Consider the following 72,089-nt stretch of genomic DNA (forward strand, 5'->3'; position numbering starts at 1 on the left):
CCTTCAATCCCTCAAGTGGTACTGCATCAAAAAGCGACATCAAAGTATAAAGGATATCACCACAAGGGCTCAGGAACACTTCAGAAAACCACTGTCAGTAACTACAGTTTGTCTCTACATCTGTCAGTGCAAGTAAAAACTCTACTATGCAAAGCGAAAGCCATTTATCAACAACACCCAGAAACAACACCCCCCTAAAAAAATGAAACATCCAGAAAACGGTAAAAGTTGGTGTGCATTGAACACACTCGTAGCAAGAGTCTAACATTTTGTTTAATGTTATTATTCTGTATGTTATTTTGGTATACTATATTGTAACTTACATATTATTTTGAATGTTGATTTTAGGCTGTGAAACACCTTGTAAATTATGTCTGCTACAGTGCTATAGAAATCAAATTGTACTTTTTTTTTTCTTTTTGCAAAATTAATCAATCCAACGAATTAATACACAATAATACCATATTAACACAATTCCAATTCCAAAACCAAACCCAGCAACATTCAGAATAGCAATCAACAGAGCAATTGAGAGGACACATGACACAAAACAATCCAAAGGTAGTCTAACAAAAATGAATTATATCAATAACAGTGTCAATATTAATAAGAATTCAAACATAACAGTGAAATCCCTCATTGATATTATCATCACCGCCATTTATAAAAAAATAAAATAAAAACATTTAAGAAAAGTACAATAGCGTCATAGTGGCTTACACTTGCATTGCATCTCATAAGCTTGACAACACACTGTGTCCAATATTTTCCACAAAGATAAAATAAGTCATATTTTAGGTTCCTTTAATAGTCAAAACTCATTTAAATAATGGATCCCATATTCCAAAATTGGACTCATTATTATATCAACTAAATGCAGTTTTTACTACTGATATTTGATTTTGATTTTGATTTATTGGTCCCCTTTGGGGAAATTCATTTTCACTGCCGTACATTTAAACAATAGACATTACACATCACGAACAAAAATAACAAAAAGACATCATACATGACCAACACATTTACAGGCTCCATAGCTTGTGTATAGAGACAACCGATAATATCGGCCAATAAATGCTTTAAAGTGTAATATCGGAAATTATCGGTATCGGTTTCAAAATTATCGGTATCGGTTTCAAAAATTAAAATGTATGACTTTAAAACGTCGCTGTGTATACGGACGTAGGGAGAAGTACAGAGCGCCAATAAACCTTAAAGACACTGCCTTCGCGTGCCGGCCCAGTCACATAATATCTACGGCTTTTCACACACACAAGTGAATGCAAATCATACTTGGTCAACAGCCATACAGGTCACACTGAGGGTGGCCGTATAAACAACTTTATCACTGTTACAAATATGCGCCACACTGTGAACCCACACCAAACAAGAGAACATCCGCACCGTAACACAACATAAACACAACAGAACAAATACCCAGAACCCCTTGCAGCACTAACTCTTCCGGGACGCTAAAATATACACCCCCCCGCCCCCCGCTACCCCCTGCCCTTTAACACTGTTACAAATATGCGCCACACTGTGAACCCACACCAAACAAGAATGACAAACACATTTCGGGAGAACATCCGCACCGTAACACAACATAAACACAACAGAACAAATACCCAGAACCCCTTGCAGCACTAACTCTTCCGGGGCGCTACAATATACACCCCCCTCTAACACCGCCCACCTCAACCTCCTCATGCTCTCTCAGTGTCACAATGTGTAGGTGGTGACGGACCCCAAGATGCAGAGAAGGTAGGCTTGGTAAAAGAAAACATGGTTTAATGTCCAAAAGTAAAAATAAAGAAAAGACACAAACCAGGAACTATGAATAGCCAAAACTGAAAACAGGAACCAGCAAACAGAAAAAACTGGAAACAGCTAATGGCTAACAAGAAAAACACGAAACAAAAGAGCTAGGAGAAAGCAAACTACAAATAGCTAACAGAAACAGCTTACCGCTACGACGACAGGTACAAGGACAAGTAGTAGCACGACAGGCAGTAACTGCAATGATATCGACAGGTAGAAATGACAATAATCCAGCACTGACTGGAGGGGAAGGCAGGTTTAAATAGCAGCTGGCTGATTGACACCAAGTGTGGCCAGGTGCCAATCAGCCGCAGCTTAGGGGAAGCAGCACTCAGGGAGACAATCAGGAAATAACCAAAATAAGAGCGCTGACAGGAAATGACAGAGGAAAAACCAAAACATAACTAAACTGTCAGGGACAAGCCTGACACTCAGGGAGAGCATGTCCCAAATTCCAAGCTGCTGTTTTGAGGCATGTTAAAAAAAAATAATGCACTTTGTGACTTCAATAATAAATATGGCAGTGCCATGTTGGCATTTTTTTCCATAACTTGAGTTGATTTATTTTGGAAAACCTTGTTACATTGTTTAATGCATCCAGCGGGGCATCACAACAAAATTAGGCATAATAATGTGTTAATTCCACGACTGTATATATCGGTATCGGTTGATATCGGAATCGGTAATTAAGAGTTGGACAATATCGGAATATCGGATATCGGCAAAAAAGCCATTATCGGACATCTCTACTTGTGTATACCAGTCAGTATGAGTTGGACTATCAACATCTATCCATCCATCCATTTTCTACCACATTTTTTTATATTACCATTTTTGTTATGATGCATATTGAAAGAAATGCATTTTTACTCTATGATGGCACGTTACTAAATTGATGCAGAGCACCAAGAATACAAATTTGCAGTGCCTCTGGGATGTTTATTTTTGGGATTGTGATTGCTTCTTTTGTTATTTTCAACCATAACTCTTTTATTCTCTGACATTCCCACAATAAATGAACAAGAGTTCCCTCAGCTGCCCGACACTTCATAAATTGTACTTTTGATGTATATCTACTGACTCCAACCTGAACAGGATAAGTGGTCGGGGGGAAAAAAATAAATAATTGTGTTTATTAAGGAGGGCTACAGCGATGTTCAAGATCAAAATGTTGCAGTGACGTGCAGTCACTAGAGGCAGGTGAGGTGGGGCCTCACCTGCCATCAAGGAAAGAAAAAAAATGTAAAAAGAAAAAACATTTATTAAATTGTTATATGTATTCAGTGATTATACTATAAAGTTATTTTCCATTTAACTTCACCAGTTTTAGATTATTTTTATTCAAAATCGCTGAATTTTCACATTTGCCGTTCAAATACTGAGAAGAGACGCTGGGGTGAACAGCAGCCAGTTGAGGCACGTCACTCAGTTGTGCCTCAACATGGATTGCGGACTCGGCTAACTGCTGGCCTGCTGTGCAGTGAGACTGTATTGCTATATGAACTATATTATACATTTTCATAGTTTAGTTAGCTGAGGTACAGGTAAAAGCCAGTAAATTAGAATATTTTTAAAAACTTGATTTATATCAGTAATTGCATTCAAAAGGTGTAACTTGTACATTATATTTATTCATTGCACACAGAATGATGCATTAAAATGTTTATTTCATTTAATTTTGATGATTTGAAGTGGCAACAAATGAAAATCCAAAATTACGTGTGTCACAAAATTAGAATATTACTTAAGGCTAATACAAAAAAGGGATTTTTAGAAATGTTGGCCAACTGAAAAGTATGAAAATGAAAAATATGAGCATGTACAATACTCAATACTTGGTTGGAGCTCCTTTTGCCTCAATTACTGCGTTAATGCGGCGTGGCATGGAGTCGATGAGTTTCTGGCACTGCTCAGGTGTTATGAGAGCCCAGGTTGCTCTGATAGTGGCCTTCAACTCTTCTGCGTTTTTGGGTCTGGCATTCTGCATCTTCCTTTTCACAATACCCCACAGATTTTCTATGGGGCTAAGGTCAGGGGAGTTGGCGGGCCAATTTAGAACAGAAATACCATGGTCCGTAAACCAGGCACGGGTAGATTTTGCGCTGTGTGCAGGCGCCAAGTCCTGTTGGAACTTGAAATCTCCATCTCCATAGAGCAGGTCAGCAGCAGGAAGCATGAAGTGCTCTAAAACTTGCTGGTAGACGGCTGCGTTGACCCTGGATCTCAGGAAACAGAGTGGACCGACACCAGCAGATGACATGGCACCCCAAACCATCACCCACCCATGCAAATTTTGCATTTCCTTTGGAAATCGAGGTCCCAGAATCTGGAGGAAGACAGGAGAGGCACAGGATCCACGTTGCCTGAAGTCTAGTGTAAAGTTTCCACCATCAGTGATGGTTTGGGGTGCCATGTCATCTGCTGGTGTCGGTCCACTCTGTTTCCTGAGATCCAGGGTCAACGCAGCCGTCTACCAGCAAGTTTTAGAGCACTTCATGCTTCCTGCTGCTGACCTGCTCTATGGAGATGGATATTTCAAGTTCCAACAGGACTTGGCGCCTGCACACAGCGCAAAATCTACCCGTGCCTGGTTTACGGACCATGGTATTTCTGTTCTAAATTGGCCCGCCAACTCCCCTGACCTTAGCCCCATAAAAAATCTGTGGGGTATTGTGAAAAGGAAGATGCAGAATGCCAGACCCAAAAACGCAGAAGAGTTGAAGGCCACTATCAGAGCAACCTGGGCTCTCATAACACCTGAGCAGTGCCAGAAACTCATCGACTCCATGCCACGCCGCATTAACGCAGTAATTGAGGCAAAAGGAGCTCCAACCAAGTATTGAGTATTGTACATGCTCATATTTTTCATTTTCATACTTTTCAGTTGGCCAACATTTCTAAAAATCCCTTTTTTGTATTAGCCTTAAGTAATATTCTAATTTTGTGACACACGGAATTTTGGATTTTCATTTGTTGCCACTTCAAATCATCAAAATTAAATGAAATAAACATTTGAATGCATCAGTCTGTGTGCAATGAATAAATATAATGTACAAGTTACACCTTTTGAATGCAATTACTGAAATAAATCAAGTTTTTCAAAATATTCTAATTTACTGGCTTTTACCTGTATATAATGTACAGTGTATTTTGTCAACAACTGTATGTGTGTAACGTATTTCTTGTGCTGAGCAATCATAAAACGGCTGCAAAAGACGCACTGGCTGAGGCTCGCAGTAATCCCGCCTCCTGCACCCCCGCCGTAGAATGCACCCCCTGACGGGAGTGTTATATCAACTAAAGCCCACACTTAAACTTTCCACGTGCAAGATTGAATCTATTTTAAAAAGTTATTTCATAAGAAGCCAAAAAGTGCAAAAACAATAATGTTCATGTTGGAGTGTTGTGAATGATTGCAGGGCCACAACATTAGGTACACCTGCAGACTGCAGGTGTATCTAATTCACAACTCCTCCAACACGAACATTGTTGTTTTTGCACTTTTTGGCTTCTTATTAAATAACTTTTGTAACCTATTTTTATGGGCTTTCCTCTTTGTGATGTTAAGTTCCTGTTATGCGCAACAGCGCATAACAATACAGTATATGCCTTGAGCTCTTATTTTGAAGGCGCTAAGAGCGGAAGTGATGACACGGAGTGGAGCGGAGGTTTTTGAAAGAAGGTAAATAAAGTGGTCCTCGTGTAAACTGGAGCTTCCGTGTTTGTTATTTTGTAGTTTCATACAGTATAGGCGACATTTATAAACCCTCGGTTACACTTATTTAAATAGATTCAATCTTGCACGTGGAAAGTTTAAGTGAGGGCTTTAGTTGCGGCGCATGGACTTCATTTATAAGTAAAGGTAAGACCAAAATAACGTTTTTTTTGTATTAAATGTGCTTTTTTGTGTGCTACAGTTTGTATGTGTAAAGTTAAAGTTAAGTTAAAGTACCAATGATTGTCACACACACACTAGGTGTAATGAAATTTGTCGTCTGCATTCGACCCATCCCCTTGTTCACCCCCTGGGAGGTGAGGGGAGCAGTGGGCAGCAGCGGCGCCGCGCCCGGGAATCATTTTTGGTGATTTAACCCCCAATTCCAACCCTTGATGCTGAGTCCCAAGCAGGGAAGAATGCTGGTATGAGTTTTTAAACATAACCCGATCAAATGGTGAATAAGATACTCTTTAGGGTTCATATGTTTGTAAATCTGACTGTGATGAAGTCAGTGCCTCACCAGCCATCAACCTCACCGCACGTCACTGAAATGTTGACTTTGTTGTTAATTCCTTTTGGTTAAAAATGCAATCGTTATTATTACAATACATAAAAGTATACTCCTAAAACAATTTAAACAGGAATGAATATTATTTGATGTTTTTTTAAGCTTCATTGCATAGGAAATAATCTACTGATGCAAAAACTATGTTGCTGCATTTTAAAGTAAAAAGACCACCACACTGCCAACAATGCCTTTGTTGATTGATCCGTGACTCCTTTAATAACTCCTCCCTTTAATGATTCACACTGAAGTAACAGGAAGAGCAAAGGTACAGCTGTGGAGTAACACGGTTGTGTCACACAGACACAGACGTACACACTTATCAGACTCTTACTCTCCTGTAAAATTCCACAGACCCGCACTCGGTCTGTCTAAATGATGAATAAATTCTCCGTTTCATCAAGCGCCACTTTTCATACAGTACCTCAGTCACATGGTCGCCATGACAAACCTCACAGTTATCGGATCAGTCGAGCCAAAAACAGTTAAACTGACACTAACGCTAAAAAATCAAGTCTGCCAAAAAAAAAATCCACTGCCAAATTTTTTGATGTATTTTCCTCTCCTGGAATATCTGCACGGCAGCAAACAGAGAAGGCAAATATTAGATAGACTGTATGCATCAGTGGGACTTGAAAGGGAACTACACGTTTTAGGAATTTGGTCTGTCATTCTCAATCCTTGTGTGAGACCAGCACACATAGGTAAAGTCATATATAGCAAATGCGAAGAAGCTTACATTGGAGGTTACGTTTATATACCTGCTGTAAGTACAGTATATAAGTCATGTAGTAAAAGGCACAATCATAATAATATGTAATATTTACGTATTTTCACAGACACATCTTGTCATGTCTGTGTAATCATGTTTTGTTTTAGTCATGTTTTGTTTAGTTATTGGACTCTTTAGTTTCTGGCTTTTCACTCCCTTGTCTTGTTTCCATGATTACCCATTAGTTTCACCTGTTCCACGTTTGGACTCATTGTGCACTCTTGTTTGTCACCATAGCAACCCACTCGTTTTCACCTGTAACGTCACGCACCTGTTTCACGTTTTGAGTCACGCACCTGTTTTCGTTAATCATGTCTGTAGTATTTAAGTTCATTGTTTTTCAGTTTGTCTTCCTGGTGACATCCCCACATTTATGCTCTGCACATTTCTGACTCTTTTTTCATGTCCATCGTTCATGCTGCTCCTTTTTGTCCATGCCAAGTAAGTTTTGTTTATTATTGCCACAGTTAGTGTTTTTTGTTGTTCATAGTTTTTGCCTTTGTGCAAGTATTTGGTTTCATAGTTTGTTCTCCGCCATTGTGCGCGCCTTTTGTTTACTTCCTTGTTTTGTATTTATAGTGTTTAAATAAAAATGTACTTACATTCCCGTCTTGCCCGAGCCAACTTTCCGTTGCATCCCGGAAAAGCAAACACCCAGGACCAAGTCATGACAGTAAAAGGCGTGCACAATGGCGGAGAACAAACTATGAAACCAAATACTTGCACAAAGGCAAAAACTATGAACAACAAAAAACACTAACCGTGGCAATAATAAACAAAACTTACTTGGCATGGACAAAAAGGAGCAGCGTGAACGATGGACATGAAAAAAAGAGTCAGAAATGTGCAGAGCATAAATGTGGGGATGTCACCAGAAAGACAAACTGAAAAACAATGAACTTAAATACTGCAGACATGATTAACGAAAACAGGTGCGTGACTCAAAACGTGAAACAGGTGCGTGACGTGACAGATGAAAACTAATGGGTTGCTATGGTGACAAACAAGAGTGCACATTGAGTCCAAACGTGGAACAGGTGAAACTAATGGGTAATCATGGAAACAAGACAAGGGAGTGAAAAGCCAGAAACTAAAGAGTCCAATAACTAAACAAAACATGACTAAAACAAAACATGATTACACAGACATGACACATCTCAACGTTTGCTATTTCCTTGAACAACAACCACTACTAACCATGGCAGACTTCAGATTGCCGTGTGCAATGTTCTATATTCTCAATGGAACATTTAAAGTTTTGGTGTGGTTTTGTCAGGCTTGGACGAAGGAAGGGACTCAGATGCAGATAAGGGAATCTAAATAAAGCTTTTATTTTGAAAACTCTTTAACCTCCAGAGCAGAGTAAATTCAAATACTATGAATCACAAAAACAGACAGCGAAAAAAGATTCCAAGAAGAGAAAAAAACGAAAATCACTCCAAAGGGAGACATTCCAAAAATAAAGACGAATTATAATTAGCACCGTATCTGCTATCAAAAACTTTAACTAAAAACGCTCCAACAGGAGGAAGAAAATAATGACTATAAAAATTACTACTCTAATCTTATTCTAATAAATGTAAACAGAAAATCACTCAAAAACTTTGAGGAAAGATCATTAGGAAAAAATCATAACTCACCACTGCGGTTGAAAAAAGGCTATATAACAAAAGTCGCTCTGAGGGAGGAGAAAAAGTTAACTCAAAATTACAGCGTGGGAATTTCTGGATACAAGGACATAGACATAGACGAGGCAAGGCATGGACATGAACATGAACATGGATGCTAGACAGGCACGAAAGCTCGAGACAATCTGGCACAGAACTAGGGGAGGCATGGGCTTATATGGAACATGAGGGTAATGGGAAACAGGTGGAAACAATCAAGGGTCAGGAATGACGTCAGACTGGTGACACAAGAGGAAGGACCCGTGATCTGAAACAAGAGGAGTTGCTTTTCAAAATAAAAACATGCAAATCACAACACAGAAAAAACCAAGACAGGACTTCCCTCACCACGGTGTGACAGGTTTGCTGCCATCATATTGCAGTCTACACATATCTTGTATGTATGACTGCCATCTACTGGTCACACTTATCATTATACCATGTACCAAATAAAATTGCTTCGAGGTCGGTAAGCACAACCAGAATTATTCCGTACGTTAGGCGCACCGGGTTAAAAGGCGCACTGTCCATTTTTTAGAAAATTAAGGGATTATAAGTGCGCCTTATAGTCCGAAAAATACGGTATGTTGCACACTCTTGTATAGTAAGTGGCGGATTGCTGTTAAAACGAGAGAGTAATTAGTAATTAAGTTAGAGCGTATAGTTATAATGTATTTTTTTCGTAGTGAGCAAAAAAATTACAACTTGTTACAACTTTAATGTAATTAAACACAGTTACAGTCAATTGCTGCAAAAATATTTCACAGTAAATCTTACTGCAATTTTAACCAGTAATTTGCTGTGGATTTGCAATAATTTTTTTATTATTTTTTACAGTATATAAATGCTTTTAGGGCACGTTCATACTAGGAAAAAACTGAAAAGTATATTTCCTAAACTGTTCACATTAAGTTGGAAGCACATGATTTTCAAAATAAGTCATATTGTTTTAAAAGAAGAGCTGTACAAGTGCAGTCCCTTAATGGTTGGGTCTTAATACTTGTAACCATAAAGTTTTAGTAATAAAAACAAAACCGTACAACATAACATTTGATGTGCCGACAATCCATCAAGCGGTGTGGCTTCATAGCTTACCAAAGTCGTACAAAAACCATTTTGACGGATTTTTGAGTGCCGTGTGCAATGTTCTATATTCTCAATGGAACATTTAAAGTTTTGGTGTGGTTTACTGCCCTCATATTGCAGTCTACACATATCTCTTATGTATGACTGCCATCTACTGGTCACACTTATCATTACACCATGCACCAAATAATATTGCTTCGAGGTCTGTAAGCACAACCAGAATTATGCCGTACGTTAGACGCACTGTCGATTTTTGAGAAAATGAAGGAATTTTAAGTGCGCCTTATAGTCCGAAAAATACATACATAATAGTAAGTGGCGGTTTGCTGTTAAACCGAGAGAGTAATTAGTAATTAAGTTAGAGCGTATAGTCATAATGTATTTTTTTTGCAATGAGCTATAAAATTACAACTCGTTACAACTTTAATGTAATTAAACACAGTTACAGTAAATTGCTGCAAAAATATTTCACAGTAAATCTTACTGCAAGTTTAGCAAGTAACGTTGCTATGAATTTGCAATTATTTCTTAATTATTTTTTTTTTACAGTATATAAATGCTTTTAGGCGACAGTCATACTAGGAAAAAACTGAAAAGTGTATTTCCTAAACTGTTCACATTAAGTTGGAAGCAAATGCTTTTCAAAATAAGTCATATTATTTAAAAATAAGAGCTGTACAAGTGCAGTCCCTTAATGGTTGTGTCTTAATACTTGTAACCATAAAGTTTTAGTAATAAAAACATACAACATAACGTTTAATGCGCCGACAATCCATCAAGCGGTGCGGCTTTATAGCTTACCAAAGTCGTACAAAAACCATTTTGACGGATTTTTGAGTGCCGTGTGCAATGTTCTATATTCTCAATGGAACATTTAAAGTTTTGGTGTGGTTTACTGCCCTCATATTGCAGTCTACACATATCTCTTATGTATGACTGCCATCTACTGGTCACACTTATCATTACACCATGTACCAAATAAAATTGCGTCGAGGTCTGTAAGCACAACCAGAATTATGCCGTACGTTAGACGCACTGTCGATTTTTGAGAAAATGAAGGAATTTTAAGTGCGCCTTATAGTCCGAAAAATACATACATAATAGTAAGTGGCGGTTTGCTGTTAAACCGAGAGAGTAATTAGTAATTAAGTTAGAGCGTATAGTCATAATGTATTTTTTTTGCAATGAGCTATAAAATTACAACTCGTTACAACTTTAATGTAATTAAACACAGTTACAGTAAATTGCTGCAAAAATATTTCACAGTAAATCTTACTGCAATTTTAGCAAGTAACGTTGCTATGAATTTGCAATTATTTCTTAATTATTTTTTTTTACAGTATATAAATGCTTTTAGGCGACAGTCATACTAGGAAAAAACTGAAAAGTGTATTTCCTAAACTGTTCACATTAAGTTGGAAGCAAATGCTTTTCAAAATAAGTCATATTATTTAAAAATAAGAGCTGTACAAGTGCAGTCCCTTAATGGTTGTGTCTTAATACTTGTAACCATAAAGTTTTAGTAATAAAAACATACAACATAACGTTTAATGCGCCGACAATCCATCAAGCGGTGCGGCTTTATAGCTTACCAAAGTCGTACAAAAACCATTTTGACGGATTTTTGAGTGCCGTGTGCAATGTTCTATATTCTCAATGGAACATTTAAAGTTTTGGTGTGGTTTACTGCCCTCATATTGCAGTCTACACATATCTCTTATGTATGACTGCCATCTACTGGTCACACTTATCATTACACCATGTACCAAATAAAATTGCTTCGAGGTCGGTAAGCACAACCAGAATTATGCCGTACGTTAGGCGCACTGTCGATTTTTGAGAAAATGAAGGAATTTTAAGTGCGCCTTATAGTCCGAAAAATACGTACATAATAGTAAGTGGCGGTTTGCTGTTAAACCAAGAGAGTAATTAGTAATTAAGTTAGAGCGTATAGTTATAATGTTTTTTTTTTGTAATGAGCAATAAAATTACAACTTGTTATAACTTTCTTGTAATTAAACACAGTTACAGTAAATTGCTGCAAAAATATTTCACAGTAAATCTTACTGCAATTTTAGCCAGTAATTTGCTGTGAATTTGCAATTATTTTTTTGTATATTTTTTACAGTATATCATTTTTTTTAGGGCACAGTCATACTAGGAAAAAACTGAAAAGTGTATTTCCTAAACTGTTCACATTAAGTTGGAAGCACATGATTTTCAAAATAAGTCATATTGTTTTAAAAGAAGAGCTGTACAAGTGCAGTCCCTTAATGGTTGTGTCTTAATACTTGTAACCATAAAGTTTTAGTAATAAAAACGTACAACATAACGTTTAATGCGCCGACAATCCATCAAGCGGTGCGGCTTCTTAGCTTACCAAAGTCGTACAAAAACCATTTTGACGGATTTTTGAGTGCATTTAAAGTTTTGGTGTTGTTTACTGCCATCATATTGCAGTCTACACATATCTCTTATGTATGACTGCCATCTACTGGTCACACTTATCATTACACCATGTCCCAAATAAAATTGCTTCGAGGTCGGTAAGCACAACCAGAGTTATTCCGTAAATTAGGCGCACCGGGTTATAAGGCGCACTGTCGATTTTTATCCGAAAAATGCGGTATGTTGCGCACTCTTGTATAGTAAGTGGCGGTTTGCTGTTAAACCGAGAGAGTAATTAGTAATTAAGTTAGAGCGTATAGTTATAATATATTTTTTTTTGTAATGAGCCGTAAGATTACAACTGGTAAGTTAAAGTATTGTTATAACTTTAATGTAATTAAACACAGTTACAGTAAATTGCTGCAAAGATACTCTTACTACCATTTTAGCCAATAATTTGCTGTTTTTTCACAGTGTATAAATGCTTTTAGGGCACAGTCATACTAGGGAAAAAACTGAAAAGTGTATTTCCTAAACGGTTCACATTAGGTTGGAAGCACATGCTTTTCAAAATAAGTCATATTGTTTAAATGAAGAGCTGTACAAGTGCAGTCCCTTAATGATTGTTTCATAAGTATCATGTCTTAATAGTTGTAACCATAAAGTTTTGGTAATAAAAGTATACAACATCCTTATTCATTGACTCAAGTGAACTGAGTTTCCCAGCCAATCATGTGTTGCACACCCAGATGTTTGCTGAAGAAACAGATATATTTGCGACATGTCATCTCATGTGAAGTACAGGCTGTCTTCATGACACATGCGGGGAATCTTCTTACTCAACCCTCCCCTCAGTCCTATGACAGCCCTGCCCAGCCTCCCTGCACACCATACTTAAGCATCACATAATACCAAATGTCTCACACATCTTTCTGGAGTTGACATACACTCACTTACAATACAATACACCATACATGCATACATACATACATACCTTTTAATACAAGGACTTCACAGCTATTCCTGTCCCAAAGGGGAAGGTAAATGAATAATATGTATTTTATTTGACTCACTTTTACCCTTTTTGGCATTTGCAATCTTTGGTTATATGTATCCTGTTGTATTCATTTATTTATTTATTTTAATTTGTTTTGCTTTTGCAGACTAGGACCAGCCAGAGATGACACTTCTATCATCTCCACTCATCTTTTTCCTTCTTGCCACAGCCTGTAGCAAACCAGTAAGAATTAATTTGAATGAATAAGTATTCCATGTCTACTTAACTGTAAAGTTAAGTGAAGTAATTCTATTGTAAATGGAAACTATGACAAAGGGCGACATCGTTTTTTTTCTGGAATGTGTGTAGTTTATTTGTTGTGCTATATCAGGGGTCGCCAAACTTTTTGACTCGGGGGACCGCATTGGGTGAAAAAAATCCTGGCCAGTGCCTGTGTATAAATATATATAAATATATGTATATATATACACGTTAGGTAAGTGAAAAACTATTTGATCCCTACAAGCCTGTTTTGCAGGTTTCCCTGCTCTTCAGGGGATTTTATAATATATATAGTATAAAATATATATATAATATAACATATAACAATATATATAATACAACAAAGCTCTATCCCGGTATTGAGTACTGCATAACGGATAAACCACAGGGACCTTGACTATATATATATATATATATATATATATATATATATATATATATATATATATATATATATATATATATATATATATATATATATATAATTACATATATATATTATTATATGTTATTTTATATATATTTCATATTATATATTTTATAAAATCTCCTGAAGAGCAGGCTTGTAGGGATCAAATAGCCTCTGTGTTTTTTCCTGATCTAACATGTATATGTATGTATATATATGTATATATATATATATATATATATATATATATATATATATATATATATATATATATATATATATATATATATATATATATATATATATATATATATATATATATATATATATATATACATATATATATATATGTATATTTCGAGCTCGATGAATTCACGTTATCGATGGGAAAATGCATTTTTAGACAATATAATTTGCCTGAGCGGCTAAGAGACACAGAGAGTAAGAAGCGGTAGAAAATGGATTAGAAAGGACTGATTTAAAAAAATAATAATTACAAAAATATATATATATATATGTATATATATATATACATATATATATATATATATATATATATATATATATATATATATATATATATGTATATATAAAAATATATATGTATATATAAAAAAAATATATATATGTATATATATATATATACATGTATATATATATATATACATATTTATTTATTTTTTAACTTGGGGCTTCCCGCGGGCCGGATGTTGGACGTTGGCGGGCCGGCTTCAGCCCGCGGGCCGTAGTTTGGGGACTAAATGTTTTTTTGTTTTTTTATCTTCCCTTTAAAGATTGCTGAGAACCGGCACCAAGATGCTGATCAGCAAAAACCGGGATCACTGGATGAGTACGACGGAATCTCTGAGTGGCTTTCTTCTGGCTCCAAAGTAGCTAAAGCACATGACTTATCTGCGTCCAGAGATTTTTCCGAGAGTCAATCCACCGAGGGCACGTCGCAAGAGTCAACTGAGGAATTAATGGCAGAATCCCTAAGGGAATCATCGAAAAAACCTTCGGAGGAATCATCTGAAGAATCCTCAAAGGAATCATCCGAGGAATCCTCAGAAGAATCTTCGAGCAAATCATCTGAGGAATCATTTGAGGAAACCCCAGTGAAATCTTTTAAGGCACTCACAAAGGAATCGTCTCAGGAATCATCAGACGAATCCTCAAAGGAATCTTCTGAGGAATCATCTGAAGAATTTTCATCTGAGGAATCATCTGAAGAATTTTCAAAGGAATCATCTGAAGAATCCTCAAAGGAATCATCTGAAGAATCCTCAAAGGAATCTTCTAGTGAATCATCCGAGGAGTCATCCGAGGAAGTTTCTGCCACAGGTGATCCCACCATGTCGCCCACTGCCACAGCACCAGACACGACATATGACGGAAGAACCCCCACACCCAGTCCTGCACCCACAACACAGAACATGGATGAGACAACTACACCTGAAAAAAGAGGAGACAATTAAGACGGTGAATAACTAAAAAAATATGATGTCGTTCCTTTTCTTGTTCCTTTCAACTTTGAATAATATTGTGACTTAATATTGTATTTATTGAATTACTATGCAATTATTACAAATTAACATGATTATTCCTGCATAGAATGTATTTAAATAGTTTATGATGCTCATGTATTTATGAATACATATAGTCTCACATTAAAAGAGACTCCAAAAATGTTGAAAAAAAACCTAAACAATAAAAAATTTTGAAATGTTCATTTTGTCACACAAGACATTTACACTGTGCATGCAATGTGCAGCATGAGTCAGAAGGCGTGGAGCCCTTCGTTCTCATATCGTTATTTAACTGCTGGCTAAATAAAAGTGTGAAAAATACTTGAATGGCTCTATGTAATGTTTAGAACCTTTTATTGAGTTTAAGCCAGTGACGTGCGGTGAGGTTGATGGCTGGTGAGGCACTGACTTCATCACAGTCAGATTTACAAACATATGAACCCTAAATACTTTCTTATTCACCATTTGATTGGCAGCAGTTAACGGGTTATGTTTAAAAGCTCATACCAGCATTCTTCCCTGCTTGGCACTCAGCATCAAGGGTTGGAATTGGGGGTTAAATCACCAAAAATTATTCCCGGGCGCAGCGCCGCTGCTGCCCACTGCTCCCCTCACATCCCAGGGGGTGATCAAGGGATGGGTCAAATGCAGAGGACAAATTTCACCACACCTCGTGTGTGTGACAATCATTGGTACTTTAACTTAACTTTAACTTTACACATACAAACTGTAGCACACAAAAAAGCACATTTAATTAAAAAAAAAACGTTATTATGGTCTTACCTTTATGTAATATATTGGGTTGGAGGCAATAACCAGGCAAGGTGATGAAGTACGTCTCTTTACTGTAGACTTCAGAACAGACTCAACACACTTGACGTCAGGTGCGCAACACCAGGTAAATCGTTGGCCAACCAAAAAGTAACCACAGTACGCTATAGCCAACATTAACCAGGAGATGGCAACAGTCAAACATAGATCACTCTATTACATTCCTCCCCTTTTAGAAATGTAGAAGTTACTCAATAGAAATAAACAACCCAACCAAAAAATGCAGCAGCTCAATAAGAAGCCAAAAAGTGCAAAAACAATAATGTTCGTGTTGGAGGAGTTGTGAATGAATGAAATATGAAATCCGTGCTGCAGTCTGCAGGTGTGCCTAATGTTGTGGCCCTGCAGTCATTCACAACTCCTCCAACACGAACATTATTGTTTTTGCACTTTTTGGCTTCTTATTAAAAAACTTTTTTAAATAGATTCAATCTTGCACGTGGAAAGTTTAAGTGTGGGCTTTAGTTGATATAACACTCCCGTCAGGGGGTGCATTCTACGGCGGGAGTGCATTCTCTACCACCAGGAGGCGGGATTACTGCGAGCCTCACACAGTGCGTCTTCGCAGCAGTTTTATGATTGCGCAGCACAAGAAATACGTTACACACATACAGTTGTTGACAAAATACACTGTACATTATATACCTCAGCTAACTAAACTATGGAAATGTATAATATAGTTCATATAGCAATACGGTCTCACTGCACAGCAGACCAGCAGTTAGCCGAGTCCACAATCCATGGTGAGGCACTACTGAGTGACGTGCCTCAACTGGCTGCTGATCACCGTACCGTCTCTTCTCAGTATTTGAACGGCAAATGTGAAAATTCAGCGATTTGGAATAAAAATAATCTAAAACTGGTGAAGTTAAATGGAAAATAACTGTATAGTATAATCACTGGATACATTTAACAATTTAATTAATTTTTTTTCTTTTTACATTTTTTTTCTTTCCATGATGGAAGGTGAGGCCCCGCCTCTAGTGACTGCACGTCACTGGTTTAAGCACATATTTTATCATATACCCAGGGGTCGGCAACCAAAAATGTTGAAAGAGTCATATTGGACCAAAAATACAAAAAACGAATCTGTCTGGAGCCGCAAAAAATGACAAGCCTTAAAGTCTTATAATGAAGGCAACACATGACGTCCATCCATCCATCCATCCATCTTCTTCCGCTTATCCGAGGTCGGGTCGCGGGGGCAGCAGCTTAAGCAGGGAAGCCCAGACTTCCCTCTCCCCAGCCACTACGTCCAGCTCCTCCCGGGGGATCCCGAGGCGTTCCCAGGCCAGCCGGGAGAGATAGTCTTCCCAGCGTGTCCTGGGTCTTCCCCGTGGCCTCCTACCGGTCGGACGTGCCCGAAACACCTTCCTAGGGAGGCGTTCGGGTGGCATCCTGACCAGATGCCCGAACCACCTCATCTGGCTCCTCTCGATGTGGAGGAGCAGCGGCTTTACTTTGAGCTCCCCCCGAATGACAGAGCTTCTCACTCTATCTCTAAGGGAGAGCCCCGCCACTCGGCGGAGGAAACTCATTTCGGCCGCTTGTACCCGTGATCTTGTCCTTTCGGTCATGACCCAAAGCTCATGACCATAGGTGAGGATGGGAACGTAGATCGACCGGTAAATCGAGAGCTTTGCCTTCCGGCTCAGCTCCTTCTTCACCACAACGGATCGATACAGCGTCCGCATTACTGAAGACGCCGCACCGATCCGCCTGTCGATCTCACGATCCACTCTTCCCCCACTCGTGAACAAGACTCCGAGGTACTTGAACTTCTCCACTTGGGGCAAGATCTCCTCCCCAACCCGGAGATGGCACTCCACCCTTTTCCGGGAGAGAACCATGGACTCGGACTTGGAGGTGCTGATTCCCATCCCAGTCGCTTCACACTCGGCTGCGAACCGATCCAGTGAGAGCTGAAGATCTTGGCCGGAGGAAGCCATCAGGACCACATCATCTGCAAATAGCAGTGACCTAATCCTGCAGCCACCAAACCAGATCCCCTCAACGCCCTGACTGCGCCTAGAATTCTGTCCATAAAGGTTATGAACAGAATCGGTGACAAAGGGCAGCCTTGGCGGAGTCCAACCCTCACTGGAAACGTGTCCGACTTACTGCCGGCAATGCGGACCAAGCTCTGACACTGATTATACAGGGAGCGGACTGCCACAATAAGACAGTCCGTTACCCCATACTCTCTGAGCACTCCCCACAGGACTTCCCGGGGTACACGGTCGAATGCCTTCTCCAAGTCCACAAAGCACATGTAGACTGGTTGGGCAAACTCCCATGCACCCTCAAGGACCCTGCCGAGAGTATAGAGCTGGTCCACAGTTCCACGACCAGGACGAAAACCACACTGTTCCTCCTGAATCCGAGGTTCGACTATCCGGCGTAGCCTCCTCTCCAGTACACCTGAATAGACCTTACCGGGAAGGCTGAGGAGTGTGATCCCACGATAGTTAGAGCACACCCTCCGGTTCCCCTTCTTAAAGAGAGGAACCACCACCCCGGTCTGCCAATCCAGAGGTACCGCCCCTGATGTCCAAGCGATGTTGCAGGGTCTTGTCAACCAAGACAGCCCCACAACATCCAGAGCCTTAAGGAACTCCGGGCGGATCTCATCCACCCCCGGGGCCTTGCCACCGAGGAGCTTTTTAACTACCTCGGCAACCTCAGCCCCAGAAATAGGAGAGCCCACCACAGATTCCCCAGGCCCTGCTTCCTTATAGGAAGACGTGCTGGTAGGATTGAGGAGGTCTTCGAAGTATTCCCTCCACCGATCCACAACATCCGCAGTCGAGGTCAGCAGAGCACCATCCCCACCATACACGGTGTTGACACTGCACTGCTTCCCCTTCCTGAGGCGGCGGATGGTGGTCCAGAATTGCTTCGAAGCCGTCCGGAAGTCTTTTTCCATGGCCTCCCCGAACTCCTCCCATGTCCGAGTTTTTGCCTCCGCGACCGCTGAAGCCGCACACCGCTTGGCCTGTCGGTACCTGTCTGCTGCCTCAGGAGTCCCATGAGCCAAAAGAACCCGATAGGACTCCTTCTTCAGCCTGACGGCATCCCTCACCGCCGGCGTCATCCCTCACCGCCGGCGTCCACCAACGGGTTCTAGGATTACCGCCACGACAGGCACCAACTACCTTGCGGCCACAGCTCCAATCGGCCGCCTCGACAATAGAGGTACGGAACATTGTCCACTCGGACTCAATGTCCAGCACCTCCCTCGTGACATGTTCAAAGTTCTTCCGGAGGTGGGAATTGAAACTCTCTCTGACAGGAGACTCTGCCAGGCGTTCCCAGCAAACCCTCACAATGCGTTTGGGCCTGCCAGGTCTGTCCGGCATCCTCCCCCACCATCGCAGCCAACTCACCACCAGGTGGTGATCGGTAGAAAGCTCCGCCCCTCTCTTCACCCGAGTGTCCAAAACATGAGGCCGCAAATCCGATGACACAACTACAAAGTCGATCATGGAACTGCGGCCTAGGGTGTCCTGGTGCCAAGTGCACATATGGACACCCTTATGTTTGAACATGGTGTTTGTTATCGACAATCTGTGACGAGCACAAAAGTCCAATAACAGAACACCACTCGGGTTCAGATCCGGGCGGCCATTCTTCCCAATCACACCTCTCCAGGTTTCACTGTCGCTGCCAACATGAGCGTTGAAGTCCCCCAGTAGAACAAGGGACTCACCCGGGGGAGAACTCTCCAGTACTCCCTTGAGTGAATCCAAAAAGGGTGGGTACTCTGAGCTGCTGTTTGGCGCGTAAACGCAAACAACAGTCAGGACCCGTCCCCCCACCCGAAGGCGGAGGGAAGCTACCCTCTCGTCCACCGGATTGAACTCCAAAGTGCAGGCTTTGAGCCGAGGGGCAACAAGAATTGCCACCCCAGCTCGTCGCCTCTCACTGCCGGCAACGCCAGAGTGGAAGAGAGTCCAGCCCCTCTCAAGAGAAGTGGTTCCAGAGCCCTTGCTGTGTGTCGAAGTGAGTCCGACTATATCTAGCCGGAACTTCTCCACCTCACGCACTAGCTCAGGCTCCTTCCCCCCCAGCGAAGTGACGTTCCACGTCCCAAGAGCCAGCTTATGTAGCCGAGGATCGGACCGCCAAGTGCCCTGCCCTCGGCTGCCGCCCAGCTCACACTGCACCCGACCTCTATGGCCCCTGCTATGGGTGGTGAGCCCACTGGAGGGGGGGACCCACGTTGCCTCTTCGGGCTGTGCCCGGCCGGGCCCCATGGCGACAGGCCCGGCCACCAGGCGCTCGCCATCGTGCCCCACCTCCGGGCCTGGCTCCAGAGGGGGGCCCCGGTGACCCGCGTCCGGGCGAGGGAAATCTGGGTCCTTGGTTTGTGTTCTTCATCGAGGTCTTCGAGCTGCTCTTTGTCTGATCCCTCACCTAGGACCAGTTTGCCTTGGGAGACCCTACCAGGGGGCATAGAAACCCCCGGACAACATAGCTCCTAGGATCATTGGGACACGCAAACTCCTCTACCACGGTAAGGTGGCAGCTCAGAGAGGAGAACACATGACGTAAGTGTCTATATTAGCTATAATAGCCTACTATCAAAATGACTATGTGTCGCAGGCTGAAGCAAATCTTCGTTGACAGAAATGTTGACATTTTATATTTATTCTACACATTTTTACAACATCTCCGCGACCCCGAACAAGACAAGCGGTAGAAAATGGATGGATGGATTTTTACAACATTAGAAACCATTAGTAAATCAGAGGCTACTCAGAAGGTGAGATAACTCCTGGAAATGACTGGCTTTTAATGGCCAAAGGTATAGATGTGTGTGTCCAAGTTAAAGGAAACGACAGGCTGTCTTCTTTTAAAAGATTTATTACAATCCTTGGCAAGCTAGGTAATGTTTGCTGTGGTCTGGAACAACATGGCACAAAAACAACTATCAGAAATGCAGCCAATATTACGTTTGTACATACAGATAATGTGTCATGAGACATGCAAAACTAAATTAAATACAAAAAAGATCAAAGTAAAAGATATTAAATGAGCTCAAATATACCTACAAATGAGGCATAATGATGCAATATGTACATACAGCTAGCCTAAATAGCATGTTAGCATCGATTGGCTTGCAGTCATGCACTGACAAAATATGCCGGATTAGCACTCCAACAAGTCAATAACATCCACAAAGTGCACCTTTTGTGTATTCACGCACAGCATAAAACTTTTGGTGGACAAAATGAGACAAAGAAGGAGTGGAAGATTGTACATGTAAACAAACTGTTGCGTCACAGTCCACACTATGGTGAGTTCAAGAACCGCCGAAATTAGTAGGACAAAACAATACTGTCATCAGTGAAGCATACACACAAACATATTAAACAGTGGGCTTTCTAACAATTGGGAATGTTTGTGTCATGTTTGTCCTCAAACAAAAAACATACTAAAACAAAAAAAAGTATTTTTCCCCCATCTTTTTCCATATTCAATCCTTTTTTAAAAATGCTCCAGGAAGCCACTAGGGCGCCACTAAAGCCGCGGGTTGCTGACCCCATGTCATATACCAATGGTAAATTACCTACCTTATGCCATCTAGTGGAAGAGCATTGCATTGTTCCGGCACTAAAGTATTATGTCTTGGCATATACAGATGCACAAAAGTACATTATTTGGTACAGTACGGTGTGGTTTATTACAAGTTATATGAAACAACATCACATGCACAATGAAACATGTCTGGAAAGGATTAGGACAACGCAGATATTATTTAATCCAGCTAGCGCCGGTACGGACAAGTTTCACAGTGTCTTGGCTGAATGAGCAGGTATCGGACACCTCGGTCTCCTTGGACGCATCCTCGCTCATCCATGCAGACTGGACACTGGCCGAGAGTTAGTAGGCGGCCAAAAATGGAGTCGGCTCTCTTGGTTGCTTTGTTGGGTCTGCTCCAACAGAGCCTTTTCCGTTGCCGCCCCTAAGCTCTGGAACAGCCTTCCCCTCCACATTAGGTCAGCCCAGAGCCTGGGGGTCTTCAAAACCCTTCTTAAGACCTACCTCTTCTCGCTGGCCTTTGACCTGAGCTGAGTCCGCCCACTAGGCCACCATTTCTAGTCCCCCCCCACCCCCACCCTTCGCTTTAGTTTGTATTTATTTTATTTATTTATTTTTTCAATTTTTCGCACTTGTATTATTATTTTTATTTTGCAATTTTTACTTTTTATTCGAACCCTTTTACCGTATTGCTTTTGCACTATCTTGTTTAGCTCATTCATTGTTTATGTTCTTTGTTTGTTTTTGTTTTGTTTTTTTGCTCTATGCTTTTTTAACATGTAAAGCACTTTGGTCCAATTTAAGAAGTTGTTGTAAGCGTGCTATATAAATAAAGTTGCCTTGCCTTGCCTCCTGTCTCTGGCCATGCTCCCCCCGCCCCCGCAGACGATGGCGTTGAACACAGCAGAGGCCACCACAGTGTATATGTTCTTTTTTTTGTTTGTTTGTTTTTTTGTAGTTTTAATTTTGTAGCTGTATGTAGAAATGACTGGTTGCATCAGTTCTGCTCCTTTATTGTCTTTAATGTCCTTTGTGTTCTTTAATGTTTGATGTTTCCCTCTTACTCACATGCTTATGTGTGCTATGGCTTTGAGGTTTTTTTCTTAGCCTCAGCCTGGGTCCCTTAGCATTTACCTGTTTCTCATCTTTTTTTATAAGGGGTGCCGGAAGTAAGCAGACCCGTAAGCGATCCTGTTCTGTCTCCATGTAATGTTTGTCTGCTCTTGAATGGGATTGTGCTGAAAATCTTAATTTCCCCTCGGGGATTACTAAAGTATTTCTGATGTCTGTTTCCTTTGATTATATTTTTTTAATTGAATTGTGTTCACTTCCTGTGTAAAAAAAAAGAACAAAAAAAAAAAAGGAAAATGACAGATTATCGCATGTGCAGAGTTGGGAAAAGGGAAGGAATACAAATTTGAAAACAAAATTAAACATTTATTAAAAGCAGTGGCGAGCCGTGCATTTCCCACCTAGTAAGATGTCTTACTAAGTCCGACTTAGACTTAGACTTAGACTTCCTTTTTATTGTCATTCAAATTTTAACTTTACAGTACAGATAAGAAAGAAATTTCGTTACATTAGCTCATGGTAGTGCAGGATAGAAAAGCAATAAGGTGCATATATAAATAAATAAATAGGTTACTGTACAGATAAATATATTGCACTTTTTCACATGCATCCACGTTTATGGATGTATGTTATATTGCATACTTGCCAACCCTCCCGGATTTTCCGGGAGACTCCCGAAATTCAGCGCCTCTCCCGAAAACCTCCCGGGACAAATTTTCTCCTGAAAATCTCCCTAAATTCAGGCGGAGCTGGAGGCCACGCCCTCTCCAGCTCCATGCGGACCTGAGTCCGCTTTCCCACAATATAAAGAACGTCTAGAGTAAATCAGTCCGTCTGCCGTAAACAGCAATGTTGTGACACTCTTAAACAGGACAATACTGCCATCTAGTGCATTTGATGAAAGCACTTTTGTGTGTGCCACATATCAATGCATCATCAGAGAGGGTGTTCAGCATGGTTAGAAAAATAGTGACAGAGAATAGAACAAGGATGGACAATTCAACCCTTAACTCAACAATGAGTAGATGAGTGTTATGTGTGTGTATATGTGTAAATAAATGAACACTGAAATTCAAGTATTTCTTTTATTTATATATATATATATATATATATATATATATATATATATATATATATATATATATATATATCCATCCATCCATCCATTTTCTACCGCTTATTCCCTTCGGGGTCGCGGGGATATATATATATATATATATATATATATATATATATATATGAAATACTTGACTTGGTGAATTCTAGCTGTAAATATACTCCTCCCCTCTTAACCACGCCCCCCCGCACCCACCCCTCACCCCCTACCTCCCGAAATTGGAGGTCTCAAGGTTGGCAAGTATGGAACTTATATTGTCTTTTTTATTCCAGCGAGTTAATCCATTTTGGGGGGAGTTGTCTCTCTGTCTTATCCCTCTCCTGTCCCCGCAAATTCCCCCTCTGTCTTCCTTTTTTTTCTCTTCCTATTCCCTCCTGCTCCGGCCCGGCTGCACCAAATAATAATATAAATCCATTTAATAAAGTCAAATACAAATAAGGCAACAAGAGAAGTATGCCACACTTCTCTTTTGTAAAGTAAATTTGTACAGCCGATACGGGCATCTACGTCAACAATATGATTTGCCTAAGTAGCTGGACAGGACAAAAAATAAAAAAAGTAATAAAATTGGAGTTATTTGAAATATTATTTGAAAAAAACATAATATATTCATAATTATGTTGGCACACATTCGGTGATATTGAAACTGCTGCTCCGGCGTATTAATTTGAATAATTCATACAGGAGAGTGTTGACAACAAAAAAAAAACAGAAGATCTGGTTGTATGTAAAATAATTTTATTCATATTTTAGACAAGGTACAAAATAACACATTACAGTAAACCATGCCATCCACATGTGTAAGTAAGAACTGATGACACAAGCAGATTTGATACTAGCAACATATACATACTATTTAAAAGTTTCAATATTTGACGCTTTATTATTCAAATATGGCTTTAATTGCCTGTAATGTAACCCTGCTGACATTTCATGATTTGATTCTGCATTGTGCTGAAATGTTTTTTTTTATTATCGTTAATTCTGACAAAAAAACACGAATTGGCTTTTGCAAAAACCTATAATAAACGGACTGATTTTCTTCATATAAATGACCCCTTAAAATACAAGTCTCAAAGTCACCATATCATTTTTGTGGCCTGTGATAGCCTGGAAATAATGTGCGTCAATAAGGCATTTCATCTTTAATTTAGTCCTTAACTTGATATTATGTAATGCAATAAGCATTTATTTTTACCATTGCTTGAAACTCTTTTTAAATAAACTGCTAATTGAACTTGAATATCTGCCCATCACTTTAACTTCGGATTCAAGTTTTTGGCCAAATAATGATAATTGTGTCATAATATCATGATGCGACCCTCCGAGGACTTACGTAAAGATGATGTGACCCAAGATGAAAATGAAAAATAGGACTTGGTTGACCTTAACGGGTCCTAGACTGGATCTTAGGAGGATACATGCACTTGGTTGTTGAGGATTGTACAAAGCAAAACTTTAAAAAAGTGCCTCAGAAAGGGGAAAGATCACGCTTGAATGTGGCATGGAGTCTTTATTACACCACCCCCCACTTCCTGCATGACTTATTTGGCAGTAATGACCACGGTATCGGCGGTGGGTCCGGGGCCCTTCCCGCGTTCATCCGAATCACTCTCCGAGCTCTCGCTCTCGTCGGAATCGCTGTCGGCGGCTCCGGGCGTGGCCGCCGCCTCCTGGCTGGCGCTCTCCTCTTCTTCTTCTTCCGGGTTGCTGGAGCTTCCGCTATCGTTGGTGCCGGCGTTCTCCTCTTCCTCCTCCTCCTCCTCTTCCGCAGGGAGGACATCCTGGTTCTCGGAAGGTCCAGAGGTGTCTAGGTTCTCGCTCTCCTCCTCAGGGGTGCTGCTATCCCCCTCGAGTAGGTCAGAATGGACCTGAGGGTAGCTCTGGAAATGAGTAAAATAAACATCATATGTGTGGAAACCATTTCCGTGATGTTAAGTAAGCTGGTGTAGGCTCCAGCTCAACCTTCATAAGAAGCCATGGTGCAAAAGTGTCAAACTCAAGTCCCGGGGGCCAGATCTGGCCCGCGACATCATTTTATCTGGCCCAATAAAGTACTTCATATTTTCTCACTAAATTTAATAGATTTTTTTCATGTTGACAGAAAAAATATATGTACCGCTTGAAATTGCATACCTTTTAAACTTTAATAGTATCCATTATTGCAACAAACATTACAGTTCAATTCAGTACAATTCTTTCCAAACATTTTGTCTAAATAAAAATACTTAACATTACAGCAAACTACCCATCAAATTAATAAAAATGACAATACATTTTACGTTGTTCTTTCCAGCATATTATTGTAAATTTAAAAAAAAATTATACTGGTTTTTTTGCGTTAAAATTCTGTTGACTGAACTGCCAGTTTTTGACTGTAAAATTTACGGGTGTTTTTAACGGTGTATTACTGTAAATGGAAAGATGGTACATTTGTTTTTTTACGGTAGAAAAACCTGGCAGCGAAGTTGCTAGAATAAAAAAATTAATTTGTACTGTTTTTCCATTAACAATATAATGTTGTAAAAAAAAAAACAATGTAAATTTAACACAAAAATTCTTGCAACTAAGCTGCCAGCTTTTTCCGTAAAACCCCCCAAAAATACAGGGTACTGTTTTTCGACTTAACGGAAAATTTTGTAAAAAATAAAAATAAAAATAAAAATGTCACTATATTTTACTGTAAAATTTTGTAAATGTAAAGTTTTTACTGTAAAATCAACAGTCTTCTTAAAAAATATATATATATACATAATTAATAATGAAATCCAGAGGCAAATTCAAACATTATTCGCTGTTACAAGCGGCCCTCTGATGGCATCCATAACTCCCATGTGGCCCTCAATGAAAACCAGTCTGACATCCCTGCCCTAGTGGCTCTCTGGACCTCTTTCAAAATGGAAAAAGATGAAGAACATATTTTTTTGTTGTTTTAATATATTTTCTGTAGGAGGACAAACATGACACAAACCTTCCTAATTGTTAGAAATCCCACTGTTTATGTTACACATGCTTCACCGATGAGAGCATTTGGCGAGCACCGTTTTGTCCTCATAATTTCGGCGATCCTTGAACTCATCGTAGTTTGTTTACATGCACAACTTGCTCCGACGTCGCCACGGAAAGACGTGTTTTATGCCACTCCTTCTTTGTCTCATTTTGTCCACCAAACATTTTATGCTGTGCGTGAATGCACAAAGGAGAGCTTTGTTGATGTTATTGATTTGCTGGAGTGCTTATCAGGCATATTTGGTTAATCCGTGACTGCAAGTTAATCGATGCTAACATGCTATTTATGCTAACTGTATGTACACATTGCATCATTGATACATTATTTGTATGTAATATTGGCTGCATGTCTCATAGTTGTTTGTGTGCCATGTTGTTCCAGACCACAGTAAACGTTACCCAGCTTGCAAAAATTTTAATGTATCCATTAGAAGAAAACAGAATGCCGTTTTCTTAAACTTGGACACAAACATCTATACCTTTGGCTATTCTGAGCCAGTAATTTCCAGAAGTTATCTCATCTTCTGAGAAGTTTTCATTTTACTAATGATTTCCTATGTTGCAAAAATGTGTAGAATAAAAATTAAAATACAACATTTCTGTCAACGAAGATTTGCATCAGCCTTTGATAGTAGGCTAATATAGCTAATATAGACACTTAGATCACATAAGGCTTCAAATTTTTTGCAGCTCCAGACAGATTTTTTTTTTTTATGTATTTTTGGTCCAATATGGCTCTTTCGAACATTTTAGGTTGACGACCCCTGGAATAGGCGGTATAGAAAATGGATGGATGCACTACACCTGCCATCTCTGCATCATGGGGTGCGTTATATGTTTACCTCTTTGTCACAATGAGTTGGAAACTGAAAGCGATACATGTTTTACGCCAGTGGTCCCCAACCACCGGGCCGCGGCCCGGTACCTGTCCGTGGATCGATTGGTACCGGGTCGCACAAGGAAAAAAAAGTAAAATAATTTATTTTTATTTTTATTTTTTTATTTTTTTTATTGAATCAACATAAGAAACACAAGACACACTTACAATTAGTGCACCTCCATTATATATTAATATAGATCAATACAGTCTGCAGGGATACAGTCCGTAAGCACACATGATTGTATTTTTTTATTTTTTTTATGCCAAAAATTTTTGTCTCTGTTTAATTCTTTGCCTCTTGTCTTGTTTAATAGATGTCATCAGTGTTTGAACCTGACAACTGGCGTCATATTGCAGTCTACACGTATCTCTCATGTGTGACTGCCATCTACTGGTCACACTTATCATTACACCATGTACCAAATGAAATTGCTTCGAGGTCGGTAAGAACAACCAGAATTATTCCGTACATTAGGCGCACCGGGTTATAAGGCGCACTGTCGATTTTTGAGAAAATGAAAGGATTTTAAGTGCGCCTTATAGTCTTCAAGAAACTTCCATTTTTGCACAGGGCATGTTACAAAGGCTGACTTTGCAGAGCACAAGTATGGCAAATGGTAAGGATTGACCCTGGAAAAATTAGGGCCCTAAGCAGAATTTTTTTTGGAAGCCAGCCCCGCCCCATCAGCGGGGGACACAAATGCGTCCCTGGTTTGAACCCATAACACCAATTCTTACTAATGTAACGCATTACCGCTTTTTACCACCAGGGACTATGACATCTGCAGTAGAATTGTGCTGTTTTTCATCATTGACGGAGCAGGAAGGGGCTGGGGAATAAGTTTCATACGAAGCACCCTGTCGTACTTTAATTGAAATATTACATGCGCCTCTTCATGCAAAATGGGCCCCCCGCCCCCTCATATCGTGGGGCCCCATGCAATAGGATCCAGGTTGCACTAAGGTTTCACACCAATATGTTTAGCTTCGCTGAGTAGGAAGATGTTTAAAATGTAAACATAGAGTACATTTTTTAGATCAGATTACGGCCTTTGTGATGTTTGCTAAGTATAAAAATAAGCTGCTTTTTTTTTTTAACGAAAGAAACTGCTGTTCTAAATGTAACCACTGGATCTCACAGTAGCAATTCTGTTAGGCAAGCAAACAGTACACAGTAAAGGGTGACTGTGGCTCCTCCTCGACCCACATGAAATTTAAAACATGCCGTTTTATGTCTTCTGCTTCGAACACATCGTCATTTGGCGCCCTTGTTGCCCCAAAATGTCTCTGTCAAACACGAGAAAATTGAACTTAACCCTTTTAAATAGTTTTTACCTCTGTTTCTTACGGTTTGTTGAGTTAGCGCCGGATCCAATCCCAGAAAGTGCAATAATGTTATATGTGTATATGAATATATATGCATATGTATGGATATATGTATGTGTGTGGATATATACATATATATAGATACATATCTTCTTTTTTATCTTTTTTTTACTATTTATATTACTAAATTATTGTGTATGCACCTTAGGGGATCTGCTCCAATTTTGTTGTTCTTTGAACCTGTTCACTGTAATAACATACTTGCCAACCTTGAGACCTCCAATTTCGGGAGGTGGGGGGTGGGTGCGGGGGGCGTGGTTGGAGGCGTGGTCAAGAGGGGAGGAGTATATTTACAGCTAGAATTCACCAAGTCAAGTATTTCATATATATATATATATATATATATGTATATATATATATATATATATATATATCCGCGACCCCGAAGGGAATAAGCGGTAGAAAATGGATGGATGGATGGATGGATGGATATATATATATATATATATATATATATATATATATATATATATATATATATATAAATAAATAAAATAAATACTTGAATTTCAGTGTTCATTTATTTACACATATACACACACATAACACTCATCTACTCATTGTTGAGTTAAGGGTTGAATTGTCCATCCTTGTTCTATTCTCTGTCACTATCTTTCTAATCATGCTGAACACCCTCTCTGATTATGCATTGCTGTGTGGCACGCACAAAAGTGCTTTCATCAAATGCACTAGATGGCAGTATTGTCCTGTTTAAGAGTGTCACAACATTGCTGTTTAGGGCAGACGGACTGCTTTACTGTAGACGTTCTTTATATTGTGGGAAAGTGGACTCAGGTCCGCCTGAATTTCGGGAGATTTTCGGGAGAAAATTTGTCCCGGGAGGTTTTCGGTAGAGGCGCTGAATTTCGGGAGTCTCCCGGAAAATCCGGGAGGGTTGGCAAGTATGGTAATAATGACAAATAAAACTCTTAATTCTAGAAAGACTGTGACGTTTTTGATCCTGGCTTTGTAGATACACTGAGACAAAGTCCAAGGTCATTGTGTTTTTGAAGCTGTGCCAATTTCCTCTGAATTTTCCACAGACATGAAGTGTTTTGTCCAAAGTATTATTTGTGATTTGTACATTTTCATCATGTGCTCGTTCTATTTTTGGCCAAAGTAAAACAAAGAAAACAACCTGGAGTTGTCTTTATTTTTAAGTTATCATGCAATGATTTTACCATTACAGTTATTTGACACCCCGGTTTTAGATGTTAGTGCTCATTTGAAACAGTTATGCTTTGTACAACACTAATTATGTACGCTACCAGGCAGGCCCAACTGAACACAATAAATGCTTGAAAAAGCAAATTTGACACAAACCTCATGCTGAAAGGAATTTTTTTAACTAATGCCCAAATCTTACCTCCATCTTGTACCCCTTCTCCACCTCATTGCCAGTGGGCATGTCATAGCCCGATTTCTTCCCGCTGTCATATCCGTAGGACTTGTAAGGCGAAGGAGCCTTGTGATAGTTCTTCTCCTGCATGTAGACGTAGGTCTTGTAATCGCCGGGATATCCCCCCATGCTGTCACCGCGGCCCGAGTCTGTGTCTGTGACGATGGTGGGCACCAGGGGCTCCTCTGTGGTTTCATACAGGGGCTCGTCTGTCACAATTACGGGGGTCACGGTGTCTGGAGCGAGAGTTGTAGACTCGCCCGACTCTGAGGAGTCATCCTCCTCCTCCTCGTCCTCTTCTTCACTGTCCTGTGAGGACAAAAATAGAGTGGAAAAACATCATTTTCTGACTACAGTCCACAGATAAATGTTGTTATTAATGAAAAAGAATGCTTTTTTTTTTGCTCGTGAACAAATATGTGAGCAATTTGTCGAACAAGAACAACATTTCCCAACGACCTATTGCAAGGAATTTAGGGATTTCACCATCTACGGCCCGTAATATCATCAAAGGGTTCAGAGAATCTGGAGAAATCACTGCACGTAAGCGATGAAATTACGGACCTTCGATCCCTCAGGCGGTACTGCTTCAAAAAGCGACATCGGTGAGTAAAGGATATCACCACATGGACTCAGGAACACTTCAGAAAACCACTGTCAGTAACTACAGTTTGTCGCTACATCTGGAAATGCAAGTTAAAATTCTACTATGCAAAGTCAAAGCCATTCATCAACAACACCCAGAAACTCCGCCGGCTTGGATGGCCCGAGCTCATCTAAGATGGACTGGTGCAAAGTGGAAAAGTGTTCCGTGGTCTGATGAGTCCACATTTGTCCACATGTCAAATTGTTTTTGGAAACTGTGGACGTCGTGTCCTCCAGACCAAAGAGGAAAAGAACCATCCGGACTGTTATAGGCACAAAGTTCAAAAGCCGGCATCTGTGATGGTATGGGGGTGTATTGGTGCCCAAGGCATGGGTAACTTACACATCTGTGAAGGCACCGTTAATGCTGAAAGGTACATACAGGTTTTGGAGCAACATATGTTGCCATCCAAGCAATGTTATCATGGATGCCCCTGCTTATTTCAGCAAGACAATGCCAAACCACGTGTTACAACAGCGTGACTTCATAGTAACAGACTGCGGGTACTAGACTGGCCTGCTTGTAGTCCAGACCTGTCTCCCATTGAAAATGTGTTGCACATTACGAAGCATTAAATGCCACAACGGAGACCCCGGACTGTTGAACAACTTAAGCTGTACATCAAGCAAGAATGGGAAATAATTCCTCCTGAAATGCTTCAAAAATTGGTCTCCTCAGTTCCCAAACGTTTACTGAGTGTTGTTAAAAGGAAAGGCCATGTAACACAGTGGTAAAAATGCCCCTGTGCCAACTTTTTTTGCAATGTGTTGCTGCCATTAAATTCCAAGTGAATGATTATTTGCAACAACAACAAAAAAAGTTTCTCAGTTGGAACATTACATATCTTGTCTTTGCAGTCTATTCAATTGAATATAAGTTGAAAAGGACTTGCAAATGATTGTATTCTGTTTTTATTTACAAATTACTCAACGTGCCAACTTCACTGGTTTTGGGTTTTGGGAAAATGACGACTCAAAGTCGTGCAGAATTTTGACGTCATGCAACTGCGGTATGAATAACTATAACAACAGATTCATGACTCTAGAGCAATGAGGCCAAGGTCTTGAGTTGTATGTTTATGTCATTTTATATTTGAAATCTTAAAAAAAAAAATTGTTAATGGCAGCAGTAAATCACAGTAATTTGTATTATATGGAGCTAATGTAATTGTAATGCCAGCATTAATACGAGCCATTGTAGTACTGTAGGGCTCCAGCAGGGAGCGTAGTGTACTGAGAGCTATAATAGGGAACACCTGACTTCCTCCTTGCAGTCATTACAGATGTGAGCAGAACAAAGTTGTGTCCGTGTATCTGTATACTCAAACATCTCCCTTCTCAGGTACAAGTGTCTGTATGTACATTGTTTTACCCCCTGAGTGCTTCTTTATAGTGTTTAAACATGTTTGAAAGGGTATATTTTTATGATATGTGTCTTTTCAGTCGACGAGGCTTTATACAGGATCAAGCTAATGCTAAAGCTAATTGCACTGCCGAGGTCGAAGCCGATGCTAACTGCATCAATTGTGTTAAATACATAGAAAGGTACTGTAGTTAATGATTAATCTGTGTGTAATTCTGCTGAAATGTGTGTCTACTACAGTTTCTGGGACTTGTTCAGTGTAGTCTGTTTAATATTAATATTATTATCAATTAGAGATGTCCGATAATGGCTTTTTTGCCGATATCCGATATTGTCCAACTCTTAATTACCGATTCCGATATCAACCGATACCGATATATACAGTTGTGGAATTAACACATTATTATGCCTAATTTTGTTGTGATGCCCCGCTGGATGCATTAAACCATGTAACAAGGTTTTCCAAAATAAATCAACTCAAGTTATGGAAAAAATGTCAACATGGCACTGCCATATTTATTATTGAAGTCACAAAGTGCATTATTTTTTTTAACATGCCTCAAAACAGCAGCTTGGAATTTGGGACATGCTCTCCCTGAGAGAGCATGAGGAGGTTGAGGTGGGCGGGGTTGGGGGAGGGGAGGTTGAGGTGGGTAGGGTTAGGGTGTAGCAGGGGGTGTATATTGTAGCGTCCCGGAAGAATTAGTGCTGCAAGGGGTTCTGGGTATTTGTTCTGTTGTGTTTATGTTGTGTTACGGTGCGGATGTTGTCATTCTTGTTTGGTGTGGGTTCACAGTGTGGCGCATATTTGTAACAGTGTTAAAGTTGTTTATACGGCCACCCATTGGGTCGGCACGCAAAGGCAGTGCCTTTAAGGCATGGGTGTCAAACTCTGGCCCGCGGGCCAAATTTGTGTAATTTCACCTGGCCCTTGAGGCGATATCAAATTAACACGAGAGCTGGCTCGCCGATTATATTCAGCGGCGGTGTTACCGCGGCACACCGCATTCACCGTTACTTCTCATACTTGCCAACACTCCTGGGAGACTCTCAAATTTTCAGTGCCCCTCCCAAAAATCGTCATGTCCGCTTTTCACCCAGTCCAGCGAATGCTGGCCCCAGTCACATAACGTGCGGCTTCAGCACGCAAACACACGTGAATGCAATGCATACTTGGCCAACAGCGATACAGGTTACACTGACAGTGCCCGTATAAATAACTTTAACACTGTTAGAAATATGCGCCACACTGTGAATCCACACCAAAACAAGAATGACAAACACATTTTGGGAGATCATCCGCACAGTAACACAACATAAACACAACAAAACAAATACCTAGAATCCCATGCAGCACTAACCATTCCAGGCTGCAATATACACCCCCGCTACCACCAAACCCCGCCCCCAACCCCGCCCGCCTCAACCGACGCCTCAATTGTCACAGCGGGGTTGCAGCTTACTGCGCAAATTGTTCTCCAGGGATGCAAACGGACGACTCCGAACAGGACTTGCAGGTAGGAACATGATTTAATCTTCGCAAATCAACGAAGCACCAAAAACAGAAAAACAAGACGAAGGAAAAAGTGCCGATCGCACTGGATGCTAGGGCTAACTCTTAGCATAGACTAGAGATAGGAAAACTCACGTAACAGAAGCGTGATGCAGACAAAGAAGCCAGACCGACTGACTGACAAAGGCAGGCTTAAATAATGTCTCTTGATTAGCAACAGGTGAGTGTCCTAAACACAAGAGGCAGGTGAAAATAATACGTAGCTATGGTAACAAACTCAGAAGTGCACAAACAGGAACTAAAGGAGTCCAAAACTAAAAGAAAACACTGGACCACGGATCATGACGCCAATACTGTTGCACTAATGCAGGGGTCCCCAAACTACGGGAACAGGGGTAGGTCTGAAAAAACTAACCTATTCATTGTTACCAGTCTGGAATGGAATTACACTGTTTTTAAGTTGAATTGGAGTGGTAATTGTTTTTTGGTGACACCCAATGATCACAAAAATGTATTAAGTTAAGCTCAAATGCAGTATGTTGAATGATGTGGACACGTTTGTTACTGAATACTTTTTAATACGCTTCTGCCTTGGAGACTTTGTATGTGTAAGTAATATGCAACTGTAATTAAAAATGTGCTGTTTTATTGTTCAATGAATATTACGTATGTCTCGCTTTTGTGCTACTGTGTGCTTAGCTGTTGTGTAGATGCTAGCTCCTGATAGCTTATAGCCTATATTTTTACTTTTTTAAATGACTCTACTAAAATACAAGAAACGGCGGGCTTATTAAAGGGCATTTAGATGTTAACTGGCTGTCCGGTAAGTAAACACGCTGCAGGACTGCTTGTGGTAAAACTAATTAAGGAAACTTTAGATGCAAGTCGATATAATCTGATACTTGTTTGTTTTTTTATGCTACTATTGGACCGGAGTTAAAAAAAAAAGAAGGTCCGTAGGAATATGTATTACAGTTGGAAGCCACCCTAAATTTGGGCCTGGGTCCCTCTTTGACACCCATGCTCTACTCAATAGCACACTGGCATGGGAACAGGAGCCCATTAAAAGTCATATTTAACAAATAAGAATCATTCCTTTTAATTAATTGACTTTTAATTTTTACTTACACTTTCCTCCGAATCATCATCATCATCATCATCACTGTCTTCGTCGTCGTTGTTGTCGACAGGGGGTGTATCTGACGCGGCAGGATCCGTGGTTTCATAGTTGTTATAATTGACTACAGCTGGGGTGTCGACTGCTACCTGCTATAACAAAAAAAGTCTCAAACAGTGTCGCAGTCGATCGAGTGATATTACAGGATTGATCAAAATTAAATGAATTCTAGCTCACCTTGTCAGAACTGTCGCTGCTCTCATCTGAGTCGAAAATAGCTGGTGCCAGAAACCTCTGCAAAGCCTGTGTGAAGTTGAGACGTTTGCCACATTAGAGGGATATTACACTTTTATTCAAGCATTGGATTTAAAAAATGGTAAAAGGGCTGCACCATTTCCTTACTTAGACTTGAAATCACAATTATTTTGAATAACCTAGAATATAAAACATGTTTTCAGTTATTTCACCTGTTTTTTGTTAAGTACATAACTCTATATGTGTTCATTCATAGTTTTGATGCCTTCAGTGACAATCTACAACAGGTGTCCAAACATTTTCCAGCGAGGGCCACATAGAGAAAAATTAAAGGATACGAGGGCCACTTTTATACATTTTGTATATGAAAAATACTCAAACCAAAAGAATGTAGGTGAACATATGCTAAAGTTTGAAAAAAAAAACCTTCTACATCTTAGCTTCGTGTTATAGATAACAAAGCAATAAAATAATTCATGATTATTTTAATAATGATTTTATTTGTATTCATGTTAACTGTGCTCTAAAGTAAGCTTGTATTTACTATTATTGCTAAGAGGGATGTGTGCTATGGCTATGAGTTGTTTTTTTCCTTGGCCTCAGTCCGGACCCCCTCTCCAGGGGCCCAGGCTTAGACCGATTTTTTTTTCTCAGCCCCCAAAATCCCCCCCTCCCATTGTTTACCTGTATCTCACCTTTTTTGTAAGGGACGCCGGAAGTTGGCAGACCCGTCAGCGATCCTGTTCTTTCTCTCTGTAATGTTTGTCTGATCTTGAATGGGATTGTGCTGAAAATTTAAATTTCCCCTCGGGGATTAATAAAGTATTTCTGATTCTGATTATACCGTCAACTGAAACGCTTTTGAGAGCTTTAGTACAATCAAAAACATATGTCTCACAAGAAATGTGTACACTTTTTCATCATGACAGCACACAGAAATCATCAAAGACCTTATAGAGTAAGACGCTCAGGTTGTCGAGCATTTTGGTTTTCAGGTCCCATTTTTGGGGGATTTGGTCCCGTTTAATTTTTCATAGTTTTTTCTTCTAATTTGGGACCTATTTAGTTTGTCTATAGAATGTGTCGCGGGCCAATAAAAACCGAGCTGCGGGGCCGCACTTTGGACACCCCTGATCTACAATGTAAATAGCCATGAAAATAAAGAAAACCCATTAAATGAGAAGGTGTGTCCAAACTTTTGGCCTGTACTGTATATCATTTAGAAATTACATAGAAAAATTGTGTGAATATATATATTTTTTTATGTGCAGCCCTTGTACAATATCGATATTAATTGAAACACTGTTGTACCCTGACAGCTGCTGCACGGATTTGGGAAACTCGGTCCACCCTTTTCCTGAAGATGGGAGCGGCAGGTCGTCTCACCTGCGAAGCAGACGCACGTTAGTCAATGAGAATGTCACACTCTCTCTGTCTGTCTGTTGATACGCACCACTTCTTCAGAGCTCTCGGCAGAACTGTCATATTTTCTTGCCTGGAAAGCAAACAATGACAGTCAGTACAAAGCTATTGTGAAAAGACTTGACTATTGTAAATATGATAGCATTCGATAAAAATCCCCTGATACCATTCTTTCAGTGGCCATTTTATGGAAGTATTGTTCGAGCAAAATCATTTTGTAAATTGGCGGTACAAGTAAAGTACAGCGATACAAATGAATCATAATCGGTACTATACCGCCTCTCAAAAGTACCGGTTGTCCTTTTTTTGCGCAGTTGTCAACATCATAAAATGTATGTGTTACGAGCAGAGGAGCATGTTCGGCAGTGCATAATTACTGAATACTTACAAGCAGACACAGTGGGTGGACACAAAAGGGAGACCGGACGCATTTTGGCTTAAAAACTAACATTAAAGGTGAAGCTATAACACTAAAACGCAGCTTTGCAAGAGGTGCTTTAATCATGGCTAGGTAGCTAGCGGCTAACATCTATCCGCAGTCTGCAGTGTTTTAGCTACTTCTAAATTACTAATCCTCGCCCCCATGGCGACAAATAAAGTAAGTTTCTTACAAGTATCATCCCTGCAGGACGAGGAATAGCTAAACATGCTTCACTACACACCGTAGGAGGATACAATAGCTCACCGCTAACAGGCTAGTGCTCCTCAATGTAAACAAATGCCATGGGTGGATCGACACCTGACATCCACTGTAATGATACCAAGTACAAGAGCGTATCTACTCGATAATACTATGATTACATTGATTCTGCAACGACTTGGTATCAGATCAATACCCAAATGTGTGGTATCATCCAAAACTAATGCAAAGCATCCAAACAACGGAAGAATAAGTGATTATTACATTTTAACAGAAGCGTAGATAGAACATGTTAAAACAGAAAGTAACCAGGTATTACAAGTAAATTAATAATCCATTTTATACCGCTTGTCCTTCATAATGTTGACAAAATAAATGAATAAGAAATGACACAATATCTTATTGCATACGTCAGCAGCCAAATTAGGAGCCTTTGTTTGTTTACTTACTAATAAAAGACAAGTTGTCTGGTACGTTCACTATTTTATTTAAGGAAAAAATTGTTATTCGATTGCAATAAGAAACAATTATTAAATGGACCGTGAGAATAAAGTATCGAAATACATTTTGGGTACCGGTATCAAAATATTGGTATCGGGACAACTCTACTGTGTACTAATGTGTTTGTCTGTATATCAATCTGTGTTGGCGTTGATGCTAAAAACAATGGACTTTTCATCACTTGTTTTACCAAAACGGCCGAAATGATCTGCTCCAGCCTATGTCGCCGACAGAGGAAGCGCAATCATTTTGGCCGCTATGTAATTATTGATAACTTACTTGAATACAAAAATACTTTTGGCCACTAAGTTACTGCTAAAACATGAAAAAATGTTTACAGCGAGTGATGAACAGTCCATTGTTCTTAGCATAAACGCCAACACGAGTGTGGGGGGGCTGCAAGGTGACAACTAGTGGTGAATATAAGGAAAGGCAAGGTAAAGTTCCAGACAAATCTTTTTGCATGTTAAAATCTTTGTAAGGACATTACAGAAGTGTCACAAAAGTCACGTGTAAAAAGACAGCCAATAGAGGGTTTGTGCTTCACACACGTCTAAATACTCACACACACGCCAATCGAAATACTGTGTGTAATGATCTAATTCACAGGTGTCAAACTCATGGCCCAGGCAACTTCATTTTACATGGCCCTCGAAAGCCTGGAAATAATATGTATCATTAAAATACTGTAACTTTTTTTACTAAATGTATTCTTTCTTTCTATTTTGGGAGAGAAAAAAATGTATGTACTCATGTAATCGCAAATTATGTTAACTTAAATATTGTCTAATTATGCAAAAATGTATTATCAAACATTCAAACCATTTTTAAAATTAAAATAAATACTAATAATAATGATTTCAATCCATCAAATTGTGCAATGTAAAAGTAGCAATAGATTTCATGGTAAAATTGTGAAATTTACTGTGGTTTTTACAAAATGTTTCTCTAAATGAAAAAAACAGTACTTTTTTTTTTTTTTTACTGTAATAAACTGTGGTGCCGTTTTGGCATTTACAGTAAAACACTGAAAAATCTACAGTTGTTGATTTGCGGTAAAAAAAACAAACAAACTGGAAGCTTAGGTGCCAACTGTCATGTCTGTGTGATCATGTTTTGTTTTAGTAATGTTCGGTTTAAATTTTGGACTTTTTGTGCACTTTTGTTTTGTTTTGTCACCATAGCAACCATTAGTTTCACCTGTCACGTCACGCACCTGTTTCACGTTCGGACTCACACACACCTGTCACCAATCATGTCACTGTTATTTAAGCCTACCTTTGTTCATCACTCGTTCTGCCTGCGTTGTTTTGATGTCACACCGGTTTATGTCTTGCTCTGTCCAAGTAAGTTTCCATGTCCATGCCATAGCTTCTGTTTAAGATTAGCCTCACTTGCGTTTTAGGCACGCTTGCCTCTTTTTTTGTTGTAGTTGTTGTTGTATTGTTTATGTTCGCGGTAGTGCGTGATTTATATTAATAAATCCTAGCCTACCTTCACGCTGTTGTCCGGAGCCGTCTATTTTGCATTGGAAGAACAACCCCGCAGCTAGCTGCGAACCCCACGTGACAGAACGCAGGCAGCAGACGTTCTTCCGCAGACCGGCCACGAGGAGGTGATGGAGACGCGCTGGCAAAGCTGGAAGCCAACCAGAAAGGCTTTTTCTCGCCAGCATGACGCGTCGTTCCCCCAAAACCCTCCCACGGACAACAAGATTCCCCAAGCAGCTAATTTTTCCTTGCCGCCGCAGGAGACCTGTGCTGATGACGTCATCCCGCCCACTGGTGATGACGTCAGAAACCAAGATTTTTTTTTTTTAGATTCTATTTACGCCCTCTGTCAGCCGCCCACCAAGGACTTTGTTTCAAAAAATAATCCTTTTGAGAAATTATTTTCTAAATTTAGATTTTTTCAGACCCAGTCTAAAGTGGGGGTGGTGAATAGATTTTCTGGACAATTTAATGGGGAGGATTCTGCCCCCCTCCATACCTCCCCCCACCCACCCTTAAAGAGAGTTCCAGACCGCAGGGAGCGCGTCTGGTATCCGCTCCTTGAGGGGGGGGCTAGGGCTGGGAACTGCACTGGTGGGGTGACTCAGCTTCACCATGTCAAGCCACAGCCTCCCTCACGGCCGCCACCACCAGTCTTTTACCATGCCAAGCCGCAACCCCCAGCTAGACCACCTCCACCTGCACCAGTAGCTCCACGACGCCAAGCTCCGGTACCAGCTCCACGACGCCAAGCTCCGGTACCAGCTCCACGACGCCAAGCTCCGGTACCAGCTCCACGACGCCAAGCTCCGGTACCAGCTCCACGACGCCAAGCTCCGGTTCCAGGTCCACGACGCAAAGCTCCGGTACCAGCTCCACGACGCCAAGCTCCGGTACCAGCTCAACGACGCCAAGACCCGGTACCAGCTCAACGACGCCAAGACCCGGTACCAGCTCAACGACGCCAAGACCAAGACCCGCCATGCCAAGACCAAGACCCGCCACGCCAAGCTCCGGTACCAGTTCCACGACGCCAAGACCAAGACCCGCCACGCCAAGACCAAGACCCGCCACGCCAAGACCAAGACCCGCCATGCCAAGACCAAGACCCACGCCGAGCTTCGCCGCCTGACGCGCCACGCCGAGCTTCGCCGCCTGACGCGCCACGCCGAGCTTCGCTGCCTGCATCATCTGCTGCTTCCACGCCTGCCACGATGACGCACCTCCCTCCTCGTCGGTCACGGATATGGCCGCTACCTGGTCGCCCGCCACGCCAAGTGCGCCCACCTCCCAGTCGGCCACGAATGTGGCCATTCCCTGGGCGCCCGCCTCGCCTGCTGCAGCGGCGTTCCACTCGCCGCCGCCACCTAACTCTGCCCCGGTGGATACGGGGACACGTGGCCTGGCGACCCACCGCCATGTCCCCCTCCCGCCCTCCCATGACTCTTGTTGATATTTTCTGTTTTTGGACATCTGGGATCTGTCCGTAAGGGGGGGATTCTGTCATGTCTGTGTGATCATGTTTTGTTTTAGTAATGTTCGGTTTAAATTTTGGACTTTTTGTGCACTTTTGTTTTGTTTTGTCACCATAGCAACCATTAGTTTCACCTGTCACGTCACGCACCTGTTTCACGTTCGGACTCACACACACCTGTCACCAATCATGCCACTGTTATTTAAGCCTACCTTTGTTCATCACTCGTTCTGCCTGCGTTGTTTTGATGTCACACCGGTTTATGTCTTGCTCTGTCCAAGTAAGTTTCCATGTCCATGCCATAGCTTCTGTTTAAGATTAGCCTCACTTGCGTTTTAGGCACGCTTGCCTCTTTTTTTGTTGTAGTTGTTGTTGTATTTTTTATGTTCGCGGTAGTGCGTGATTTATATTAATAAATCCTAGCCTACCTTCACGCTGTTGTCCGGAGCCGTCTATTTTGCATTGGAAGAACAACCCCGCAGCTAGCTGCGAACCCCACGTGACACCAACATTTTACTGTAAAATTGCAGTTTGTTTATTTACAGTAAAAAAACTAAATTCTGGCAACTGAGCTGCCCCTTTTTTTACCATTAAAAACGGCAGTACTGTTTTTCTATATACAGTAAAATACACTAAATTTTGAGGTGAAATTATTGCAACTTACCATATTTTTTTTATATTTTAGTTTGTTTTTTTAAATATACTGATAAAATGCATAAAAAAATTGTGTAATAATAGTATTCACTGTTAGACGCGGCCCTCTGGGGCCAAACATAACTGCGATGTGGCCCTTAGTGACTTTGACACCTGTGATCAAATAACACACACAGATTGATACACAGACACACACATTAATTAGTACACATGTGAATTGGATTACACACGCACAGACTGAAATACGCGTTTGCATTTAATTTTGCTACAATAATACCTTACAATACTTTCATACCATTCAACCATTATGAGACGATGCAAATATGCACCTTTCTGATTGGGCGTTTGCTATAAGCATCTACTCAATATATGCCTAAGCGTTGCTGACTCAGCGTTCATGCATTAAAGCTGGAGTTAAAACGGATGAAAACATAAGTTGCGGTTGACATTTTAAAGGAATTATAGACAAGAGAGGGAATGACTCACCGATCTGCAAAGAACTCCGGCGAAGAGCAAAACAAAAACAACGGCCACTTTCATGTTGTCCGTTTCTTGTCTGGATGGGAAGAAACAGAAGTACATGTTTTCAAAATAGAGGAAGTAACAATAGTGAATCAGAGTATTTGTATTCTAACAGTAGATACACAACAACATGGACATTTGGCTCTGTCTCAATTTGTCCACTAACTCAAATGGTTGTAATTCACAATTTAGAAGGACTAAACAGAGCAGGTAAATATTTTGACTGTCCTAATTTGGGAGTGATACAGATACTATGAGGTAAATGTTTTGGAATTAATTTACTGTGGTTGAAAGAATTTAAGCAAATATGTCAAAATAATTTACTCTGTGAACTTTACAATGATAAGTGTTACAGCAGGCCTGGGCAACTATTTTGACTCGGGGGGCCAAATTTTGAGGAAAAAAATGTGTCTTGGAGCCGGTATGTCTGACTTTTAGAAACACTAATACAAAGTCTCACACTGTCTGATTGAATGCTAAAAACGGAATGGAATTTTACATTTTTTTTACTGAATGAGACACCCAGAATTTACACGAAAATAAAGAATGTGTGATTTACAATATTAACTATGAACAATAAAACACTGAATATTGACAACATATGAACGTCACACCCCCTCTCGATCGACATATTTTACAATCAAGCGGAACGCAACAAAAATGCAACAAACACAGCGCAATATGAACGTGAAGGGTAAAAAAAAAACACCTACAATCTGATAAATCACTAAACTTTAGAACTTTCTTGTAAAAATCTCCTTCCGCGTCTGTCCCTGACACCCTCATTTTAGGCTTTCCGCACTGTGGAAACGCTCCCCACCCACACTGCTTGGTGCCTCGTCTGAGCTGCTGTGACTTAGATTACCATAGTAACTAGTATATCATGCAAAAGCGCAGATTCCAACTATTGAAATACTTTGTATAGTTCAAGACTTACAGTCATTTGAAAACATCACTGCACATCATAATGGCAGCTACACTTTCCATCTTAAAGATCTAAAATAATTAATTGGGAATGTCCGACGGGCTATATTGAAAAGCTTAACGGGCCGCATGCGGCCCCCGGGCCTAAATTTAGGAATATGTACTGTACTGTGCAATCCACTAATAAAAGTTTCAATCAATCAATCAATCACTTCCCTACAATGCTAGTTTGCGTAGCGAATGTCACAGTGAACCCGGTCTTCCTCGCTAGCATTTTCTTATAGCTAGAGATCAACATAAATTTGTTTTCTAACCGTTGGAATGGAGAAAGTGAGTGTGAAGGACAGTGCTGAGAAGAAGAAGCAGATGTTATTTGTGGAATTAAAGAAAGAAATTAGCAAAAACATAAAGCGAATAGGCAGTGCATTTTGAGCAACGCACTGCAAGTGTGCACCACATTAGTGCAGAATGAATTTAACTCCAGCCAAGGATGTTAAATCTATATATAAACCGGCGGACATTTATCTTTAAAAAAATGATGATGGTGTGTTTGACGGAGAAGCAGCTGGAATGAGACACTGTAAAGCCCACTCTCCATATTAATTGCTTTACATTGTTATCATAATACTTGAGAAAACAGTTGTTTGTATGACCGATTAAACTGATTTCCATTCATTTCTAAGGGCAATGCTGTTTCGCAAAACATCGTTTTCGTCACAGAACCAATTAAACTAAGATCCCGAGGTACCCCTGTATCTAAATATACTAACAAAATCAAGTACAGTGGTACCGCAGTCTTCCTACGCCTTACATTTTGTATGATTCGGTTTTCAAATAAAATCTTCTTTAAAAGTTTGTACAGCTAAACAATGTGTGTAAAAACTACCCTGTTTTGGTGACCTAAGCTCTGTACCTTTTTTTTTTATTGAGTACGACTACAAGATCAGCCACCCTGGGGCCAAAGAAAGCTGTGAGTGCCAGCACTTTTATTTAAAAAAAAAAAAAAGGTGAGAAACATTATTGAATTATTTCACTTTTAGCCTCACAGTATATTGATTATTTTTTGATGTGCCTGTTTGGATTTTTGGGATTTTTTGTTGTTGAATTGTTTCTGAACTTCAAGAAAAAATAACAAGCTTAGGGTGTGTGAAACAGTGGTATAATTAGTTACTATTTTTCGCGTCCACATTTGAGACACAGTATACAGTTAAAATATGACCGTGCACCACAAGACCAAAAATATGTGGACACTGGAGGCCCAAGTACTCACTCACACACACCACACACACATTCACATACACACACACACACACACACACACACACACGCACACAGACAGAAAAGCTAACATCTCATTCCAAAACGATGCCTACTAATCTACTGCCGCTTATTTGGCTTCCCACCAAGTTGCCAGGATTTTCTCCTGCTCTCGCTCACCAGCAAAAAGTGTAGGACCAGACAACTGATGTCCGTCAAGCTCACTTCAGCCCACACTAAATATGTTGGATCTAGCGCCATGGGGGGGAAATCAAGTGCACCTTTATCTTTTGTATGCAAAACATACTTGGAAGTATGTTGTAGTCCACATGTATCAAACTCAAGACCCGGGGGCCAGATCTGGCCTGACACGTCATTTAAAATGGCCCGCGAAAGCCTGGCAATAAATATGGATACTTCATCTTTCTTGCTAAATGTTTTCATTGTTTCCATTTTGACAAAAAATTTCCTATGTTTTAAACTTTGATATATATATATATATATATATATATATATATATATATATATATATATATATATATATATATATATACACACAAATATTGAATTGTTATTGGTGTGAATCATAGGGCACCTCGCCATTGGATTCCGATTCTTGGAGTGAGGATTTGGCTCATAATCGATACTCGATTCAACGCGATTCTCGATTCAAACTGATTTTTGCAATGTATTATTTGGTAGAATAATAACAACACCTTAACAAAACAGCTTACAGGTTAAAAACCTCCTTTTGGTTGCTTACGTATGACACATACGTGCAACAAGTAAGCATAGAGATGGCCTAAAAAAAATGTTTTTTATTTTTTATTAATTCGTTAAAAAAAATACAATAAATTAAAACAAATGTAATTACAAAAAAAAAAATTGGGATTCGAATGTGATAAAAAAACAACATTTTTTAGCACCCCTAATTATTATACCGTATTTCTCGAAGTATAAGTTGCTCCGGAGTATAAGCCGCACCGGCCGAAAATGCATAATAAAGAAGGAAAAAAACATATATAAGTCGCACTGGAGTATAACTCGCATTTTTTGGGACATTTATTTGATAAAACCCAACACCAAGAATAGACATTTGAAAGGCAATTTAAAATAAATAAAGAATAGTGAACAACAGGCTGAATAAGTGTACGTTATATGAGGCATAAATAACCAACTGAGAACGTGCCTGGTATGTTAACGTAACATATTATGGTAAGAGTCATTCAAATAACTATAACATATAGAACATGCTATACGTTTACCAAACAATCTGTCACTCCTAATCGCTAAATCCCATGAAATCTTATACGTCTAGTGTCTCACGTAAATGAGCTAAATAATATTATTTGATATTTTACGGTAATGTGTTAATAATTTCACACAAGTCGCACCGGCCAAACTATGAAAAAAACTGCGACTTATAGTCCGAAAAATACGGTATACCGTATAATAGTTTGTAAAAATAACAATAAATACTTAAATATCTGCTCGTCACCTTGACTTACGATTTTAAAGCAAGTTATCCATCAATTTGTACGTACAAAAATCAAATAACCAAATGCATAGGCAATAGTATAATGAGGCGATTATACTTTTATATTCTTACAGTCACTGTTACAGGTGGCCCTCCATTATAACGAGTCCGACACCCCTGTTGTAGTCGTACATTTTTCATTTCAATAATCCATGCATTATTTGTATGTTAGTTAAAAAGACCAAGGGCCATTTCACCCAATTGGTGCCATTCACATCCTCAGGAACTAAAATGCATAAATGCTCAATAAAATTATTGTAAAATAAAAAAAATTTTTTACTCTGAAGTGTCCTGCACTTTGATGAATACAGTTAAAAATAATAATTTAAACGATCTTGAACACTAGAAAAATAACTTTTCAATACATTCCTGTTACCTAAATTATTTTTTTACAGTAGAGTTATTTAATAGCATGCTATTATAAACGCCTTGTGGATATATTTCATGTATTTGCTAATTCTAAGCTTAAGCTCACTCCTGTTACTTTTATTCCTGTCACTTTGTACAATATTTTAATCGTATGAAAACTAAAGTTGCCTGAGTTGGGCCAGTACATATTTTGAGTAATTCATTTAATTTATTTTGAGAGTTTTAACAGGATTTGGTGGTATTGCTCAGGTAAAAGTACACATAAAAGAACATACTGTCATTCTATGCCATCCCAAACTGACTAAGTTTCCAGATGTTTTTGCAGCTATTTAAAGTAGCTTGTACCGAACAAGCAACAACATCTCCACCCAAACACTTCATTGCACCAACAAGATGTCATTAATGGGTTCTGACCTTGTTCAGAATAGCAGGAAGCTGCAGAAAGAAGATGTCAGATGAGGTTTGAGCTCAGTATGATCCTGGATGTTGCGCGCTGCCCTGTGATGCTGCTGCAGACTCCCGGCTGGCTTATAAATCCTTCTGATTCTTTCTACAGCCAATCAGAGCAGAGCCTGCGTTGTCATGAGGTTAACCGCTCCATGATCCAGTTCTTTTCTGTCACCCCCACTCTTCCTGTGGTTGGCAGTGTGGGGGCTAAAACACACACACACATACGGGGAATTGAGTGGGTCCACAGACATGATGTAGATTAAAAAAAACATCAACAAGGGTGATGACAATGATTCAACTTCCCTACAGACAAGGGAATGTCTGACTGAAGTCCCTCGAGGTGATCAACAATTTGTCTGCAAGGGGAAGATGGATTCATCTTGAGATGTCAAACAGGACTTCTTTGGGGTTTTCCCTTTTTTTTTCCGTCTATGACTTTAAACCTGTCAGGCACGGATTATATGACATCAACATGATTCTGGGTTTGACTGGCGCAACCACTAAAAAGTCAAACACCACTAATGTTTAACTTCTAGGGATACACATGTGTGATAGGGATGGGTACCATATTCAGCACTTTTTGAGGATCCATCAAAATAGTACTACTGATTACCGATTCCCGTAAAATCAAATGGTACCATATGTCCATGCCTTTTCTAATACATTTCCAACTCATACATTTTTCAAGCCAACAAAGCAAGCATGCCGGATCGAAAATGTTCAAAAGTAAGGCAATCTCGATGTTAATTTACATTGATATATCATAATAATGCTCCTGATAACCATGAGTAATTTTACATGGTGACCTTCCTTTTTTTCAATAACACCTGGTGTCGAACTTTGAGATCGGCCCCAGTCCACAAAAACATTTCAACATCTCATACATGCACGCACCCGCCCCTCCCCCAATCAATGTCTTCACCACTGCTTAATTCCTCTTCGGGGTTGTGGACGGCTGAGTAGCGCTTTATAGCGGCAGCCGGCCTCCAGGGCCCCAAATCCAGATATTTTTTTTACTCTTCCCCCTTTCCCAATGTCACCTTTTTCCCACCTTTTTTAAGGAGCACTGTACGTGGCTGATCCGTTGGCGGTCCCGTCTTGTCCCCTTGTAACGTATGTCTGCTCTTAGTGGGACTGGGCCGAAAATGAAATTTCAGTTCTTATGTGTCTTGTACATGTTAAAGAATGGACAATAATAAAGCATATTGATCTTGAAAAAGAGACCCAGAAGTGTAAACAAACAAAATATAAACTACATATAACTGGACAGCATCATTTATCATTATCATAGCGGTGTTAAACAACAAATATAACATTTTAAATGTTGTCATCCAACAAATTCACATTCATTACCACATGAACATAGACACTACTACTGGTACCGTTGAGTTCCAGTAATAATACCAGGAATTGGTACTTTATCGGTTCAAAGGTGGAAGGTAGCCATTCCTAATGATAGTTATATTTAAGTATGTACAAATCTGAGTTTGACAGAGTAAGGGTCAGATAATCCAATCCAATCCGCTTTATTTATATAGCACATTTAAACAAAACGTTTCCAAAGTGCTGCACAACAATATTAAAAACAATATTCAATATTATCCTTAGCTAAACCAATGACTGAATAAAAACAAAAAGATAATGTTTACATTTTAACCAATACTAGTTCCAAATTGGTACTTTAAAAATGGTGCCGATGCTTAAACCATGCATTTTTATTAAGTGTACATTTTTGTAAAAAAAATATATACTGTATGTATATATACCTTTTTATTTTTATAACATTTTGTGACATTCAATATGAACAAAGTAATAATTGTATTATAAAAAATAAATAACTTAGTTTTACATTAAAAATAAATAAAGCAGATTGTCATAATTATTGCAGCAAAGCAGAACATGGAGAACGGGCAAAAAACAAATTGCTTTCTGATACTCATAATTCCAGGGTTTTGTGAATGCAACCTCACTCGCCGTTGTCATAATCCGTGGTCCGGATCATGTTGGCAAGAATGTGTGGATATCCTGCGACACTCAAAGCAGGTGCATTTCCAATGCTAAAGTCAAAGAAATCTGCCGCCAGACCCCCATTGAATCTGCCGGAGTGTGTGAGCAATTCAGGGACAAAGAACCTCGCTAGCACGGCAAGCAATGGCGGCAGTTTGTTCCTGCAGACGAGCGAGCTAAACCCCCTGGATGTCTTGGCTCACACCGTCCCGAAGATGATCAAGAGAAGAATATCGACCCTAGCTTCCCTGGCCTGCTGACATGAGGTATGTCTGCAGAATATATTAATTGATGAAAATTGGGCTGTCTGCACTCTCAAAGTGCATATTGTTGCCAAATGTATTTCATATGCTGTAAACCTAGTTCATAGTTGTTAGTTTCCTTTAATGCCAAACAAACACATACCAATCGTTGGTTAGAAGGCGATCGCCGAATTCGTCCTCGCTTTCCCCCCTGTCGCTGGCTGTCGTGTCGGTTTCGCTTGCATACGGTTCAAACCGATATGGCTCAATAGCTTCAGTTTCTTCTTCAATTTCGTTTTCGCTACCTGCCTTCACACTACAACCATCCGTTTCAATACATTCGTAATCTGTTGAATCGCTTAAGCCGCTGAAATCCGAGTCTGAATCCGAGCTAATGTCGCTATAGCTTGCTGTTCTTTCCGCCATGTTTGTTTGTGTTGGCTTCACTATGTGACGTCACAGGAAAATGGACGGGTGGTTAAAATCAGGCACTTTGAAGCTTTTTTTAGGGATATTGCGTGATGGGTACAATTTTGAAAAAAACTTCGAAAAATATAATAAGCCACTGGGAACTGATTTTTAATGGTTTTAACAATTCTGAAATTGTGATAATGTTCCACTTTAACAATTAGTGGGCCTGGACAATTTTAGTTTTTGAAAAATGAGTGAAGATGTATCACCGAGCCACCAAGGAGAAAGATCGGTTAAAATTAAGAGCCCAACATTTCTATATAATTGATAACTGATGGGTGTATGTAAACTTCTATCGCAGCTGTGAATATATATTCCATTATGTCAGTGTCATATTGTTGATTCAACTGCATCTGCCAGGAAGATAATGTTTGCAGCAACTATGGAAAAACTTCTTTTTTTTCTTCTTTTTTTTTAAAGTCTGTACAGTCATGTTTGGTACTTGGCGACAGCTGTGGTTATAACTAAATCCTGAAGTCAGCATGCAGTGAAACAAAAATTGAACTGTTTGGCCACAATACCCAGCAATATGTTCGGAGGAGAAAAGGTGAGGCCTTTAATCCCAGGAACACCAATCCTACCGTCAAGCATGGTGGTGGTAGTATTATGCTCTGGGCCTGTTTTGCTGCCAATGGAACTGGTGCTTTGCGGAGAGTAAATGGGACAATGACAAAGGAGGATTACCTCCAAATTCTTCAGGACAACCTAAAATCATCAGCCCAGAGGTTGGGTCTTGGGCGCAGTTGAGTGTTCCAACAGGACAATGACCCCAAACACATGTTAAAAGTGGTAAAGAAATGGCTAAATCAGGCTAGAATTAAGGTTTTAGAATGGCCTTCCCAAAGTCCTGACTTAAACATGTGGACAATGCTGAAGAAACAAGTCCATGTCAGAAAACCAACAAATTTAGCTGAACTGCGCCAATTTTGTCAAGAGGAGTGGTCAAAAATTCAACCAGAAGCTTGTGGATGGCTACCAAAAGCGCCTTATTGCAGTGAAACTTGCCAAGGGACATGTAACCAAATGTTAACATTGCTCTATGTATACTTTTGACCCAGCAGATTTTGTCACATTTTCAGTAGACCCATAATAAATTCATAAAAGAACCAAACTTCATAAATGTTTTTTGTGACCAACAAGTATGTGCTTCAATCACTCTATCACAGCGTTTCTCAAAGTGTGGGGCGCGCCCCACTGGTGGGGAATAGAGACATGACAGGTGGGGCGCGAGGAACGGGAGGAAATTTCACTTTAAATTTTTTTTTTAAATTATTATATTCTTAGATTATTTTTTTTACTATGCTTTCATTTTCTATACACACTGTAAATCACTTTGTGATTCTGTCTGTGAAATCCGCTATATAAATAAATGGAAATTACCGGTACTTATTTTTACTGTAGGCTTTATATTTCTCGGTACGAGTGAAAGTTTGACAGACATAGCAACAGTAACTAATGGGGGCGGGGCTAAGCGGAACAAACTTTCGCGCGGATGGGTAGCAGGCTAAATTGTGGATCACAATTACACAAATATATACATTTGTGACTCGCACCTCAAAGGTCGTCGAGCCAGAGCCAGCGCCTGCAGAGAAACAAAAATCTGACGGGCACACACTGTGTCATTCACCGGGAAGCACTAGCGTCAAGGCAGCTCAGTGAGGTTTTAACAGATGTGAGCGCGGTAAATTTGATCAAAACACGACCACTGAAAGTGCGACTGTTCTCTGCACTGTGTGAGGAAATGGGAGCTGATCATACAGCCGTGCTGTTTCACAGTGAAGCAAGGTGGCTCTCCTGGGGGAAAGTGCTGTCACTTGCCCTGTCTTGCCAAATGCATAGCTCCTCCTTTTTTTTTGCAAAGATTGCAAAGTGGCACTTTTATTGTATTTATTATTGAACTTGATGCAAGTTATTTGATTTATTATTGAACTTGATGCAAGTTATAACACTTTTTTTGATTTATTATTGAACTTGATGCAAGTTATAACACTTTTGTTTTATTTATTATTGAACTTGATGCAAGTTCTAACACTTTTTTTTATTTATTATTGAACTTGATGCAAGTTATTTGATTTATTATTGAACTTGATGAAAGTTATAACACTTTTATTTGATTTATTATTGAACTTGATGCAAGTTATAACACTTTTTTTTAATTATTGAACTTGATGCAAGTTATAACACTTTTGTTTTATTTATTATTGAACTTGATGCAAGTTATAACACTTTTTTTGATGTATTATTGAACTTGATGCAAGTTATTTGATTTATTATTGAACTTGATGCAAGTTATAACACTTTTATTGATTTATTATTGAACGTGATGCAAGTTATAACACTTTTTGATTTATTATTGAACTTGATGCAAGTTATAACACTTATTTGATTTATTATTGAACTTGATGCAAGTTATAACACTTTCTTTGATTTATTATTGAACTTGATGCAAGTTATAACACTTTTATTTGATTTTTTATTGAACTTGATGCAAGTTATAACACTTTTTTTGATTTATTATTGAACGTGATGCAAGTTATAACACTTTTTTGATTTATTATTGAACTTGATGCAAGTTATAACAGTTTTTTTTATTTATTATTGAATGTGATGCAAGTTATAACACTTGTTTTGATTTATTATTGAACTTGATGCAAGTTATAACACTTTTGTTTTATTTATTATTGAACTTGATGGAAGTTATTTTATTTATTATTGAACTTGATGCAAGTTATACCACAGCTGCACAGTTATTTTATTTATTATTGAACTTAATGTTATTTTATGTTATTGAGTTTGAATGTATACAACATGATGTTCAATAAATTTGAAAATGTTAAAGCTTGGCATTAGCGCTCTGTTGGGGCGATGGGGGCAGGTGGGGCTTGAAAACTCCCCCTTGTCCAAAGTGGGGGATGACAAAAAAAGTTTGAGAACCACTGCTCTATCACAAAAAAAAATAAGAGTTGTAGAAATGATTGGAAACTCAAGACAGCCATGACATTATGTTCTTTACAAGTGTATGTAAACTTTTGACCACGACTGTATATATACACACACACACACACACACACACACACACACATATATATATATATATATATACATATATATATATATATATATATATATATATATAATCATAACTCAACTTTTTGGTTAGATAATTCAACGCAAAAGTTGGATTGAAAAAAATAACCCAAAATGTCGAGTTAAAATAACTCAAATAAGTGGTTTGTCCTTTTCTGAACCAGCAGTTGGGTTAAAATTGGGTTATTTTTTAACCCAACATGTTTTAGTTTGTGGAGCTGGAGCCAATCTTCAGGCAAAAAATAGACTATGCCCTGCCATAGACAGTCACTGAGTAGGAACTAATCCTACGCTTGTTCGACTGCCTCATGCACTTGAAAACCAAACAAATTGTGTTTTGTTTAGTAATGTTTGTAAAGGTATTTGTCCACACGAAATTCTATCCATCCATCCATTTCCTACCGCTTGTCCCTCTTGAGGTCGTGAGGGGGCTGGAGCCTATCCCAGCTGCACTCAGGTCAATGGCAGGGTACACCCTGGACAAGTGGCCACCTCATCCCAGGGACAACACAGATAGACAGCCAACATTCACACATTAAGGCCAATTTAGTGGTACCATTAACGCAATGTTCCTCACGAAAGTAACACAAGAGGGAATAATTAAAATTGTGAAAAAATGCAAATCCAAGACTTCAATCGATTGTAACGGAATTGATATGGAAACGACAAAAAAGGTTATTGAAGAGATCTCAGGACCATTAAAGGGGAACATTATCACAATTTCAGAATTGTTAAAACCATTAAAAATCAGTTCTCAGTGGCTTATTTTATTTTTCGAAGTTTTTTTCAAAATTTTACCCATCACGCAATATCCCTAAAAAAAGCTTTAAAGTACCTGATTTTAACCATCGTTATATACACCCGTCCATTTTCCTGTGACGTCACATAGTGAAGCCAACACAAACAAACATGGCGGAAAGAACAGCAAGCTATAGCGACATTAGCTCGGATTCAGACTCGGATTTCAGCGGCTTAAGCGATTCAACAGATTACGCATGTATTGAAACGGATGGTTGTAGTGTGGAGGCAGGTAGCGAAAACGAAATTGAAGAAGAAACTGAAGCTATTGAGCCATATCGGTTTGAACCATATGCAAGCAAAAACGACACGACAGCCAGCGACACGGGAGAAAGTGAGGACGAATTCGGCGATCGCCTTCTAACTAACGATTGGTATATGTTTGTTTGGCATTAAAGGAAACTAACAACTATGAACTAGGTTTACAGCATATGAAATACATTTGGCAACAACATGCACTTTGAGAGTGCAGACAGCCCAATTTTCATCAATTAATATATTCTGCAGACATACCCTCATGTCAGCAGGCCAGGGAAGCTAGGGTCGATATTATTCTCTTGATCATCTTGGGACGGTGTGAGCCAAGACATCCAGGGGGTTTAGCTCGCTCGTCTGCGGGAACAAACTACTGCCATTGCTTGCCGTGCTAGCGAGGTCCTTTGTCCCTGAATTGCTCACACACTCCGGCAGATTCAATGGGGGTCTGGCGGCAGATTTCTTTGACTTTATCGTTGGAAATGCATCTGCTTTGAGTGTCGCAGGATATCCACACATTCTTGCCATCTCTGTCGTAGCATAGCTTTCGTCGGTAAAGTGTGCGGAACAATCGTCCAATTTCTTGCCACTTTCGCATCTTTGGGCCACTGGTGCAACTTGAATCTGTCCCTGTTCGTGTTGTTACACCCTCCGACAACACACCGACGAGGCATGATGTCTCCAAGGTACGGAAAACAGTCGAAAAAACGGAAAATAACAGAGCTGCTGTGATCCGGTGTTTGAGAAAATGGCGGATTGCTTCCCGAATATTAGAAAGGCGTTTAATTCGCCAAAATTCACCCATTTAGAGTTCGGAAATCGGTTAAAAAAATATATGGTCTTTTTTCTGCAACATCAAGGTATATATTGACGCTTACATAGGTCTGGTGATAATGTTCCCCTTTAATATACATCAGTAACTTATCATTTCTCACAGGCAAATTCCCAAACAAAATGAAAATAGATAATGTTGTACCGATTTATAGGACTGGAAACAAACCCCAATTTACAAATGATATACCTGTTTCTTTACTTCCACAATTTTCTAAAATCATTGAAAAACTTTTCAATAACAGATTGGAGGGGTTCATAAACAAACAAAGAATACTCGCTGAACACTAATATTGGTTTTAAACGTAAGCATGGCACTGACTTACGGTATGTATTTTTGCACTAAAGGAGATTTTAGATAAATATAACAGACAGAATTCCACAATGTTCATATGCTTTATTGATGCTTCTAAAGCATGAGATGTTTTCTAAATTGTCTAAAAGTAGTGTCCCTGGGTTTTTAATCAGAATCTTGGTGTATTGGTAATCTCATCAGACAATGAGAGTAAGATGGCGGAATATGTTATCAGATTCATTCCATGTGAGCAATGGTGTGCGCCAAGGCAGGATTTTGTCACCGTTCCTATTTTAATGTGTACATGAATGATTTGTCTCTGATGTTAAATGCATCTGGTACTGGTTGTAGGATTGGTGACTTAGTCATCAGTCACCTTATGTACGCAGATGACTTGGTCATTTTTAGCCGTATAGTGCTGGTTTTCAACAGCTTCTGAAAATATGCACACAGTATGGTAGTGATTTTAACATCATATACAATGCTAAGAAGAGCAAGATTATGATAGTTAGAAGTAGAGAAGACAGACACTCAGCCTTTCCTGACGTATCTCTATCTGGTTCTGCTCCTAGTGTGCGCAGTGAAATGAAATATCTGGGACATATCATTACCAATGACATGTCTGATGACAAATATATTTATAGACAGCTGTGTCGAAAGTTCAGTATGTGCTCAGTTTCTGTGAAGATCACACTTTTTAAAGCATATTGCACACCACTGTATTCTGCCCATCTGTGTTGTCGCTTTAAACAAGCCAGTGTTAAGAAGCTCAGTGGCTTACAATGACAGCATGAGACTGCTTCTAAGAGCTTCAAGGCGCTGCAGTGCAAGCCAAATGTTTGTCAGTATTGGTCCCCACCTGCTCTTCCACTTTACGTCATCTCATGTACAGGTTCATGTGTAGGGCAGCTGAGTCAGACAACAATGTCATTAATGGTCTGACTAACGCGACTCGCAGTTCTGTCAGATTTTACTGCGGTCTGTGGAACCATTGGCGAGTAAGCCTGTATGCTGGACATTGAATATTGTGCAGTGTTTTTTATTTTATTAAATTTTTATGCAAGTTTTTTTATTTATTTTATTTCTGCTTGTATTTCTTTTATTTAGGTTTATTTTTTATTTTTTTTATTGTTGTATGGTTTATTTTTTCTGTGATATACATCCCCCTGGGTCTGAAATAAAATGACTACTGGGGCGGCATGGCGTAGTGGGTAGAGCAGCCGTGCCAGAAACCTGAAGGTTGCAGGTTCGCTTCCCGCCTCTTGACATCCTAATCGCTGCCGTTGTGTCCTTGTGCAGGACACTTCTTCTTGCCCCCGGTGCCGCTCACACTGGTGAATGAATGATAGGTGGTGGTCGGAGGGGCCGTAGGCGCAAACTGGCAGCCTCGCTTCAGTCAGTCTACCCCAGGGCAGCTGTGGCTACAAATGTAGCTTACCACCACCAGGTGTGAATGAATGATGGGTTCCCACTTCTCTGTGAGCGCTTTGAGTATCTAATAATAGAAAAGCGCGATATAAAAAAATAAAAATTAATCCATTATTATTATTACTACTAGGGCAGCACGGTGGAAGAGGGGTTAGTGCATCTGCCTCACAATACGAAGGTCCTGAGTAGTCTGGGGTTCAATCCCGGGCTCGGGATCTTTCTGTGTGGAGTTTGCATGTCCTCCCCGTGACTGTGTGGGTTCCTTCCGGGTACTCCGGCTTCCTCCCACCTCCAAAGACATGCACCTGGGGATAGGTTGATTGGCAACACTAAATTGGCCCTAGTGGGGCGGTATGGCGTAGTGGGTAGAGCAACCGTGCCAGAACCTGAGGGTTGCAGGTTCACTCCCCGCCTCTTACCATCCAAAAATCGCTGCCGTTGTGTCCTTGGGCAGGACACTTCACCCTTGCCCCCGGTGCCACTCACACCGGTGAATGAATGATGAATGATAGGTGGTGGTCGGAGGGGCCGTAGGCGCAAATTGGCAGCCACGCTTCCGTCAGTCTACCCCAGGGCAGCTGTGGCTATGAAAGTAGCTTACCACCACCAGGTGTGAATGAATGATGGCTTCTCACTTCTCTGTGAAGCGCTATATAAATCTAAGTCATTATTATTATTATTATTATTATTAGTGTGTGAATGTGAGTGTGAATGTTGTCTGTCTATCTGTGTTGGCCCTGCAATGAGGTGGCGACTTGTCCAGGGTGTACCCCGCCATCCGCCCGATCGTAGCTGAGATAGGCTCCAGCGACCCTGAAGGGAATAAGCGGTAGAAAATGGATGGATGGATGGATGAATACAGAGCTAATATTTCAACATTGATGGCTTTAATCGAAATGACCAATGCAATAGATTGTAAACATTGTGCAGCAGCAGTGTTTATGAATTTAACTAAAGCATTTAAGCACAATTAATCACAATATTTTAATTTTAAAAAATGACAACAGTATAGCATCAGAGAGTTGGTCTTCAACTGGATTACACGCTACTTAACCAACAAGAAGCAACACGTGAAAATAGGAGAATGCACGTCTACAACACTAAATATATCCTGTGGCGTACCACAAGGATGAATACTGGGACTAAAATTGTTTAATCTTTATATAAACGACATTTGTAAAGTTACGAAGGACTTAAAGTTAGTATTATTCGCGGACGATACAACAGTGTTTTGTTCAGGAGAGAACACACAGAAGCTAATACAAATAATAACAGAATAAATGAACAAATTAAAAAGATGGTTTGACAGAAACTGACTACCCTTAAACCTCAGTAAAACTAAAATAATGCTATTCGGTAACAGTAGAAGGGAAAGTCAAACACAAATACAAATTGGCAGAATAGACATTGAAAGAGTAAATTAAATAACATTTCTTGGTGTAATGATTGATAATAAAATGAACTGGAAATCTCATTATAAAATATACAACATAAGGTGGCAATAAATACATCAATAATTAATAAAGCTAAATATGTATTGGACCAAAAATCCCTTCATATTCCCTACTGCTCACAAGTGTTACCATATCTGAGTTATTGTGTAAAAATATGGGGAAATAACTACAAAAATACACTTCAGTCACTACCCGTGTTACATAAAAGATCAGTTAGAATAATACATAATGTTGGATAAAGAGAACATTCGAAATGATAAAGCGAATTTGCAAACAGCAAAAATTGTGCACAAAGCAAATTATAACATGCTATCCAAGAACGCACAACAATTCTTCTCAACAAGAGGAGAAATATTTAATTTAAAACATTTGTATGCATGCATAACACTTAAAACCAAAGATGTCTGATAATATCGGCCTACCGATATTATCGGCCGATAAATGCTTTAAAATGTAATATCGGAAATTATCGGTATCGGTTTCAAAAAGTAAAATTAATGACTTTTTAAAACGCCGCTGTACATATCCCGTAACACACGAACGTAGGCCCTACGTCCGTGTGTTACCGGATATATACTCTGGACTGAAGCTGTGTGCCTTGTTTTTGTAGCTGTTGTTTTGAGGCATGTTTAAAAAAAAAATTAAAATAATGCACTTTGTGAAAGTTAAAGTATAGTATTTCCCATAGTTGTAGTGGGTATTAGGATTAACTCAGGGAGAGCATGTCCCAAATTCTAAGATGTTTTGAGGCATGTTAAAAAAAATAATGCACTTTGTGACTTCAATAATAAATATGGCAGTGCCATGTTGGCCCTTTTTTTCATAACTGGAGTTGAAGTTCTTCTCTTATTTTGGAAAACCTTGTTTTTGATTGATTGATTGAAATTTTTATTAGTAGATTGCACAGTACAGTACATATTCCGTACAATTGACCACTAAATGGTAACACCCGAATAAGTTTTTCAACTTGTTTAATTCGGGGTCCACGTTAATCACTTCAAGGTAAAGTTACATTGTTTAATGCATCCAGCGGGGCATCACAACAAAATTAGGCATAGTAATGTGTTAATTCCACGACTGTATATATCGGTATCGGATGATATCAGAAATAGGCAAAAAAGCCATTATCGGACATCTCTACTTAAAACCTTTAGTATATCTGTATTGGAATTCAATTATGGAATGGATTAAGTAAAAACAAGTTTAGAAAGAGTTCATATTTCTCCATAAGTTGTTTATATTCAGACAAGAAAGCGCAAAAATAGCTTTCGTGGATGTGGTCATCTTGATTTCCGACCTCGTAGCTGGAACGCTCACAATTTTTGGCCGTGACGTCATTCCCAGCTCCGACTTTCAACTTCCGAGGTACTGTAAATGGAACGCACCATTATGTCAGCCCTCTCGACTGGGCTGGATCATTTTGCCGTGTTACTCAATGTGCTGCATAGTATTCCACACGTTTCCTGTGCACTACCGTGTGTGCAGACCCAGGTTTGATTCCCAGCCAGGGCCCTAAAACCCAGACAATTAAGATATCCTGTCCCAAAGCTACATTAATGGGGGAGGTTGTCTGGAAGGACTACCCCGTGGTGTTGTGATGGTACATTCCTTTCATGACAGAGATCATGGGTTCGATTCCCAGAAGTATGAAGGACATCTGGCGTAAAAAATATGCCAAACAAATCATGCCATTAAGTCAATGTCAAAGACAACATAACCCCAAAAAATTAACACAATAGTTGGCAAATCCTTGGTTAACAACTGCACAAGCTAATATTAATGTTTGTTACATCCTATTCATTTTGACATCAAAAAAGTTGTTTCCAGATAGACATGCGTTATGTCACGTTGTGTGAAATTTAGAGTTTGCATTGGCAGCATTTTTAAGCTAACAGAATTTTTAACTGGTTGAGTTGAGTGGTATAACGTATTTCTTTCAACCTGCAATTACATTTAAGTGTCTGTCTGACACATTGATATATGGGCTTCACATACAGTAAAGCATGACTATACTCACACAGGGCCGTCATTGGGGCCCCCAGCCAGCTAAGGCCCACACACAGCCCCCAGTAGTCTCCATGACAAAATGATTATGCACACACTGAATTAGTATATATTCATACGAATTAATTAGAATCAAAACAAAGCCACAAGTCATACAATATTTTAGTTTTAATCATTTCAATGATTTGCATTTAAGAATTGGAAATAGAATGAACGGAAGGTACGCGGACCAAAGACGTTACCGTTATGCTAAAAACATGCTAAAGGCTATGGAAAAGCTAAAATACTGCTTCCGGTTCAATTTGTCATCACACAGATAACCACGCATTTTTGATGAACATGAATTGGATTTTTGTGTTTATCTGGAAAAATTTAAATCCATAAAAGAAAAACAGCACAAAATAAAATTTTATGGCAATATTTGAATGAAAATCAACCCTTTTTTGTTTATTTTAAAATCTGCCATATATAATAAAAATCGAAAAACGGCCCTAATTTGTTTTTTGGACCCAGTGTGTGTTTATAAGTAATTTTTGAGCACACCCAAAGATAACCATGATCATTTTTGTCACAATAACCAAGCAATGAAATGTTCATTACTAGGGATGTCCGATAATGGCTTTTTGCCGATTTCCGATATTGTCCAACTCTTTAATTACTGATACCGATATCAACCGATACATGCAGTCGTGGAATTAACACATTATTATGCCTAATTTGGACAACCAGGTATGGTGAAGATAAAGTACTTTTTAAAAAATTAATAAAATCAGATAAATTAAAAACTTTTTATTGAATAAAAAAGAAAGTAAAACAATATAAAAACAGTTCCATAGAAACTAGTAATTAATGAAAATTTGTAAAACTAACTGATAAATGTTAGTACTATTAGTGGACCAGCAGCACGCACAATCATGTGTGCTTACGGACTGTATCCCTTGCAGACTGTATTGATATATATTGATATATAATGTAGGAACCAGAATATTAATAACAGAAAGAAACAACCCTTTTGTGTGAATGAGTGTAAATGGGGGAGGGAGGTTTTTTTGGGTTGGTGCACTAATTGTAAGTGTATCTTGTGTTTTTTATGTTGATTTAATTAAAAAAAAACAAAAAAAAACGATATCGATAATTTCCAATATTACATTTTAACGCATTTATTGGACATCTCTAATTATTACGTTACATCCCTTTGATTGATTGTTTGAAACTTTTATTAGTAGATTGCACAGTACAGTACGTATTCCGTACAATTGACCCCTAAATGGTAATACCCGAATAAGTTCTTTAACTTGTTTAAGTCAGGGTCCACGTTAATCAATTCATGGTACAAATATATACTATCAGCATAATACAGTCATCACACAAGTTAATCATCAGAGGATATACGTTGAATTATTTACATGATTTACAATCCGAGGGGTGGGATGCGGAGGGGGTTGTCCAGCTGACAGCTTCTATAACACAGGTGTCAAACTCAATCATTTTATATGGCCTGCGAACGCCTGAGAAAAAATATGCGCCAATAAAGTACTTTATCTTTTTCTACTGAAAGTATTCTGTTTTACCATTTCGACAGAAAAAAATTGCCGCATGCAATTGCGTATTTTTAAAACCTAAATATCATTTAATAATGCAACAAATATATTATCATACGTTCATTTTTTTGTAAACAAATACTTGAATATCTGCTTGATTTGTGGTTTCAAAGCAAGTTATCAAATTGTACACTGTAAAAATTATAGTAATGGATTTTAAGGTAAAATCCTGGCTTTTTACCATAAAATAAACTAGTTTCGTTTTTCTATATACAGTACCGTATTTTTCGGACTATAAGTCGCAGTTTTTTTCATAGTTTGGCCGGGGTGCGACTTATACTCAGGAGCGACTTATGTGTGAAATTAACACATTACCGTAAAATATCTACTGCTGCAGCTAACGATTATTTTTCTATCGATTAATCTATAGATTATTTTTTTCGATTAATCGGTTAATCTATAGATTTTTTTTTTCGATTAATCTATAGATTATTTTTCCTTTTACCGATTATTTTTTTTATTTAAAATGAAGATGAAAAAATAAATGTTGGCCAGTTTTTTCAAAAGGCATGACTTTTATATACAAAAAAAAAAGTATGGCCACTCAGTCAACATTGACAACAACATGACAAAATATTCTGTAACAATGTAAACATTTAAAACTTTTAACATTTAACAAAATTAAAAGTAGCTTATTTGCTTTTTAATGTGCAAATATAAAAGTAAACATCCAGTGCAAATCTTAATATTCTGCAATAGTATAAGCATTTCTAAAGTAAAAGTATTGCTTATTTTGCTTTAAAATGTGCAAAAATAAAGATAAACATCCAATACAAAAAAGTGCAAAACGAAATATTCTGTAACAGTGTAAACATTTCAACAAAAGTAAAAGTATTGCTTATTTTGCTTAATAACACAACAATGATAGTATGATTAAAGTGAAAGTTAATTGTTGGTTTGTACATAGTATATGTAACTGTTAATGTTGTAAAAGGTATTTGCACAACTAATTAACGTTAGCGTTAAAGAGGAGCGCGTCTTTGTAAACACTGAACAGGCATGCCAAACGCGCCTCTCAGAGCGAAACAGTGTTTTAGTTTATGAATTTACAACGCAGATACAAATGACACATTCATGATTTTGTGTAATGATGACAATGTATACTCACGCGGACGATTGACTAGTTGATGGTGATGGCAAGAACGCTGTCGGGTGTTTTCTTTTCAAATGTTCCTTCATAGCCGTTGTGCTGCTATGATAGGCCATTTCCGCTCGACACAGTGTGCATACAACAACTGTCAAGTGTTTTGCTTTTTTCGCTGTGCTTATCCCACACTTGAAGGGATGTACCAATGCTGAATGTGGCTTCTGGATTTCACTCAAAAGACCAGACCGTAGTTACTTTTTCCTTTTATTTTCCTTTAGTTTGCAACAGTTTTTCCAACCAAGAAACAGCTTATTTTTTCTTCTTTAGTCTTTTTAGCAGTCTTTAGCAGTGTTAATAGACTTTAGTTTCTTTAGCTGTCATTAGCTGTCTTTAGTAGCCTTTAGTAGCCTTTAGCTTCTTTAGTAGGTGAAAAACCTTTAAGGACAAAACACCACAAGATTAACATGCTGTAAAAAATCAATCAATTATCAATCCCATAATTTACAACTATTAATTAGCTATCAAACTCTTAACCATTAAACAAGTGCAAGAAAATGGACACATCTTTTCCCTTTAAGTTAAAACAGATTTTAAATAAATTGTCTCAACATAAATGCACCAAGATACATATAAAATACATTTAACACCAGAAACACAATAGATAAATGCAACAGAAAACCCAATATGCAAATACATAAATACCTAACCAATTAACCACCTATTTAGATACATATTTAAAATCCATATTCAATATAAATATATTATTAATTTAGCAGTGAAACACTCAATCTTAAACGCTGTCTACTGGTAGAAAAATGCCCCTTTTTCTACGCCCTCACCAACACCGTTAAATCCAACACTTTAAATTGAGCGACTTCACCCTCCTGATGAAGCAAACTGCTCCAACATTTATCAAACTAAGCAAAGAATATCAACACTAAACAACAGTTACATAACACACTGTGTGTATTTAGCCTCCAGACTAAGCACGCTACATGCACACAACCCCCCCTCCCATCTCACCAGCGCAACAGGTGCGCCACACCCACGGAGAGAAATATTAAATCTTACATACTTTTGGCACAACTCTGGGTTATCTGTAATGAACTAAACCTTTTTCCACTCTGCGCTGGCGTCTTTTGTACTCCTTGATTTGACACAGCGGTCTAATTACCGGGCTCGCGCACCAGCAGATGAGACAGGAGCGCGCCGCGTTATACCTGCACGCGAACGTAAACTGATCGGCTCTGATTTTATAAGCCGACTGGCCGAAATAATGCCGAATTATATACATTTGTTTATTGAAATACTCCCACACTTTTGACGACTTTTGGCGTGCTTTTTTTCCCTCGCTCGCACCGCTCGCATCATCTGCTTTGCGCTCCGCCATGACGGCAGTGTGACGTAAATATGCGACGCGTCGAAGCATAAAAACGACGTCGACGTATTTACGTAACCGATGACGTCGACTACGTCGACGCGTCGTTTCAGCCTTAAAAATATCAAATAATATTAATTAGGGCTGCAACAACTAATCGATTAAAATCGATTATAAAAATAGTTGCCGATTAATTTAGTCATCGATTCGTTGGAACTATGCTATGCGCATGCGCGGAGGCTTTTTTTAAAAAAAATATTTTTTTTGTTTTGTTTTATAAACCTTTATTTATAAACTGCAACATTTACAAACAGCTGAGAAACAAAAATCAAAAACACAGTACAAAACAGCGCCAGGGCGGCGCTGAGGCTACGTCTCATGAGGTGGCGTAAGCTAGCCAATCATGTGTCATGTACATCTCACGTGACGACGCCGTCTCCTTTGCTGGAAACGTTCGAAAAATGGCGCAGGAAAACAGTACGGATAGTTTAGCGGAAAAACCTTTTCAATGGAGAAAAGTGTACGACCTAAGTCGTCAAAAGTGCGGAGCACCTGAAAAGGAAACATGTTGGAGCCATGAATGAAGGGAAGAACTCATAGTACGTAACTTTTTAAGTCCATAGTGGCAACAGGCATTCATGAGTTCAGCTTTTTTGTGAGTAACGTTAATGTTATGCCTTGGTTGCAACGCGGGGCTGATAATGTGTCTCCGGCACATTTGACTCTGTTTTGAGAGAGAAAACGCACGGTTACCAATTTCGAAATAAACGTAACGGACAGAAATATCTCAGGTTGGTTTCATAATGGATCAATGTAGCTGGGCCCGATAAAGTTATATGAATATATTTAGATTTGAGTGACGCTTTAGTATAACTAAACGTTATGAAGGTGCTGGAATATTTCATGCTATTATTCAGAGGCAGCCTGAAATTAATCCTTTATTATTCACAACAGAAACGTGTACAATATCTGATTCAGTTCTGATCTGATGAGTTACATTTATGTGTTATTATTGCTGCATGCTGCATCCCTAATGTCCAGAACATGGTGCCAGTATGCTGGTTTTTTTCAATAAAATACTGGAAAGGATAGAAATGTAGTTTGTCTCTTTTATCCGATTATTAATCGAAGTAATAATCGACAGATTAATCGATTATCAAAATAATCGTTAGTTTCAGCCCTAATATTAATTAGCTCATTCACGTAAGAGACTAGACGTATAAGATTTCATGGGATTTAGTGATTAGGAGTGACAGATTGTTTGGTAAACGTATAGCATGTTCTATATGTTATAGTTATTTGAATGACTCTTACCATAATATGTTACGTTAACATACCAGACATGTTCTCAGTTGGTTATTTATGCCTCATATAACGTACACTTATTCAGCCTGTTGTTCACTATTCTTTATTTATTTTAAATTGCCTTTCAAATGTCTGTTCTTGGTGTTGGGTTTTAGCAAATAGATTTCCCCAAAAAATGCGACTTATACTCCAGTGCGACTTATATGTTTTTTCCCTTCTTTATTATGCATTTTCAACAGGTGCGACTTATACTCCGGAGCGACTTATACTCCGAAAAATACGGTAATACAGAGGGGGGGATATCCATAGAATTTCAAAGAAAAAAAGCAAGGATACTTTTGTTACATTTACAGTAAAAACCCAGCAGGCACAAAACATTAAAACAACGTTGAGAACTTGTTGAATTAGGTCCTGACGTTGAGCAACTCAAATATAACGTTGGAACAACATGCCTTTTGACGACGTTTATTCAATGTTGGCTTCTGACGTTGATTGACCATTAAATTATGGTCATTTTCCACAACACAAATACAACGTTGAAACAACATGCTTTTTGACAACGTTTATTCAATGTCATGTTGTGACGTTGAAATTCGATCATTTCCCAACCAACAACGTTGATCTAACGTTACACATCAACGTTGTCTCAATTTACAAATACAACTATTTTGCAATGTTAATGTGGGATAGATGGATGGATGTTTCAAAGACAGTTTTAAAGGACATGTATGGGTTAGTTATGTTCTGTTAGTTTTGGACTCTCTTAGTTCCTGTTTTGTGCACTCCTGGGTTTATTTTGGTTGCCATGGGGATTAATTGGGTTCACCTGCCTCTGGTTAGTGGTCCCACGCTCAGCTGCTGTCAACCACTAATCAGAGAGCTATGTATTCACCTTGCTCGCCACGCTCAGTCTGGCGTCATTGTTTGCTTCACGCAACCTGCTACGTACCGTATTTTCCGCACCATAAGCCGCCCCGTGTTATAAGCCGCGCCTTCAATGAACGGCATATTTCAAAACTTTGTCCACCTATAAGCCGCCCCGTGTTATAAGCCGCATCTAACTGCGCTACAGGGAATGTCAAAAAAACAGTCAGATAGGTCAGTTAAACTTTAATAATATATTAAAAACCAGCGTTCTAACAACTCTGTTCACTCCCAAAATGTACGGTAATGTGCAAATGTGCAATCACAAACATAGTAAAATTCAAAATAGTGCAGAGCAATAGCAATAACTTAATGTTGCTCGAACATTAATGTCACAACACACAAAATAAACATAACACTCACTTTCTGAAGTTATTCTTCATTCATAAATCCCTCGAATTCTTCTCCTACGGTGTCTGAATTAAAAAGTTGGGCGAATACGGGATCCAAAATGGCCGGCTCCGTCTCGTCAAAGTCATCAGAGTCAGTGTCGCTGTTGTTTTTCCAGCAGTTCCGTAAATCCTGCCTTCCGGAAAGCTCGGACCACAGTTGAGACCGAAATATCCGCCCAGGCATTTACGATCCACTGGCAGATGTTGGCGTATGTCGTCCGGCGCTGTCTCCCTGTCTTAGTGAATGTGTGTTCGCCTTCGGTCATCCATTGTTCCCACGCCGTTCGCAGTTATGCTTTAAATGCCTTGTAGACACCAATATCGAGCGGTTGGAGTTCTTTGGTTAATCCACCCGGAATGACGGCGAGTGTTGTATTTGTGTGATTCACTTGTTTTTTGACACCATCTGTGATGTGGGCGCGCATGGAGTCGTATATCAACATGGACGGAGCTGCGTGTAAAAAGCCACCCGGCCTCTTCGCGTAAACTTCCCTTAACCACTCGCTCATCTTTTCTTCATCCATCCATCCCTTCGAGTTAGCTTTTATGATGACGCCGGCTGGAAAGGTCTCTTTTGGCAAGGTCTTCCTTTTGAATATCACCATGGGTGGAAGGTTCTGGCCATTAGCATGGCAAGCTAGAACCACAGTGTGTCGCTTAGTAGGAGCCATTTTGTGGTCTTTACAGATGTAAACACACAAAGGAAATGAAACGTAATACCCGCGCGCTTCTTCTTCTTCTTCTACGGGGGCGGGTGGTTGCTTACAGTAGAAGAAGAAGCGCTTCCTCTTCTATGGGGGCGGGTGCTTACCTTGGCGGTTGCTTACCGTAGAAGAAGAAGCACTTCCTCTTCTACGGGGAAAAAAGATGGCGGCTGTTTACCGTAGTTGCGAGACCTAAACTTTATGAAAATGAATCTTAATATTAATCCATATATAAAGCGCACCGGGTTATAAGCCGCACTGTCAGCTTTTGAGTAAATTTGTGGTTTTTAGGTGCGGCTAATAGTGCGGAAAATACGGTAAGTCTTGTTTGTTTCATGGCACAGTTAACTGAGTATTGCTTGTCCCTAGTTCATGCTAAGAAGTAGCATCAACTCCAAGTGCGATCAGCACGTTGTGCCTTCGCCTTGTGTTCCGTTTTGTTTGTACCACTTTGGTGTTTTGAGGAATAAATCATGTTCTTACCTGCACGCTTTGTCCGGAGTGGTCAGTCTGCATTTCGGGAGAAAGAACCCCGCAGTAAGCTGCGAAAACCCCGTCATGACAGTATGTATCATCAACTTTGTATCAATGCCTTGTGCCTGCTGGGAAGCTGTAAAAAAAAAACACTGTAAATTTTACTGTAAAATTGTGGCGATTGAGCTGCCATTTTTTTTCCTTAAAATAAAAAGGGTTTTTTAACAGCATATCGAAAATGGAATTGGAAAATTCGAATCACTGTTTTTTTACGATAAAGTCTGGCAACTGTAACACATGGAGGAAACGACAAACGTAGAAGTTTACCGGAAAAAAACTGGTACTGTTTTTACATTTACAGTAATATGCTTTTTTTTTTACATTGTATGTACAAAAAATATAATAATCAAATGCTAAGGCAATTGTGTAATAATATCATTCACAGTTAGATGCGGCCCTCTAAGACATCTATTCCATAATTATCATCTCTTAAGACTGACAGAGTTCAATATTTATCAAAATGCTTGTCTAACCTATCAAGTCATCCACAGGCTGAATCTCAGGCTCTGTAGCTTGGTTCCTATCTATCGTCCCCAGCATGCCCACAACACTCGTAACTTTGACCTGATATCAGGTAATCCTCGTCTACTGGCTTGTACTGCTCGAAGTGTTGTATGCAGGGGACCAAATCTCTGGAACCGGCTTGATGAGAGCCTCAGGATTCATTCTCCAACTTCAAAAAGAAACTGAACTCATACCTATTAACCACCTATCTCTAATGCCTCATGTGGGGTAGACTACTGTTGGGTTGTGCGTGGTTGAATGAATGTATATATGTATGTGTATGCTTGCTTTTGTGCTCCTATTTTGTGTTTATCATATTGCGTTTTTGTGCTTGCTACAAAGTTTCAGCATTCCATGCATATACAGACCTCTAGACCCCCTGCTAAAAGCTTCTTCTAGCTTATCTGGGGAACCTTTTCACTTACCACCATCCTTAAATGGATATTCACTAGTGTTGTAATCGTAATATGGTATTGTGAACAAACTTGAAAACTAAGAGCAGCCATAACTGCCAGTGGCCCTCAATTAAAATTAGTTTGACACCCCTGTTCTAACTTCAAACAGCATCAATTCATTGCCGGTGAATGGTTTCTTTGTCAAGAAATTTCCATTTTGGAGCACTTTGACCTGGTGAAGACACAAGGGATGGGATTTTCCCTCAAGATGCCAGTCATAGCCACGGTTGACTTGAACAATGGAAGAAACCAAAGTCATGTGTGCCACAATGACACTGTACCACATGCACACCACCATGATGTAGGATATGACATGAGCTTGTGACACAATAACCAAGACACTTTAATAGCTCGTGCAGCAAAGTGAGGACTATAGCAAGCCATAATGTCTGTATATCAGTTGCTTATATATTGCTAATAATAGCATGCATTACATTTAGAGCAGCATATACTCTGTAGGACTAGGCCAGGGGTCGGCAACCCAACATGTTGAAAGAGCCATATTGGACCAAAATTACAAAAAAACAAATCTGTCTGGAGCCGCAAAATGTTAAAAGCCTTATGTACGTGTTATAATGAAGGCAACACATTAAAGGGGAACATTATCACCAGACCTATGTAAGCGTCAATATATACCTTGATGTTGCAGAAAAAAGACCATATATTTTTTAACCGATTTCTGAACTCTAAATGGGTGAATTTTGGCGAATTAAACATCTTTCTATTATTCGCTCTCGGAGCGATGACGTCACATCGGGAAGCAATCCGCCATTTTCTCAAACACATTACAAACACCGAGTCAAATCAGCTCTGTTATTTTCCGTTTTTTCGACTGTTTTCCGTACCTTGGAGACATCATGCCTCATCGGTGTGTTGTCGGAGGGTGTAACAACACGAACAGGGACGGATTCAAGTTGCACCAGTGGCCCAAAGATGCGAAAATGGCAAGAAATTGGACGTTTATTCCGCACACTTTACCAACGAAAGCTATGCTACGACAGAGATGGCAAGAATGTGTGGATATCCTGCGACACTCAAAGCAGATGCATTTCCAACGATAAAGTCAAAGAAATCTGCCGCCAGACCCCCATTGAATCTGCCGGAGTGTGTGAGCTATTCAGGGACAAAGGACCTCGGTAGCACGGCAAGCAATGGCGGCAGTTTGTTCCCGCAGACGAGCGAGCTAAACCCCCTGGATGTCTTGGCTCACACCGCTTCTACCGTCCCTTATACCACCGAAGATGATCAAGAGAAGAAAATCGACCCTAGCTTCCCTGGCCTGCTGACATCAACTCCAAAACTGGACAGATCAGCTTTCAGGGAAAGAGAGCGGATGAGGGTATGTCTACAGAATATATTAATTGATGAAAACTGGGCTGTCTGCACTCTCAAAGTGCATGTTGTTGCCAAATGTATTTCATATGCTGTAAACCTAGTTCATAGTTGTTAGTTTCCTTTAATGCCAAACAAACACATACCAATTGTTGGTTAGAAGGCGATCGCCGAATTCGTCCTCGCTTTCTCCCGTGTCGCTGGCTGTCGTGTCGTTTTCGTCGGTTTCGCTTGCATACGGTTCAAACTGATATGGCTCAATAGCTTCAGTTTCTTCTTCAATTTCGTTTTCGCTACCTGCCTCCACACTACAACCATCCGTTTCAATACATGCGTAATCTGTTGAATCGCTTAAGCCGCTGAAATCCGAGTCTGAATCCGAGCTAATGTCGCTATACCTTGTTGTTCTTTCCGCCATGTTTGTTTGTGTTGGTTTCACTATGTGACGTCACAGGAAAATGGACGGGTGTATATAACGATGATTAAAATCAGGCACTTTGAAGCTTTTTTTAGGGATATTGCGTGATGGGTAAAATTTTGAAAAAAACTTCGAAAAATAAAATACGCCACTGGGAACTGATTTTTAATGGTTTTAACACTTCTGAAATTGTAATAATGTTCCCCTTTAAGTTTGCGTCTCAAAGGGTTAGATAATTCCTGGAAATTACTGGGTTAAAACTGCCAAAGGTATAGATGTGTGTGCCCAAGTTAAAAGAAAGGACAGGCTGTCTTCTTCTAATGGATTCATTACAATCTTTGCAAGCTGGCTAACGTTTGCTGTGGTCTGGAACAACATGGCACACAATCAGAAATGCAGCCAATATTACATACAGATAATGTGTCATGAGTAGAGATGTCCGATAATGGCTTTTTTGCCGATATTCCAATATTGTCCAACTCTTAATTACCGATTCCCATATCAACCGATACCGATATATACAGTCGTGGAATTAACACATTATTATGCCTAATTTTGTTGTGATGCCCTGCTGGATGCATTAAACAATGTAACAAGGTTTTCCAAAATAAATCAACTCAAGTTATGGAAAAAAATGCCAACATGGCACTGCCATATTTATTATTGAAGTCACAAAGTGCATAATTTTTTTTAACATGCCTCAAAACAGCAGCTTGGAATTTGGGACAAGCTCTCCCTGAGAGAGCATGAGGAGGTTGAGGTGGGTGGGGGGGAGGGTAGCGGGGGGGTGTATATTGTAGCGTCCCGGAAGAGTTAGTGCTGCAAGGGGTTCTGGGTATTTGTTCTGTTGTGTTTATGTTGTGTTACGGTGCGGATGTTCTCCCGAAATGTGTTTGTCATTCTTGTTTGGTGTGGGTTCACAGTGTGGCGCATAGTTGTTTATACGGCCACCCTCAGTGTGACCTGTATGGCTGTTGACCAAGTATGCATGGCATTCACTTGTGTGTGTGAAAAGCCGTAGCTATTATGTGATTGGGCCGGCACGCCAAGGCAGTGCCTTTAAGGTTTGTTGGCGCTCTGTACTTCTCCCTACGTCCGTGTACACAGCGGCGTTTTAAAAAGTCATAAATTTTGCTTTTTGAAACAGATACCGATAATTTCCGATATTACATTTTAAAGCATTTATCGGCCAATGATATCAGCAGTCCGATATTATCGGGCATCTCTAGTCATGAGACATGCAGATATAAATGAAATACACAGAGGACACAAGTAAAGGAAATTAAATGAGCTTAAATATACCCACAAACGAGGCATAATGATGCAATATGTACACACAGCTAGTCTAAATAGCATAATAGCATGGATTATTAGCACTCCACGCAAGTCAATAACATCAACAAAGCTCACCTTTGTGCATTCACGCACAGCGTAAAACGTTTGGTGGACAAAATGAGACAAAGAAGGAGTGGCACAAAACACGTCTTCCACTTTTCATCAGTCCATCTTAGATGAGCTCGGGCCTAGCAAAGCCGGCGGAGTTTCTGGGTGTTGTTGATGAATGGCTTTCGCTTTGCATCGTAGAGTTTTAACTTGCACTTACAGATGTAGCGACAAACTGTAGTTACTGACAGTGGTTTTCTGAAGTGTTCCTGAGCCCATGTGGTGATATCCTTTACACACTGATGTCGCTTTTTGATGCAGTACCTAAGGGATCGAAGGTCCATAATATCATCTCTTACGTGCAGTGATTTCTCCAGATTCTCTGAACCTTTTGATGATATTACAGACCGTAGATGGTGAAATCCCTAAATTCCTTGCAATAGCTGGTTGAGAAATGTTGTTCTTAAACTGTTCAACAATTTGCTCACGCATTTGTTGACAAAGTGGTGACCCTCGCCCCATCCTTGTTTGTGAACGACTGAGCATTTCATGGAAGCTGCTTTTATACCCAATCATGGCACCCACCTGTTCCCAATTAG

The 72,089-nt window shown here is 39.5% G+C and overlaps 2 protein-coding genes across 3 annotated transcripts; one reads left to right on the forward strand and one right to left on the reverse strand.

Moving 5' to 3' along the window:
* Positions 1 to 12,949: 12,949 nt before the first annotated feature.
* scpp8 (secretory calcium-binding phosphoprotein 8) lies at positions 12,950 to 15,552 on the forward strand. The gene is made up of 3 exons (XM_061981070.2): positions 12,950 to 13,057; positions 13,181 to 13,257; positions 14,500 to 15,552. Exons 2-3 carry the CDS (start codon positions 13,198 to 13,200, stop codon positions 15,178 to 15,180), a joined length of 741 nt encoding a protein of 246 aa, XP_061837054.2. The 5' UTR covers positions 12,950 to 13,057; positions 13,181 to 13,197; the 3' UTR covers positions 15,181 to 15,552.
* Positions 15,553 to 24,604: 9,052 nt separating this feature from the next.
* On the reverse strand, positions 24,605 to 46,641 carry spp1 (secreted phosphoprotein 1). 2 transcript variants are annotated; one of them, XM_072915477.1, is made up of 8 exons: positions 46,566 to 46,641; positions 42,029 to 42,098; positions 36,815 to 36,856; positions 36,673 to 36,747; positions 35,344 to 35,409; positions 35,118 to 35,255; positions 30,436 to 30,777; positions 24,605 to 25,677 (listed from the first exon to the last, which is right to left on the reverse strand). In XM_072915477.1, the coding sequence occupies exons 2-8, from the start codon at positions 42,080 to 42,082 to the stop codon at positions 25,339 to 25,341; spliced, it is 1,056 nt and encodes a 351-aa protein (XP_072771578.1). In that variant the 5' UTR covers positions 42,083 to 42,098; positions 46,566 to 46,641; the 3' UTR covers positions 24,605 to 25,338. The 2 variants fall into 2 exon arrangements, with proteins under 2 accessions (XP_072771578.1, XP_072771577.1); XM_072915476.1 differs by having other exon boundaries at positions 35,118 to 35,258.
* Positions 46,642 to 72,089: the final 25,448 nt, after the last annotated feature.

Source organism: Nerophis lumbriciformis, linkage group LG20 (genome assembly GCF_033978685.3).
Source record: "Nerophis lumbriciformis linkage group LG20, RoL_Nlum_v2.1, whole genome shotgun sequence".
NCBI lineage: Eukaryota > Metazoa > Chordata > Actinopteri > Syngnathiformes > Syngnathidae > Nerophis > Nerophis lumbriciformis.

Coding starts and splice junctions, on each gene's coding strand:
- spp1 (XM_072915476.1), bottom strand. CDS start 42,082: ATGAAAGTGGCCGTTGTTTTTGTTTTGCTCTTCGCCGGAGTTCTTTGC. Junction 36,857..42,028: donor CCGGAGTTCTTTGCAGATCG/GTGAGTCATTCC, acceptor TTTGCTTTCCAG/GCAAGAAAATATGACAGTTC. Junction 35,259..35,343: donor GCAGCGACAGTTCTGACAAG/GTGAGCTAGAAT, acceptor TTTTTGTTATAG/CAGGTAGCAGTCGACACCCC.
- scpp8 (XM_061981070.2), top strand. CDS start 13,198: ATGACACTTCTATCATCTCCACTCATCTTTTTCCTTCTTGCCACAGCC. Junction 13,258..14,499: donor CCACAGCCTGTAGCAAACCA/GTAAGAATTAAT, acceptor TTCCCTTTAAAG/ATTGCTGAGAACCGGCACCA.